The 71,040-nt window shown below is 38.5% G+C and overlaps 7 protein-coding genes and 2 long non-coding RNA genes across 10 annotated transcripts in view; 5 read left to right on the top strand and 4 right to left on the bottom strand.

Moving 5' to 3' along the window:
* The window catches only part of LOC112187204, a 2,509-nt gene extending 660 nt beyond the window's left edge, over positions 1 to 1,849 (top strand). The window contains exons 1-3 of one of the 2 annotated variants that reach the window (XR_005805671.1): positions 1 to 104; positions 671 to 771; positions 1,314 to 1,849. The exon at positions 1 to 104 is cut by the window's left edge and continues 660 nt beyond it. This is a non-coding gene — a long non-coding RNA (uncharacterized LOC112187204). The remainder of the gene's footprint in view (positions 105 to 670; positions 772 to 1,313) is intronic. The other variant, XR_005805672.1, reaches the window with a different exon arrangement.
* Positions 1,850 to 6,848: 4,999 nt separating this feature from the next.
* LOC112187203 (importin subunit beta-3-like) lies at positions 6,849 to 8,508 on the bottom strand. Its single transcript, XM_040513780.1, has 2 exons — positions 7,562 to 8,508; positions 6,849 to 7,052 (listed from the first exon to the last, which is right to left on the bottom strand). Exon 1 carries the CDS (start codon positions 8,319 to 8,321, stop codon positions 7,575 to 7,577), a length of 747 nt encoding a protein of 248 aa, XP_040369714.1. The 5' UTR covers positions 8,322 to 8,508; the 3' UTR covers positions 6,849 to 7,052; positions 7,562 to 7,574.
* Positions 8,509 to 10,193: 1,685 nt separating this feature from the next.
* On the top strand, positions 10,194 to 11,633 carry LOC112184650. Its single transcript, XM_024322899.1, has one exon. It carries the CDS (start codon positions 10,194 to 10,196, stop codon positions 11,631 to 11,633), a length of 1,440 nt encoding a protein of 479 aa, XP_024178667.1.
* A 30,166-nt stretch (positions 11,634 to 41,799) lies between these two features.
* On the bottom strand, positions 41,800 to 45,291 carry LOC112184649. The gene is made up of 4 exons (XM_024322898.2): positions 43,055 to 45,291; positions 42,637 to 42,948; positions 42,453 to 42,543; positions 41,800 to 42,366 (listed from the first exon to the last, which is right to left on the bottom strand). Exons 1-4 carry the CDS (start codon positions 45,289 to 45,291, stop codon positions 41,800 to 41,802), a joined length of 3,207 nt encoding a protein of 1,068 aa, XP_024178666.2.
* A 694-nt stretch (positions 45,292 to 45,985) lies between these two features.
* Positions 45,986 to 46,858, top strand: LOC121051556. Its single transcript, XR_005806090.1, has 3 exons — positions 45,986 to 46,126; positions 46,321 to 46,390; positions 46,646 to 46,858. It is a non-coding gene; the product is annotated as an uncharacterized LOC121051556 (long non-coding RNA).
* A 13,316-nt stretch (positions 46,859 to 60,174) lies between these two features.
* On the bottom strand, positions 60,175 to 61,432 carry LOC112188132 (jacalin-related lectin 19). The gene is made up of 3 exons (XM_024327179.2): positions 61,332 to 61,432; positions 60,940 to 61,164; positions 60,175 to 60,726 (listed from the first exon to the last, which is right to left on the bottom strand). Exons 1-3 carry the CDS (start codon positions 61,332 to 61,334, stop codon positions 60,367 to 60,369), a joined length of 588 nt encoding a protein of 195 aa, XP_024182947.1. The 5' UTR covers positions 61,335 to 61,432; the 3' UTR covers positions 60,175 to 60,366.
* A 671-nt stretch (positions 61,433 to 62,103) lies between these two features.
* LOC112188131 lies at positions 62,104 to 65,436 on the bottom strand. The gene is made up of 4 exons (XM_024327178.2): positions 65,307 to 65,436; positions 63,040 to 64,526; positions 62,779 to 62,952; positions 62,104 to 62,585 (listed from the first exon to the last, which is right to left on the bottom strand). The coding sequence occupies exons 1-4, from the start codon at positions 65,335 to 65,337 to the stop codon at positions 62,355 to 62,357; spliced, it is 1,923 nt and encodes a 640-aa protein (XP_024182946.1). The 5' UTR covers positions 65,338 to 65,436; the 3' UTR covers positions 62,104 to 62,354.
* Positions 65,437 to 66,533: 1,097 nt separating this feature from the next.
* On the top strand, positions 66,534 to 67,442 carry LOC112190349 (geranyl diphosphate phosphohydrolase). Its single transcript, XM_024329786.2, has 2 exons — positions 66,534 to 66,745; positions 66,915 to 67,442. Exons 1-2 carry the CDS (start codon positions 66,589 to 66,591, stop codon positions 67,208 to 67,210), a joined length of 453 nt encoding a protein of 150 aa, XP_024185554.1. The 5' UTR covers positions 66,534 to 66,588; the 3' UTR covers positions 67,211 to 67,442.
* Positions 67,443 to 68,722: 1,280 nt separating this feature from the next.
* LOC112190176 (geranyl diphosphate phosphohydrolase) lies at positions 68,723 to 69,539 on the top strand. The gene is made up of 2 exons (XM_024329596.2): positions 68,723 to 68,894; positions 69,064 to 69,539. Exons 1-2 carry the CDS (start codon positions 68,738 to 68,740, stop codon positions 69,357 to 69,359), a joined length of 453 nt encoding a protein of 150 aa, XP_024185364.1. The 5' UTR covers positions 68,723 to 68,737; the 3' UTR covers positions 69,360 to 69,539.
* The last annotated feature ends 1,501 nt before the right edge of the window (positions 69,540 to 71,040 follow it).

Below are 71,040 nucleotides of genomic sequence, written 5' to 3'. Positions count from 1 at the left end.
GGTCTTGATTTCTATTGAGTTTTTAAAGGGATGATGAGGAACTTAGGAGGACTGCAGGAAGCACTAGGTCATTGAGACTATGGTCTCGGCAGAACTGGTACAAGGTAAGAATTCCGAGCGTCTGAGCTGTGGATTTGTTTCTGCTGGATATTGAGATTAATTAAATCTGTTATTTTGTGGTGGACCTGAATATATGGAATTGATGTATAAAAGCATTAGATTGATTGAATTTGGATTGTATATGAATTTTAGTAATACAGAATTGAAATGTGTCTGCAATTTGTTTCGGGGTTACAGTAGCTGACCGGTTACGAGCAGTATTTCTTTATGTTTAAATATCTGCAAAGGCAACCGACAAAAGAAGATGGGATTTCCCTCTTATAATTTGGTCTGGGTTATATTTAGGGAGTTGTTGAGCGTGAAAGCCTTAACCCCACCGATTTCATAAACCTCTCTCTGGGATTATGAGGTGATTGTTCTCTCTAGATTCTTTCATTGGTTTGCCTGATTTGGAATCGATTTTATCTGCACTTCAATATGATTTTTATATAGATTCTTTCATTGGTTTTCCTGATTTGGAATCGATTTTATCTGCACTTCAATATGATTTTTATATATAAACAAGAACCTGGTGCGTGTTCTAATTATTTATGGGTTACCTCTATTAAAGGTAGGTTCTCCACAAAAGGGAATCATTTTCGCTGACAAGTATTTGCCAATATAGGTTGAGTGATTGGCATCCTCAGTTCATTGCTTCATTGACATGTAGCTGTAAGTTATCTAGTCTTTCCTCATGGTGCAGGTCAAGCTTTTTCCCCAGTGGACATATTTAGTATTATATATGATTTTGCTAGTAATCATTTTGGGTTCATATCAACGTACTATGGTTCAATTTGAGAGCAGCTCTTTTTATTCTCTGCTATGTTGGAGATATTCATTAAATCATGTCTAATTGACAATGGAAATGAAAAAACAAGAAGAGAACAATATGACCTGTGCCAAGGTTCAAGATAGTTTTTCATTTTCATTAATGGTTTGATTATTTTCATTATATTGTGTTGGCAAAAGGACAGTCAAAGACTGTTCTTAGTTGGCAAAATGTGCAATGAGTGTTATCTTTCATTTGGTTGTAGCTAGGTTTAACCTACTAGGTTGGTACCCTGAGGGCCTGAGGTTCTATTGAGTATATTATAGTTGATTGATTGTTCTATGATAAAGTCCTTGCAAGCTATTCATTATTTTATTTATTTTTAAATCTGCTGTTAAATGAATCATCAGTTGAGCAAGCTAAGTGTTATCTACTGTGATTGTAGACGTTACTTGAGCAAACCAATTTGGGTAAGCTTCTCATCCATTCGAGTCAGCACAACAGTAGATAGATAAATCACAGAGTGAAAGACAGAGGTCAAGGTGCGACCTACAGTGAGGCAACAAGTGTATGGCATTGAAAGACAGTGAGGTCATATCACTAATATGTAAGACGCTACCACATTAGCGTGTTTGTGGACACATTTGGAAGAACAATTGTTGGATGGAATTGTCGGAATGGTCCAGTATTGGAACACGAAGAATAGGCTCGTTGAAAATAGTTTTATATATGCACAGGAGACCACATGACTTAACCAAGTGAAGTCTTCAAAGTATACAGTAGTACCCTGAATTTCTATAAGATCCCTGTAATGCTGTCAACAATTTCAGCTGTCAACAATTTGTTATGTGTTTGACTCTAAACAAAACCCCAAACTACAAATTTCTGTTGTGTTTTAGTTGTGTTATTGTTGTGTTACTCTGATTGTAAAGAATTGCTCTTGGGGCTTCACATATGATAATCGCCATAATTCTGTCTTAATTCTAGGTTTGCCATGTTGTGGTGCACAATCATGTGATGTATATTCTGGGTTAAATATTGACAATTGGATGGTGCTACAGATCAACATGACAATGTATGTACAAGCTCTATAGGAAGATTGAGAAATTTGTGTTTTTGTTTGTCTCATAAATCATAATTAACTAGGCAAACAATTGAGAGTTTTGGTATGATAATATCAGCTAGGGTTCTCGGGGTTTCAGAAAAGGTCTATTAAGGTCATTGGTTTAGGTATGAAGTATTCCAGTATCAATGCATAGGCTGCTATCCTTAATTGGCCAAGGATTCATCAAAATGAAGAGGAACTTGGGGCACAAAGAGGAATACAAATTCAACAATGTACCAATCTTGACCATCATTCCAGAGATGAGTACATAATTTCAAAGGATATCATCCAAAATTTTTACTACTCTGAATAAAGAATAACCCAAGGTGAATCAACATGCTACAAAAGAAATGTGTTTGATTATGTTGCAATAAGAACACCCTCTATTACACTAAAATTAACAAATTTAAACCTATAAAGCTATACCGACTGCCTTCTCTAGGCATAGTTTGTTGAAATCCCTTCTTTCCTATCTGCACTGCAGTGTACTGTAATGGGAACAAAGCTACTTCACCTACGGGTAAGATGCTTAGAATAAATTCTCAATCACAGATATGGTTTTTCCTCGATCTTCATACTCTACATTGTGCAGGCTGCAAACATCTCACGGATATGTAGCTGCAAACATCTCATGATTATGAATCCAATGTCTTTTAAACCATCTCCCTGCACCTGGTTTTACCTTGATCCACCACCTCAAAGCAAATCAAATCATACCCCAGCACAAATAGCTCCTGCAACAAAAAACACCTAATGAAGTAAATCAACTGAATCGGCGCGGGCTGGCACAAAATTTTATATGGTAACTTGTGTATGTGTGTGAGGGAGAGAGACAGACCTGCTGTCCAAGAGGAGCAGCAAAACTTGGTGTCATTAAGATGTTTAAAATCAAGCCCAATTAACCAAGATCCAACACTGACATCATCATGGGCATAGGTACGGAGAATATCTCTGCAGAACAACTCACAGAATTCAAGTTAGTGCTCTGCATGGTGATAAATGAAGGGACCAGTTTATTGAAAAATAATTCAGACCAAAAATATTCTAGCGGAAGGAAGACCCACCTATTTATTCGAACAAAATTGGCCAGACCTTGAGAAATGTCATACATCTCACATGAAGCATGGCGAAAATATCTGTTGGATGCAGAAACATAATTTCAGTAAACCATCTTTGATGTCAGCAGCATATAGACCAAAACCCCATATACAACACTATCACTTAAATCCCATATAATCAAGCCTGCTGAAATTGCAGTTCTCCAGAAAATCTTACCATCATTAATCTTAATCATGAATATACTTAGCAACTACATATGGATACGCACATATGCATATACACCATTAACAGCATGTACACTGTCACAAAAACCCTGTATCAAACTCACAATTCTACAGAAAAGTAACCATATCTTTCATGCCAGTCATGACCATAATATGCTCACACACAAACAGATTCCACCAAGACCCAAAATTAAGAACATGTAAGAAATATAAACAAAAGCTTCACCCCATGTAAGTTTGGTTAAGAAAACAGACTTTTCTGCATAACATCTTGAAATGAGAGTTCATATAGAAACCCAGATGCATATATACATACAGACATAGTACTCACCAATTACATCAATTCTTTTTTGTAGTGCTTGTTCCTTGATGAAACTAATGATGATAGGAGCTGTAGACAAATAAATGAACACAAGTTTTAGTGAACAGAAGAGAAAGAAAACAGAACTAAAAACAAATCTTTCTAACAAACACAAAATGGTTCAACTTATAAACATGCATTTCAAAAATACTATCAGCCATTGACAAAACATAAACCTGGTAAGAAAATATTGGCTAATAGGAACTCAGCATAACAACTCACCAGAATTCAAGTTAGTGCTCTGCACAGTGATAAATGAAGGAACCAGTTTATCGGGAAGAATTCAGACTAAAAATAGTTTAGCAGAAGGAAGACTCACCAATTTATTCAAACAAATTTGGGCAGACCTTGAGAAATGACATACATCTCACCTGAAGCATGGCGAAAATATCTGTTGGATGCAGAAACATAATGTCAGTATAACATCTTCAACATTAGGCATGAAATGCAAGGCTGTAAATCTGTGACTCATACCATTAGATTAGGCATATTTTATGTCAAGATGTGATTATTTTATGTAGTTGGCAGGATCTCCGAAAATTTAACAAACCAAGAGTGGTTCCTGAACTTGATAAAATTTTGTTGGCTGTTCTTGCTATGAGAATACAGAAAACAGATATGTATAAAACTGTCTAAAATGGGATGAATGTGCATGAACCTCCAAGAGCTTGCATATCTCATGAAGCTGTGCAAAATGAAACCTATTACCAAGAAAATTTACAAAGACCATTTCTACGGAAACTGCATATCTTCCAACTGATACATCGGATGTTCTACTAATCTACTCAACAAGATGTAACTAATAATTTATAGCTTGTATGAATTTCAGTCCAAGTGAATTGCTCCCATTAGTTAAACATTTGATTATAATTCTTTGATAAGAAGTTACAAGTAATCAGGATATAATTACTTTCAATTAAATGATGAAATATGTTGAAGTACAACTTACGATTTTTTTATCACCAACCTTCCACCATTCTGGTTCATACCACTTTTGACTCCTGTCAAAACACCAGCAAGCAGTAATATGAGACATAAAAAGATCATGAAATTCTTATTGTTAACACTTGTTTCTGAACTTCTAGACTATACTCACGGCTCAGAGAAAACTTCGCCTGACTTCATGCACCCAACATAAACACGAGGCATTTGTCTAAATGAGTTGCAAGTGTATCTCCCAGAACTTCTGTGCAAATCAAAAACTACAAAAAGAAGATCATAAGGAGCCATCTGCAGTGTAAATATATGCCAATGAGAAAGATTGAATGGGGAAGGGGGCTCTTAATGCAATTCACTCCGAGAGATTGAAGGGGGCTGTAGTGTATTATCTCCTTTCAGTTTGATAAAGCCAAACTGGATTTGTTTGAGAAGTTTCTAGGTATTCAATGAACAAATTAAGTACAGCCCCTTTTACAAAACCATTGTTCAGATTCTCAAGCATTTGGTTAAGCAAGTGAAGCCAACCATTGGCATCCCCAGCAAGCAAGTCTTGAACAAATGCTACTGATGACTTGCATGAACCAGGTCAAGGAGAATTCGGATACCATTTGATGTTCTAACTTTCTGGAGTCTGGTTGTTACTTCATGTACTTTTTGTTTCTTTCGAGCCTCTCTAGTATACCTCCATATTTACATATGTTGCACAACTTTTCAAATGAATATACTTGTCTCACAACATTTTAAAGTACAAAAACAATTCAAGAGAAATAGTTCCCCTTAAGCAGGGTATTGTGGGCTCAGAGTCTTTGCTGATAGAGCAGAACTGAATACAAGCAGATGTAGGAAATATGTGTACCTCTAGCACATAACAAGCTTTAAATAATTCCAATTGCGTTTTTCAACTGAAACTATAATTCGCAATTCTTAGAGGAATGTATTCATTTTGAAGATAATAATAGTATACGGCTTATACGATATCCAAATGAACGGAAGCTAATGCAAGAATGTTTTTTAATATTGACTAATATATCAGAGTATGCTTAATCAGAAATTCAAGTAACAAAACCAAGAAAAGCACTCTATAGCCAGAAAATCCACAATTATGAGATATAAGGGATTGTATTAGAAAATAGGACAGGTATGCATGAGTTCCTATCACTGAGAAATTATTGGAATTCTATGACAGCATACAAAAGTGGCACTTAGTATCTGCTTATAACATAATTCATTCTTTTAAGGGATACAAAGGTGGGGATTCTAGACAGACATTCATCAATTTAGAGAATTCTAAAATAGAAACAATCAATGTCTAAGCCACTCGTTAGAATAATGAGCTGTCAATTGACTGAGCTGTCAATTGACCTCCAGAATCTATGGAACTACAAATGGTTTGGCCCTTAGTTTTCTACGTGAAAAATGTCATGAACCACGTAATAATGAAAAGAAGAATGACATCCCCGGCCAATGGCAGTAAAGATTTCATTGAGAAATCTGTTCCAATATAAACCCACCAAGCAAGGAAAAATTTTGCAACAACAGAAGGGAGAAAATTAACTTGCAATAAATCTGAGCTAAACGGAAAAAAAAAAAAAAGTGAAAATATACTTTGCAAATCATACGTTTAGCATCCATAATATATCTACTATAGGATCCAAGTTTTCACGTTCTTTTATAGATCCAGTAAAAATTTGCATCGAATTTAAGTCGCATCTAATAACTAATTCACCAGATTCCAGTCATTTTGTTCCTACCTATGAAAGCCTAATAACAATTTTCGGATGACTGCTGCTACATAACAAATAAATCCCCAGTACCATGAGATACATCCTTCAAAAGCATATTCACAGTACTTTCTTCATAGCTTCAATAAATATGGTATCTATCAGTGTGAAACACAAGTTTGCATTCATCTGGTATAACAAATCAAGAAATATGTTCACGTCTAGAACCCTACAAGACAATAACGCATGTGAGATGCACTAGTGCTTAGCAGTCATATGGTGTTCATGCTGATTTTGGAGACAGATGCTATAATTGTTCAATGATCCAATCAGATTGATCCTTTGTGACTAGGGTAGCCTATCAGTCACCGCTCCTCTCGTGAAGTCTCGATTGAAAATACCTCTACACTTGTGGTAACCAATAAGAAAAAGAGCCTTAGATATAGTCTCCTAATAATACACCAACAATTATCTTGTTCAAGCCACCAAGAATGTCAGCTTCTTAGACACTCTTATTTCTCTTCACAAGTGTCATTACAGATAAATAAATTAGCCACTGATATCAATGTACCTGCACACGAGGATTCTGAAAATCATCCATGGCAGCAGCTAATGCCGGAAGCACCCGTTGATGATATTGAACTTGCAGGTCTGGGCCCAAATCAGTAGACAACTGTCCAATCGCATTAATAGCTGCCCACCTTACACGAGGATGAGGATCTTGAAACGAGTTCAAGACCATTGCCACCACTTGCTCCAAATTTTTTATCATTACCTGGAGCAAAATTAAATGGAATAAACTAAGAATAAGGCAACTTGAATCCATTTGACTATAGGAAGAGGTATAATGCACAAAAATACTTTGCAGGTGAACTTGTGTCGTTGTTGAGATAAAGTCATAATCTGTCAGTTTGTGTGCGAACATTATACATACAGGACAATCAACTCACATTCAAATGAAAATGTTTCATATATGTCCAGCGTGTTACTACAAGTGGAGAAGTATATAAAAAAAACACTTAGATTACTGTTTCCATTATAATTCTACCTAGTGTCATCATGTTGACAGAATAACATCATATGTGAAACACAATGGGGCTTTTATCACCAAGCCATAAATACAGAAAACAAGCATTGCTACAAGTAGTGAAATATGCAAACATCTAAAAGCTGATGAGGTAACAACTATTCCTATCTTGATCCACTAACAAGAAGCCATGGGGAGTGACAATTAGTTTCCAGACGGTGCAGGATTCAATAACAAAATAAGGGCAAAATTGATACCTTAGAACAACCCTCAGCAATCTATGCAAGGGCAATCCAAATAGGCAAGCAACTGCTCAGACGCGACGGGAACAATGGTATTCCCACCCAAGGAAATGGCAAGCCTATCCAAACACTCCTGCCCAACACTGTAATTACCACTCTCACCAGCATCCTCATCTTCAGTCTCCGCAGTATGCCATGAGGGATCATCCTCAATATCCAAAACCATCTTCATCAAAATGGCAAGCAACCTACTAATAAACTGCGGCAACTTCCTCATCATCCCCGGGGCTCGCTCGCTGGCCTCGGCTAGAGTGATTACAAACTCTATGGCCAAGTGTCTGGTCCCTTCTTCCAAGGACTCAGCTTCAGCAACACGCAGCATAGAGCCAACCACCTCCACAATCTGCCTCCTGAGGAACCTTGGCTCGGTCCCAGCCAATTCGATGAACAACTCGAGTGCCTCCTGTGCCGTGGCCTCGTTCCCGTTGTTCAAAGACTCCATGAGTGTCCTCATCATCGCCGGCAATAGGTCCTGAAACCTATCCCTATCTCCGGAAAATGAACGTGAGGAGCTCCGGCCAGCCGTTGTCCGGCAAGATTTCGGAGGCGAGCTCGGAGATGGTATCGCAGAGCTTCTTGGAAATCGATTTGACCTCCTCGCGTTGAATACAGGACAGGAGAATCGATTGAGGCTGGACTGCGTCGTCGGGGAGAGCCTGGGCCAGATATAGGAGTCGTCGCGGGTGACCTGCCTGCGGAGGAGAACGGCGGACATGGTCCGGGCCTCCTGCGCCGGCGAGATTTGGAGGAGGTGAGCGAGTTTGAGTGAGAGCGAGTCAGGATCGGTCTGCTTGCAGAGACTGAAGAGGAGCTCGGCCTGGGATCGCTGGCTCGCTGCTCGTTAGCGGAGGCCATCAGGTCGGAGATTAGGGTTTCTAAATTGAAAACTGAGAACAGCCCTTTCTGAAACCCATATATCTCAAAACAATGAGACTGGTAAAAAAAAAAATTACCGAGTCAAACACGAGTTTTTTGGTTTGCCACTGTTCTGTCAGCGCTTGTACTCCACGCGCTGTTAACAGACAGCAGGTGGCCCTCACCTAGGTGGATAGCAGAAGCTCCGGTATATCAAAATAAACCAAATAACATAATTCAACTAGGAAACATAAATTTACGTTTTCCAACAATTACCGTAGTATTGATAAATGATAATCAATAATGGCGGGCTAAATAAAGAACTTTATATAGAGGGATTAGCAAGTTGGGGATATATAAAATAAAAATGGCCAGTTGCAGCTTCGAGACGCTAGTGGATGAACCATTTCAACAGCTGAGAACCAGATGCAGATTAATAAATGCTTCGAGCCCGCCGTTGAGTTTCTATAGGAATTTGCAATTCGATACGTGAGGTTTGGACAAAATGCACGAAAGCCCGGGAGCGTATTCAGTGCACCTACAGTACTGATGCACTGACAGCACGTGGTCACGTGCACAGTTAGTCTAAGACGGACGTTAGCTGGTCAACAAACAAAGAAATGGAGACCAAAAAAACTGAAGTGGAGTAAAAATGAATTTTACCTCCACTTAAATTTCACACAACGGATGACTACCCAGATTCACAACACATGACTAGGGTCGGGGACATCCCCGTACAGCCTGATTGTGCTGAAGAGGTTGGTTGGTGTTAGTATATGAATTATATGTTGGCATTCCCCATATACAAAACTTAAATATCAGGATTGTTAGCTATCTTCAATCCTGAGGTTGTCAACTTTTGAGACAACTGCTAGTGCTCTGCTTCAAAGATTCTGCACGCCAGAAAAGTGTTTTTGGTGACAATTGTGATTAAATGATAGTGCTGTGTACCATCATGTGGTTGATTTAATTAAGTCTCCATGTGGGTGATTTAATTAAATCATTGTGCTCTCTTTTCTTTTTATCTTGCAGGCTGGAGTGCACTGACGGGTTGTACTTTGTGTGTTTAACAAAGTTCTTCTAAGAAGTCTGTGTGTATAAAAAGAATGCTTTGGCTCCATAAGTTTTCGTGTCTTTCGGTGGTGTAGGTCTGAGTTCAAAGTTCAAGAGAATAAGTTAGTCATGAGTATATTTCTTTCTTGATATTCTCTTGTATTAAACACCGATGAGTTCAGTTGAGAAAATCAAATATGTTTGAGTTTTCAAGGCCGATGTCTTCAAGACAAGTGAAGCACATTTAGAAGCTGTAGACAAAATACTGAGAGGTAGTTCAACTGGCTAAAAGAGTTTAGCTAGAGATAACCGAGTCCAGAGTTATCCGAGAGGTTGTAAGTGTACCTTGTATTTTGTTTACCATTTTATAGTGTGTGCTTAAGCACTTGGCCTGAGGCCCGCAGTTGTTTACCTCACTTTGAGGGTTTTACTGCGTAAACATTTTCCTGTGTTCTTTACTTTTCTGTTATTTATTCTTATGCTTGCATATGTTAAATGCTTTATACTGTTGGTTAGGGATAGATAGCCTTTTCCAATCCCTCAACAACGTCCAGGAAAATTGATTGCAAATAATTGTGAATTGCCTATTCACCCCCCCCCCTCTAGGCCATTCTAGTACTTTCATTTGGCATCAGAGCAGGTCACTAGTTCTCCTAGTGAGTTCCATAGGGTGTCTAGAATGGATAGAGATAGAGAACGTTCTGGCTCTATAAACTGTCCACCTTTTTTTGATGGGAATGATTATTCTCAGTGGAAAATTATGATGCAAGCCTTCTTACATTCACAGGATGAACATATCTGGAATATTGTTGAATTTGGGTGGGAGGTTCCCACAAAGGAAACTAAGTCTAAAGAGAGTGAGAGTTCTGCTTCCATAAAAGAACCTAAGTCTAGGCAAGATTGGTCTATAGCTGAAGTACGTGATTTTAACAATGATGTTAAAGCACGGCACAGCTTGTATACGGCTCTTTCTATGAAAGAAAAGAAGCGTATTGGAACTTGTAAGACTGCGAAGAAGGCATGGGATCTTCTTCAAATGACTTATGAAGGAAACAAGAAAGTTAGGACTCAGAAACTTCAGAAATTAATTTCTGAGTTTGAGACAATGACTATGGGAGATGATGAGTCCATTGATGATTTTCATTCTAGGCTTATAAATGTGACGAATGAGTGTGATAGTCTTGGTGATCCTATTGCTGAGAATAGGATTGTAAAGAAATTCCTTAGGTCCTTACCCTTGAGTTTTCAAAATAAACAAACTGCCATTGAAGAAGTTCAGGATTTAGATACCTATACCTTAGATGAACTTCTTGGGAATCTTCAAACTTTTGAAATGAAAATCAGGCCAGATAAGAAAGTAAAAACCATTGCCTTGAATGCTGTTACAAAAGTGGATGAAAAGCCAAAAGAGTTAGTAAAGGAAAAGGATAGTGACTCCGATTTTACTGCTGAAGACTTTGCTCTCTTAACCAAACATTACAAAAAGTTTTTAAGGTCTGGTAATTCGTTTCAAATTTCCAAGAACTTCTCTGGGTCTAGTTCTAGGAGAAATATGAGCGGTGACTATTCTTCTGAAAAAGACACTAAAGCTAGGTTTACCTATAAGAAACCTTCTGTTGATAAACCTAAGTGTTTTGAGTGTCAGGGTTTCGGACATCTTGCGGCAGATTGTGGAAATAAGAGATTCAAGGCTCGTTCAAATAAGGCTATGAACACAACCTGGAGTGATTCTGAGTCTGACACTCAATCTGAGTGTGGTGAAGACAACGTTGCCTTAACTGCTGCTCTTCATCCTTCATCCTCATGTGAGTACGAAGAAAAGGATCTTGATGATGAAGAAACAAATGATCAAGCCATGGCTGACAAATACCAAGAAATGTGTAGAGCCTCGACCAAAATGTTGAAGCTAAATCAATCTTTGAGTGAAAAACTTTGTCTGGTAGAACAAGAAAAGGAGGGGATTGCTAAGCACTTGCAATCCTGCACAAAAAACTGGGAGATCGAGAAGTCAGTGTATGTTGGGCGTATAAAGAGCTTACAAGATAATTTGGATACCCAAATTAGTCTTGTTAACTCCTTGTCTTCTGAAAAACTGAGCTTAGAATTTTCTTTGAAATAATCTCAAGAAAATTTTTTAAAGTTTTCAATAAGTTCTGACAAAGTTTCAAAAATGATAGGCATTGGAAAAGTTGGAGGGGACAAGAAGGGAATAGGATTCTCTGACAGCACTTCTCTTAAGGACTCAAAACCCATCAGGTTTGTGAAAGAAAAAATGACTCCTAAGAATGAATTTCCTCCTCCTTTTAAAAGGTTTGTTCCCGTATGTCACTACTGTGGTATGCTTGGTCACATTAGACCCAGGTGTAATCGTCTCAAGAAACACTCCCAAGTATCCAGTGTGTCTAAAAGGTCAGTTCAAAACATGTTCTTGCATAACAAATTGAAAGAACATCTGAAAGAAGTTAACAAGATTACAAAGCTGGTTTCAATCCCAAGGTCTTCAACTCCAAAATTAAAACAAGTCTGGGTAGAAAAAGGTTCACACTCTTGTCATGTTGCTTCTGTAAATATTCCTTCCTCTGATTTATCTGTGTTTGATAATACTTGTTTGCATCAAAATAATTCAAATTTTATTGAAGCAACTTGTCTTGTCGCCTTAACTGTGTTAGCAGCAAGAAGGGCTGATACTTGGTACATTGATAGTGGCTGTTCTAGACATATGACAGGTGACAAGAGCTGGTTCACGTCTTTCTCAGATGAGTTCACATGTGGATCTGTTACTTTTGGAGATGGAAGGAAAGCAAAGGTAATTGGTAAAGGGAGTGTTTGCACACCAGGTATCCCCAACTTACAGAATGTTTTATATGTGGAAGGGTTGCATTCAAATCTGATCAGTGTGAGTCAAATGTGTGATGATTATGAAGGTGTTTATTTCAACAAAGATAACTGTGTTGTACTTAATAATGTTGGCAAAAGTATCATGGGAGGAAAGCGGTCCAAAGATAATTGTTTCTGCATTCATGCAAATGAAACTAACATGTCTCAGGTATGCATGAAGGTCAAAACCACAAGTGATATTTTGGAACTTTGGCACCAACGGTTGGGGCACATCAACTTTCAAGATCTTGTGAAGTTGTCTAGCAAGGAAGGCGTACGTGGCTTACCAAAATTAAGTGGACAAACAGATATTGTCTGTGAAAGTTGCAAGCTTGGTAAACAAACAAGGAGTTCACACCGTGTAATCAATGAAATCACAACCTCCCAACCCTTGGATCTAATGCACATGGATTTAGTTGGACCCATTCAGAAAGAAAGTATAGGAGGTAAGAAGTATATACTTGTCCTTGTTGATGATTTTACACGATTCACATGGGTAAACTTTTTGAGAGAAAAATCTGATGCTTTCTCTAGTTTTAAAGGGCTATGCAAAAGGATTTTAAATGAGAAAAGCTCTTTGAATACTAGCATTGTTAGGATTAGAACAGATCATGGAACTGAATTTCAAAATTCATCTTTTGATAATTTTTGTGATGAACATGGAATTATGCATGAATATTCTGCTCCTATCACACCTCAACAAAATGGTATTGTTGAAAGGAAGAACAGGGTTTTGATTGAAATGGCAAGAGTATTGCTGTGTGGTTCTGGAATTGCTCACATTTTCTGGGCAGAAGCTGTCAACACAGCATGTTACACCACAAACCGTGTTTTTCTTCGCTCAGGTACTGAGAAAACCCCTTATGAACTATGGAAAGGTAAGAAACCCAATGTAAGTCATCTGAAAACCTTTGGTAGTCCTTGTTTTATTTTTCGTGATAGAGAATATCTTGCAAAGTTTGATGCTCGTAGTGATAATGGAATTTTCCTTGGATATTCTTCAAATAGTCGAGCTTATAGAGTGTACAACAAGAGAACAAAATCTGTTCTTGAAACGATCAATGTAACTATTGATGACTCTGTTGCTCACTCTGTGCCTTTCTTTGCAGATGATGATTACTCTCCTCTTAACAATAATCAAGGACAATCTGAGTGTGAAAGTGACCAAGAGCCAAATAAAATCAATGAGGAATTATTTGGTGCTTCTTCAGTGCATAGACAAGGACATAAGCAAGTTCAAAAAGACCATTCTATTTCGGATATCATAGGTGGTCTGAACGATGGCTTAAAAACCAGAAGGCAAGTGTCAAATACGGTATGTGAATCTGCCTTAATCTGTTTCCTGGAAAATAATATTGATAGGATCCATGAAATCTCACATATTGGTTTCATTTCATTGATTGAGCCTAAAAATGTTAAAGAAGCCCTGTGTGATGATGATTGGATTAATGCAATGCATGATGAACTTAATCAGTTTAGTAGGAATGATGTGTGGCTTCTTGTTCCTAGACCTAAAAATTGCAATGTTATTGGAACTAAATGGATCTTTAAAAATAAGACTGATGAGAAAGGTTTTGTCACTAGAAACAAAGCTAGACTTGTAGCTCAAGGATATGCTCAAGTAGAAGGTCTAGATTTTGATGAAACTTTTGCCCCGGTTGCAAGACTAGAATCAATTCGACTCTTGCTTGCTGTTGCTTGTCACCTTAGGTTTAAAGTCTATCAAATGGACGTTAAGAGTGCCTTTTTGAATGGTGTTCTTCATGAACATGTTTATGTAGAACAGCCACAGGGATTCACAGACCCTCACAATCCTGATCATGTTTACAAACTAAAGAAAGCTTTGTATGGATTGAAACAAGCCCTAGGGCTTGGTATGAGCGTCTGTCTGCTCACTTACTGAGCAAAGGTTATGAGCGTGGGGCAGTGGATAAAACTCTTTTTGTTAAGAGATTTCACAAGCACATATTGATCGCCCAAGTATATGTGGATGACATCATATTTGGGTCTACCTCTGTAACTCTTGTGAAAGAGTTCACTACGGCGATGGAAAGTGAGTTTGAAATGAGCATGTGTGGTGAATTGAATTATTTTCTGGGTTTGCAAGTTCAACAACTACAAGAAGGTATGTTTCTGTCACAATCCAAGTATGCAAAAAACTTGGTGAAAAAGTTTGGGATGGAAACAGCAACTGCAATCCCCACACCCATGAGCACGAGCATAAAAATAAGTGAGGATATTGCTGGAAAAAGTGTTGATCAAACACTATACAGAAGCATGATAGGGAGTCTACTATATCTTACTGCAAGTAGACCAGACATTTCGTTCAGTGTTGGTGTGTGCGCACGTCATCAAGCAAATCCCAAATTATCTCATCTTGAGGCAGTTAAGCGCATCATCAGATATGTCTCAGGTACGTCCGAGTTTGGTATTTTTTATACTTTTGAGACTAACGTGGAAGTTGCAGGTTACTCGGACTCAGATTGGGCAGGAAACTTGGATGATCGACGTAGCACTTCCGGTGGGTGTTTCTTTGTTGGAAACAACCTGGTATCATGGCATAGCAAGAAGCAGAATTGCATTTCTCTATCCACTGCTGAAGCGGAATATGTTGCAGCTGGAAGTTGCTGTACACAGATGTTATGGATGAAACAAATGCTCATGGATTATGGTTTCAATCAAGGGTTTGTCTTGTTTCTTTTCTCTTTCAACACGCCGTTTTCACCTCTTTTGTCCCAAGTCCTTCTCGTCTTTTTGTCCACCACCATGGCCCGCACTCGAGGTGGCAAATCTCGACAGTCTTCCTCTGACCGGTTTGGTAGGACTCCACCATTGGCACCAACAAGGGCCTCCTCTCGCCTGGCAAACCTTCGGACCTCCAATACTCCTCCAGCGCCCTCTCCTTCACGATCGCACCTCTCATCACTACCTCCTTCTGCGTCCTCCTTGTCCGGTTCCAGTTCGGATTCAGCATTTGCTCCACCTCCTCCATCTCCTCAACGCAAACGCAAGGCTGCCGCATCTACTACTCGGCCTCAGAAACGTGCAAAAGCTATTTCTGCGCCTTCCTCTGCCACCAAGCCCAAACCTGTTTCCAAGCTCACTCAAAGTAAGGATGAACAAAAACCTGTTTCGAAACCTTCTCGGCCGAAGCTCACCAAAATCACAGAATGTAAGTCTCCTCCTCCTGCTGATCGATTCGTTGATGGTGCTTTATCTCTGTTTATTCATACTACTTGGGGTCGACCAATTGTTTATGAACGGTGTTTTGAGTTTGATGATCTTCCTGCTACTTTTCATGTCTTGACTGATAAACTTCGTTGGACTTCTTGCCTGATTAATTTACCAAGGCCTAACAATACTCTTGTTCAAGAATTTTATGCAAATTTTCCACAAGATCTTCCAGAGCAGGTTGACCTGTATCATTCTCCTATTTCACCTCCCTGTGCTGTTTGGGTTCGTGGTCAACACATTCTGTTCACTCCTACCACTATCCGTATGTGCCTTGGACTTCCATCTCCTCGCAAGGACGCCATTCTCACTGCTGCTCCATTCCTTGCCAATCCTGATCTTAACACACTGATCCATGCCTTATATCGCAGCACTCCACGGATCAGTCCTCCATATCTTTCAAGCGGGCAAATTGATGAATGGGTTCGGCTCCTTGGTTACTTAGTTCGCAACATGCTTTATCCAACCTCGCAAACCAGCAAGATTTTCCCAAGTGAAGCTGCTATGATACATGCATTAAATCTGCAGAGCCATTACCTTCCTCCTGAGCATTACATTTATACCTCTATCCGTCATGCTGCTGTTACACATCGTCATGCTTCTCGTGCTGCTCTTGTGTTCCCCTCCATCATCACTAGAATCTGTCATATTTTTGGTGCTTCTTTTATTCATGGAAATGATATTGGCATCCCACCTACTCCTGTGACAAACTCGACATTAGCTCGGAGTACCGGTCAGGCACTTGATGGAGGACTTCATATCGATACTGTGATCATGCTAAAAGTTTTGGAAGATCATGTTCTTGGTCTTCGAACCTTATTCCATGGAGTTACTTCACAGATTGATACACTGCTTACCCGCATTCATGGGCTTGAGCAGTTGTTTCTGCATTACATTCGTGATATGCATCCACCGGCTGCGGATGAATCTCTTGCCTCTCCGCCGACGCCTCGCTCTGCTGCTGCTGCATCTCCTGACACTAATCATTGCTCTACTTCCACTATTCCTGACGAGCATGTTTGTGTGGAGGATACTGAGCCTGTTGAAAATGTTGTAGAAGATACTGCTGTTCTGTGTGATCCATTCTCCGTTGACATGGGAACCTATCACTTTTCTCTCCCAACTGGTGTCCGTATTGAGTATATTGATTAGAACCCCCTTGCCATTCCTAGACAAAAAGGGGGAGAAGATGCTTCTGATGTTTCTGGATAGTTTCTGATGTTTTTGTGACTTTTGTTGGATGTTAACTATTGACGTTCTTAAACTTTTGGTTATTTCATTTTCAGTTGCTTCTTACTTGGTATGTTGTTTTTGGTTGTTTCAGGAGCAATGGAAGTGTTTGATATGATGGAAAATAGATTCTGAGAGTCTAGGATTAGCAGAGCATAGTTTTGTATAGGAATGCCAAAGGGGGAGATTGTTAGTATATGAATTATATGTTGGCATTCCCCATATACAAAACTTAAATATCAGGATTGTTAGCTATCTTCAATCCTGAGGTTGTCAACTTTTGAGACAACTGCTAGTGCTCTGCTTCAAAGATTCTGCACGCCAGAAAAGTGTTTTTGGTGACAATTGTGATTAAATGATAGTGCTGTGTACCATCATGTGGTTGATTTAATTAAGTCTCCATGTGGGTGATTTAATTAAATCATTGTGCTCTCTTTTCTTTTTATCTTGCAGGCTGGAGTGCACTGACGGGTTGTACTTTGTGTGTTTAACAAAGTTCTTCTAAGAAGTCTGTGTGTATAAAAAGAATGCTTTGGCTCCATAAGTTTTCGTGTCTTTCGGTGGTGTAGGTCTGAGTTCAAAGTTCAAGAGAATAAGTTAGTCATGAGTATATTTCTTTCTTGATATTCTCTTGTATTAAACACCGATGAGTTCAGTTGAGAAAATCAAATATGTTTGAGTTTTCAAGGCCGATGTCTTCAAGACAAGTGAAGCACATTTAGAAGCTGTAGACAAAATACTGAGAGGTAGTTCAACTGGCTAAAAGAGTTTAGCTAGAGATAACCGAGTCCAGAGTTATCCGAGAGGTTGTAAGTGTACCTTGTATTTTGTTTACCATTTTATAGTGTGTGCTTAAGCACTTGGCCTGAGGCCCGCAGTTGTTTACCTCACTTTGAGGGTTTTACTGCGTAAACATTTTCCTGTGTTCTTTACTTTTCTGTTATTTATTCTTATGCTTGCATATGTTAAATGCTTTATACTGTTGGTTAGGGATAGATAGCCTTTTCCAATCCCTCAACAACGTCCAGGAAAATTGATTGCAAATAATTGTGAATTGCCTATTCACCCCCCCCCCCTCTAGGCCATTCTATTACTTTCAGTTGGATATGGACAGCAGATACCAGAGGTTGTGGAAATCGAATAAACCCAAGATCTAACCATCTCTGGTTCGAGTTGCGACGCTGAGATTCCTCCGTCGCCTGTCCGGAGCGACTAAAATCTGGTAAAGCGCTACTCTTACCAGATTAGTTGTTTTGAGATTCCTGGCTTGATTTGGTAATGATAAGAGTCCCAAATAATGGGTTTTGAGTAATACCCATTTGGATACTTGTTCTTCTGGACTTCTGGTTTCCCAAGTGAATATCAATTTTCTATAATCCAAGTGGCCTAGCTCTGATATAATATAATTTCTACTGGATTTTGTTGGGTATTTGGGGCAGAATCATAGTGTTGAAGGTAAATCTTTGTAACTGACTCAAGTTCTAAGAAATTTGGAATCATGTTCGTTTGAGCAGAAACTATTTCCTTGTTTTAATTTTTTTTTCCTTCAATTTGCCATTGTTGACAGATTTTTGCCCCTTTAATCAATGCTGGTGTTGCCTAGATCCAAGCTCAAGAATCAACAAAGCTCTGTAGAATTGGAGGCCTTCTGGACCCATGTATGCAAGACAAGAACACTGCTTACATTGATGCATTTGGGTGCCCGTGGAAGTCATGGCTCAGAATGAAAATGCCACCGTTTCGTATTGGAGATTTATTTACTAATTTAAACATTGGAAGGTAGGCCAAACCAGCAATCCTAGCCCCAATTGATGAAGTTAATTCTGATTCAAAGAATTGGAGGTTGAAGGTGGGAGGACCATGGTGATGGGAAGAGATGAAATAAATTTGTGGGTAAATGGAATTGGAGGTAAATGAAATTGCACAAGCGGAAAACTTGAAATTTTCTGAGCCGACGCACGCGGCATGTTGAATTGTGCTCCAGTCCTTTCTTAGAGCTTTCTTGTGTGTGAGAGAGAGATTTTTTTTTTTTTTAGAAAAATAAATATAAATGTGTTCAAGGAAAATCTAATTTGTGTTTAGCCTAAATTCTAGGTTACTTGACCTAGTGGTAATAGGATTTAATTAGAATGATCTAGAATCCTAATCAATGTAGAATTACTTTCCTTGTATGATTGAGATTCTATGCATTGTAATCCTCTATATAAAGAGGCCTCTATTATCAATGAGAATACACAGCAAATTCCTCTCAAATTCAGTTTCTCTAAAACACGTTATCAGCACGAAACCCTAACCCTGAAACAAATAGCCAAACCCTGATTCAAGAAGCTAAAAACCTTGAATCCGAATACAAAACCTTGAAACCTTTCTTTCCTCCACCTCACACCTTGAAGAACTCTATCCCAGGAGTCCAGAACCGGCAGCCCCACCTCAAGAACCGGCCGGAAAACCATCGAACCGACCACCGGAAGCTCTATACAACTAGCAGCAAATATTCCACCGGTTCACCATCTTTCGGACCTCCAATTTCCACCAAATTATGGTAGCAGAAGCCTCTCAAGTCAAAGTTTCTGGAACCGGAAGAAAAAGTAAGAAAACCGGCCTAAAAGTGCGTGAACCAGCCGACTAAATCTATTACAGAAAACCGGCAGAAAAGAGAAGAAAAGAAAAAAAAAGGAAAGGAAGCCCAAAAGTCCAAGAAGCAGAAGCCCAAGCCCATGGTAGAGGCCCACTGACGCAGGCCCACTTCCACGTCAGCAGGAGGACCCACTGCCACATCATCACTGCCACGTCATCACACAGACCCACTGCCATATCAACAAACAGGGACCCACTGCTATATCAGCAAACAGGGACCCACTGCCACGTCAGCAGGTCAACAGTCAAAGGTCAATGGTCAACTCCGGTCAACTATTTTCCGGTTACTTTTTCGGTCAGCTACAGTACTTCCGGCAGCTATAGTGACTTTTTCCGGTCACAATTTCCAGCCAATTTTCAAGGTAAACTTTTCTAAAAGTTCCCGTTTTTGAAGTTTTTTCATTATTTTCTTCTTTTCTCGGGGACTTGCAACCTCCCTTCTTCTACCCCCCTTTCTTCTTCATAGGGGCGACCAAAAGCCGAACTGTGGGGGTTCGTGCTCACTCCAAGCTTAGACCTTGTAGAGTCCTCCAAACGTAGAGTTTGTTGAGAAGTTATGATCGACTACTTACATCATTGTTTCGATCTAATCCAATATCTCTTGGAATCGAATTTCTTGGAAGCAACTACGCTCGGAAATTCCTAATTTCTTGGAAGCGATTACGCTCAGAAATTTCATATGTTTTCGTGGTAGCCTATTTCGCTCCGAAACTAACTCTAATTTCTTGTTCTCTTTCAGGATGAGTAACCTGAACAAATTGGACTTTGCTCCATTGGGAACAATTGGCTATAGATATCACAGGTGGGTTTGTGATATCCACCAGCATCTCAAGGCTGATAGAATCCTGGATATGATTCTCGAGCCTATCCAGGACGTGCTAACTGTTGAGCAAGCTCAAGCTTTGGAGGCAAATAGAGCAGCCTTAGAGGCAAATAAGGCGAAAGCCATCATCCTAATGACTCGTCATATGGATGATTCGCTCCAGTACGAGTATATGAATGAAGAAGACCCCAGAAGGCTGTGGGTCTCACTCGAAGAAAGATTTGGCAACGTCCGTGACTCCTTGCTTCCTGACCTAGAAGTGAGATGGCATAGCCTCCGCTTCTGTGATTTCAAGTCAGTTCTTGACTATAACTCGGAAGTACTTCGCATTAAATCCTTAATGGAATTCTGTGGTAAAGAGATCACAGATGCGATGTTGATTAAGAAGACTCTCTCTACCTTCCCCGTCTCTGCATTGATGGTTGCTAAGAACTATCGAATCGATGTAAATGCAAGACGGATCACAAGGTTTCATGAGCTCATTGGAGCTATGAATGTCGCTGAAAAGCATGACAATATCCTTGTGAAGAACTATAATTCGAGATCCGTGGAAACAGAGCATATTCCAGAATCCAATTATAGTCGCACCTCTAAGAGAGGGCGCCAAGAGCGAAACCCTAATCTTAGGTATACTTCTGGACATTCTGATCCATATAATCGCTCTACTTGGGAAGGTAACCGCCAAAATAGGCGAACACGGAACCGAAGAGGTAAACGTGGAAAGAGAGAGGGAGGCAATGCCTCTGGCCATGTTGGTGGCGCCACCAACACTAAGAGCCATCTAAATGATGTTTTCAAAGCGCCTCAATCAATGGAGTTCAAGCAAAGAGATGTATGTTCTCGATGTGGAGTGTCTGAGCATTGGGCACACATTTGTAGAGCTCGTGAAGAACTTGTCACCGCCTACAAAGCATATTGTGAAGCAAGAGAAGCTTACTATGTGGAACAAGAAGATCAAGAAGATGATCTAGAGTGAAGGGTAGAAGACTACAAATCTGGCTGGGATCAATAGATCGCCAATTCTGTTTAAGTCTTTATTTTCCAAGAGATGTAGGCGATTGCCATATTACTTTTATTGGATCAGATTTTCTTTGATCAAAGAAACGATGATGTACTCTGTTGGCTTATGAATAAAATTTCGAGTTCTTTTCATTATGACTCCATTTTGATTCTGAGCATATGACTTTGTGACTACGATGGCCAGGCCATCAATATTAATTCAAGGACATGGAATAGCCCAAGTTCCACTTGCTAAATGGCACCTTGATTACAGTTGTCACAGAAACTCTCTACGCTCTTAGGGCAAATCGTACCCTATGAATAGCCAACGAATTCCATGCGAAAATGCATGTAGAGAACGGAAATGAGTTCCTTTGCATTACCTCTAATGATTGCGAACAAAGACGCATCTTAGAGAAGTTTATGTGTCTCTCTAGTGGATTATTCTATGTCACTATTCGAGCTATTAATCCAATAAAGTTATGAGAGAAGATCTCTTGGATTTAGATACATATTGGCTTTGTCACGACAGGATAGATCATCCTAGTCTTGATATGATGATCCGTCTACAAACGACTTCACATGGACATCATTTCTTTCGAGCGAAATGAAGCATGAATCAAAAGTTGATTCTTAGACTAAGTGTTATCGACGCTGCTGCCTAGGGCATTGCCTCCGTCCACCACCAGCTAAGGCTGGCGTAGTCCCTATCCGTGACTCCATGGATGGCGTCCATCATGGTGATGGCGCCCTAGGTGATGCTGCAATCACCAACTTGCTTCAAAATAGCGTTTCAGACGCCCAAGCCTAACCAAAATTCTCATTGGTTGCTTCTAAAGCCTCTCGCTCGTTTTACTAAGCCCGTTCCTTAGGGAAATTAGGACTGAGACCGTCCTATGCAAAGGATATGACAATACTCATTCTGTTCTTACAAAGAATCCGTAGGGATTTTGTGGATTGATTCAACAAACTTGCGGACGCTTAAATATTTCATGATGTTGGTTGACACGCAAACACGCTGGTCACGTATTGTGCCATTGTCCACCTATAGATACTTCTTACGCTACACTCCTAGCACATATCATATGACAATGGGCTCACTCCCCAAATCATCCTACTCAGTCAATTAGATTTGACTATGCTAGTGAGTTTACATCGAAGACTTTCGATGGTTATTGCATTTGGGACTGATGTTGGACATCATATTCCCATGAGCACACCCAAATGGTCTCACGGAAACGACTACAATGGTAGTCCGGACATTGGTAATGCGCACCAATCTCCTTACATCCACTTGGGGTGATGCAATATCGCATGCATCTATGCTAATTCGTCTACTACCTACCGCCACTCAATGTACCTCTGCGTTACAGTTAGTGACTGGGTACACGTATTTTGTACTTACGCATATTTGAGTGAGCCATTTTTTGTGCCAATTGCGCTGCCACAACACTCTCTAATGGGTCCTTACAGACGAATGGGCAACTACGTTGGATTTGAGCTTCCAACAATCGTCCGCCACTTAAATGCCCTTGCTAGGCTATCTCCTTACCGCTAGATTTGCGGATGTCATTTTGATGAGACAGTCTTCCCGTCGTTAGGGGGAGATAAGAACACGAATGTTCAACAGGAACGACAGGAATTGTCGTAGTCTGTCCCCACTATGTCTCATCTCGATCCCTGTTAAAGTGACGAGATCACACAAATATGCTGCAAACAAATCAGCAAGGAAGACGTCCCTACGAGAGGGAGTAGCGCCACCGCACACGGAGGTGGGTATGGCGCCAACGCCAAAAAGAGTGGCACTTTGGCGTTATAGGCCATGGCCCCAGCTAAGAAGCGTGGGAGGCCCGTGAGTTCGAAGGATACTTTGGCACATTCCAATCCTTTGATCATCAAGACTCAAAATCTGTCTCATGAGAATCTTCCGGGTTATGGTTACCGTTGGGGGAAGCCTCAACGTCAGAACCTATTCCTGAGAATATAGAGCTCTATGAAACTTACATTAGTGTACATGAGACGTGGGATAGAAACTCCATCATAATTGATGATGTAGTTGCGCATGAGTTTGTTGAGTCAGATGATATCGAACCACGCTCCATTGATGAATAAATACCAACGTAGAGAGTTTTTGGCCTAAATGGAAAGATGCGATCCAGGTTAAGATGGATTCTCTAACGAAGAGGAAGGTTTTTGAGCTAGAGATGCCAACACCTCCTAACATAAAACCTGTTGACTAAGGGGTCTTCGTTAGAAAGCGTGATGAGAAAAAGAGATGGCAATCTCGCCTTATGGCGCAAGGCTTCTCACAAAACGCCCTGGAATCGACTACGATGAGACATATTCTCTCGTAATGGATGTCATTGCACTCCATTACCCTATCAGTTTAGTAGTTTCCAAATAACTGAACATGCAGCTTACAAATATGGTCACTACGTATCTCTATAGGGATCTAGATACGGAATATACATGAAGGTTCATGGAGAACTTCATTTACCCAAGTCAAGTGGCTCTAGACCATGTAGCGCATTTACAAAGAGGTTGAAATGCTCACTAAAGTGACTACTTGATTGGGAAGGGATATGCCCACGCGTTTCTATTACAAGTTTCGGATTCTATCGCGGTTCATGTTGGACATGATCTTCATTAGAAGCCTTTAAAGAGTTAAGGGAAACCGCTGAACACTTGAAATCCGTAGTTTGAGATGAAGGATTTTGGGAGAACACGATTATGTCTCGGTTTAGAACTTGAGCATTGTGTCGATAGATGCTTAGGCATTTTGACAAGGTCAAGCCTTCAAGCACCCCCATGACCGTCCGTAGTCTTGATCCTGAAAATGATCCTCTCCGTTGGAAGGATGATGACGAAGATGTGCTAGAGGCAGAAGTGCCTTACTTAGTACAATAGGCGCATTATTGTACTTATCCCAATGCACAAGACTGGACATCTCATATGTTGTGAACTTGTTAGCTAGATATAGCACTGCGCCAACGCTATGCCATTGGATTGGCGTAAAAGATATCTTTCGATATTTGAGATGTACGATTGATATGGGCTTGTTCTATCCCTACAAAGAGATGATGGATTCGGACCCATCACACACCAGGAACGCCGCCAACACTGGCCTGCGTCCATTATCCCCATCCCAAAACGACATGTGTTTTGGAAGGTTTTGCTGATATTAGGTATCTCTCTGACCCACACAATGATCATTCCTAATCCGGTTAAGTGTTCACCATGGGAAAAGACCATGATATCTTGGAGGTCTACAGAATAGACCGTCGCTATATCTTCGAACAATGCAGAGATCATTGCTCTTCACGAAGTAATTCGTGAATGTCTGTGGATTAGATCCATAGTTACGCATGTTCGAACAATTGTGGTCTGAAGTCTACCACAGATGAGCCTACGAGAATTTAGGATAATGCTGCATGTTTTGAACAAATGAGACAAGGCTACATCAAAAGTGATAACACCAAGCACAATCAGTAACAACAGACTCTCCTCGAGATCAAAGTGAACTAGATTCGATCTGAGGACAGTATGGAAGACTTGTTTACTACGTCTGTCACACCCCGAATTTTGAAATAAGGATTCAAATCCGGAACATGACTAATAACAATACAAATAACGTTCTGAATTTTTCTCTCAGAAACAACCACTAATTACACCTCTTGATATTACATAAACCAAAGCCTCAAGCTACTTATTACAGCACACTCTCACCAAATCAAATTGTAAAACTCAATGAGTATAATTCTCCTCACAAAACAAATGCTGTAAATCTAATACTAATTCTCTAAACTGCACGATCACTGCCCTGATTCTCCTGATCTGTGAGATTACCCGCTACACAATTTGAATAGTGTACCAGGAATTGCAACAACACAAAACCCGGTAAGCTTTTGACAGCTCGTGAGTAAACAAGAAAGAACTGTTGATTTATTATGTTACAATTATTATAACTCAGGTAAACAATCAACACACTCACAAGGTAACTCCAAAAATCACATAAACATAAAAGTATGTATTTTTCGATACTCTCTTTTAAAAGTCAATCAACAAATATTGCATCATTAATATGTTAAATAACATTAAAGCAATGCATACTTAATTTTCTTTTTACCAACACCTTCACATATTCGAAATATATCATGGATAGATATTTGATCAATTTCACATAACACCTTCACATATTCAAAATATATCATGGATAGATATTTGATCAATTTCAGTCTTTTTAGTGAATTTTCAGATTAACTGGTAACAAGTCACAAATCCACATGCTAGGGACCGACGTACTATTCCCATAGCATGGGACAACCAGGTTGACTGGTATCAAATCACAAATCCACGTACTAGGGACCGACGTACTATTCCCAAAGTACGGGTAAGCCGCAGCATACCAAGGACACAACCAAGGCATGTATACTCAAAGTAAGCACCCTTCCTAAGAGTATAATAGTGCACTATCTGAAGGGACTAGGGCCCACAGCTTAACAACCACGAAGCACAACCACGAAGCATAACCACGAAGCACCACGAAGCACATTTACCAGTAATTCACTTAAGCACGGGGTTGTTGTAATCACCCGGCTTCATAATTATATTTTTCAGCCATAATCAATTTCTCCACATACAATCTTTATAAGTTTTAGATTGTATAAATGTATATGTACACCCATATAAAGAGACATATTATTTCAAGACAAATCTTTACTTCTTAAAATAATTTCCACATATTCAAATGGGCCATATAAAATAGTTTTCACATCACATGATCAACATTTCATTATTCAACAATTAAATGGGAGATTAATAGCTTGAATAATATCCAATCAATTCTCAATCATTTCATCATACCAATCACACGCCAAATCAACATATATATTTCACGTAAATATATATATACGTAATCATCCACGCAGGAATGACCACTAATACCAACTATAGTTCAAGTATAAAAACCGTGAAATTCATTTGTATAATAAAATCATTTTACTTACCTATGGACCGTAGTTGATCAAGTCCATATGATTTAAAACAAATATTTATTCCATAAATATTTTCACACAATTACGACAAAAATAAAGTAATTAAATTTATTGGGTTCGTAATATGAACCACGTGAGATTTACTCACCTCTAATCCAGGTGCGTCTTCTAAAAAGTCAAATATATCGATATTCCAAACGCTCGTCAACTCAAACCGTCAAGTACCTAATCAAGTACGGTCTTTGCTTAGTAAACGAAACACGAAATAAACTTAAACGACGATCCAACGGTCAGATTCTAAAATAAAGAACATCCAACGGTCGGATTCTAAAATAAAGACGATCCAACGGTCGAATTCGAAAATAAAGATGATCCAACGGTCGGATCGAAATTATATGATGATCCAACGGTCGGATCCTCACGGATCGCCCTTAGGATCATCCTCCAAAATTATCACGAAGATCCAACGGTCGGATCTTCCTGAATCGTCCTTATAAACATCTCCACAAAATTTCATAAAAATCCGACGGTCGGATTCTCACGAATCGCCTTCCGAATCACTATTTCACAATTATACGAAGATCCAACGGTCGGATCTTCGTCCGTGACCTCACAAAGTCACCGGGACAGTCATACGATCAACATACTAAAATTTGAAGTAAAACCGATGGTCTGATCTTCACAGATCGAAAACCGAAGATAAACGTAAAAACGTAAATCCACTATTTATCAACTTTTTCTAAAATAATCTTATAATATATCAAAACGCTCGTATCGATGCACAGATGAATAAACTGAAAACAGAACACAAAAATACGGCCGGACGCGCCGTCACGCGCCGCCACAAGAGGCGGTCAAACCGGCGGACAACGGCGGCGGTCAACGCCGGGCCAACCACCTCCGATGGCAAAGTGACCAACTACAAACTTCTTCAGAATTAAAGGGTGATTAACTTTCATAACTGGAGCTAAGTCTGGTTTGGCCTAGATCGTCCTAGATCAAGCTTTGAAGTTTGGATTAATCTGGAGCGTGGATCCAAAACCCAGATTCAATCAGAACCGTCGAAAAAGTCAAACCATGATCTAGCGTTCTATACACAAAATCGTGATGAAAGACTTACATGGGGATGATCAGCATGAGGAGGAGATCACGAAAATTGAACGATTGGCCCGTTCATCGCCGTAAAAGTCGTTTTTCGGCCGGGTCCTATCGAGCTCGACTGTGGCTCTTCGATCCAAGCTTGAAGGCAGCGGCGGGCCAAACAGACACAGGAGGGAGGCTCACCGTTGAGCGGCGATCACGGTAATGGCCGGGTCGTGGCCGGAGGACGCCGGGAAGTGGCCGTTCCGGCCGGGTCGGGTCGAGCAAAATCCACCGGGTCTGAAGGTCGAGAGAGAGTTCGGAGGGACTGTTCCGCAATTTTGGAACAGTTCCGTCCTTAATGAAATAATCGGAATTTTTTTGGTATTTATAGAAAATTCCCAAATTTCAAATATTCATAACTTATTCATACGAACTCCGAATATTGCGTTCCACATATGCACGCGATCGTATCGACGAGTTCTACAACTTTCATGAAGGATGCTTTCCCAAATTCGGTACATATAAAAAGTCAACTTTCGCGGGCCCCTAAATAACGTTCGTTTTCGAAAATAAAATCGTTCGAACTACTTCCACAACTTCTCCAAGCTTCGTACTCGCTCCTAATACCGCAAAATCAATTCTAAAAATCCACGGAATTTAATTTGGATTTTTCGGGGTATTACAACGTCATTGCCCAAATCCACGTTCGAGAAACATGTGGCAAGAATTGGCTTGCGGAAATTATCTGAACTCCCATGATCGTAGTCATCAGGGGGAGGTGCACACATCAGGGGGAGATGTCTGCATGTTCACCTCGAAACGTGAAGGGTGTGTTGTGCTCTTTTTCCCCTTCGACCGAGGTTATTTTTGTCCCACTGGGTTTTTGTTACTCGGCAAGGTTTTTAACGAGGCAACGAGAGAAGCACCGCGTTTGGGCAACACAAGGGGGAGTGTTCAAGGAAAACCTAATTTGTGTTTAGCCCAAACTCTAGGTTACTTGACCTAGTGGTAATAGGATTTAATTAGAATGATCTAGAATCCTAATCAATGTAGAATTACTTTCCTTGTATGATTGAGATTCTATGCATTGTAATCCTCTATATAAAGAGGCCCCTATTATCAATGAGAATACACAGCAAATTCCTCTCAAATTCAGTTTCTCTAAAACAAAATGATATTTATTATTTTTTTTATAGATAATTATAATCACATAAATGATTATTAAATCAGTAATTGTCAATTAGTCGTAAGTTTAGGTTTGAACTATTGATGAGTCCTCGTTCTATCTCAAAGTCTTCTGAATTGTAATAGTACTTAAGGTTGGGCATCTTTACCTCTTGCATTTTATTTATAGTTTTTTAAGAGAAATTAAATGACGATGAGCGATCAAATTTAATATTTTTACATGGATGAACAAAGCTTAGTCATACAAAGTATAGAAGCAAGCTACTTCACATGGTACATGTTGTCATACAATAATTACAAGGCACAAGGCTAGGGTCAAACCTGTTAACCTAACATTCCTAATTTGCAATGTTTTATGGCTGTTGTGAAAAATTCAGCCAATTTCATCTTTGTTTTGATTTCGATCTACTTAATCAATCATAGTTATTTTATAACCTTATAAATATATATATATATATATATATTTCTCAAAGTCGATGGTGTTGTCGACATATGAAATTGTATTATTGAAACTGACAATTAGATAAGAGAAATAAATATTTTATGCATGTTATAAAAAATTCAGCCAAATTTGTCTTTTTTTCAACTTAGATCCACTTGATCAACTGTGGTTACCTTTGTAACCATGTATTTATATATTAGATTCCTCAAGGGGGAATCCTACGAGACATATGAAACTTGAGAAACCGACCGTTGGATAAGAAAATTGTAATGTTTTATGCATGTTGTAAAGATTTAGCCAATTTCGTCATTCTTTTGACTTTGATGCATGGGAGTTTCTATTGGGACCTCCAAATTTGCTCACTTGACCTCACTCTATTATAAATTATTAAATGACATATATAACTTACTATAAAATGACTATTAAGGACAATAATTATACCAAAAATATTGTTATTGTTGTAGTAAATAGGTAAAATGTCTATATCATGGAGTATGCACTTAAGAAGTGGAGAATGTGTGGTTTGTATGGAATGCACATTGAGAGGTAGAGAAATTGTGTAGCAAATATACTAATGTATGTAGGGCAAATTTACACTACTTTGTAACCCTATATAAACCCCCTCAATATGAGAAGAAGACTCACCAATTCACTCTTCAGTTTCTCTGAAACACGTTATCAGCACGAAATCGCTCTAGAATTAGAATCGAAATCGATTAGAGTAGTGAAAGTTCTTGATCCGAACTAGGTCATTTTACCAACCTTACAAGAAACCCCAAATCCTATCACATATCAAAGCCCTTGATCCCAGAAGCTCAGAACCGGTCTCAGAACCTCCAAAACCGGCCAAAAACAGCCTGAACCGGCCTCTGGAATTCCTGAACCGCTGCCGAACCGCTGCCGAGCAGCTGCCGAGGCCCCTGCACACCACCTGCCGAGACCTGCCGAGCACCTGCCGAGAGCCCTGCACATCACCTGCCGAGCAGCTGCCGAGGCCCCTGCACACCACCTGCCGAGACCTGCCGAGCAGCTGCCGAGAGCCCTGCAGACCCCCTGCCGAGCACCTGCCGACAGCTGCCGAGCCCTCCTGCCGAGCACCTGCCGACAGCTGCCGAGCCCCCCTGCCGAGCACCTGCCGACAGCCTGCCGAGCACCTGCCGAGCACCTGCCGGCAGATCTGCCGAGCCATTTTCCGGCCACTTTTCCGGCAACTTTTCCGGCCACTTTTCCGGCCACTTTTCCGGCGACTTTTCGGACACTTTTCCGGCGACTTTCCGGACACTTTTCCGGCGACTTTTCGGACACTTTTCCGGCGACTTTCGGGACACTTTTCCGGCGACTTTCGGACACTTTTCCGGCGACTTTCGGACACTTTTCCGGCGACTTTCCGGACACTTTTTCCGGTCAATTCTTAAGGTAAACTTTTCTAAAAGTTCCCGTTTTTGAAGTTTTTATTACTTTTCTCTTCTTTTCACGGGGACTTCCAACATCCCTTATTCTACCCCCCTTTCTTCTTCATAGGGGAGACCAAAAAGGCCGAACTGTGGGGGTTCGTGCTCACTCCAAGCTTGGAGCTTGTAGAGTCCTCCAAACTTAGAATTTGTTGAGAAGAAAACAATCGACCACATACATCATTGTTTCGATTTAATCCAAAACCCCTCTTGGAATCAAGATTTTCTTGGAAGCGACTACGCTCAGAAAATCCCTAATTTCTTGAAAGCGATTACGCTCAGAAAGTTTATAGTTTTTCGTGGTAGCCTTTTTCGCTCCGAAACTAACCCTATTTTCTTGTTGTTCTTCAGGATGAGTAACCTGAACAAGTTGAGCTTCAACCCACTAGGGACAACAGGCGCAGGATACCACAGGTGGATCCGTGATATGCGCCAGCATCTTAAGGCTGATGGGATCCTGAGTACGATCCAAGAGCCGAGTCAGGACGTGCTTACTCCTCAACAAGCTCTTGCTTTTGAAGCAAATAGAGCAAAGAGAGAGGCTAATGAAGCAAAAGCCATCATTCTCATGACAAGGCACATGAATGACGCGCTCCAAAATGAGTACCTCAATGAGGAAGACCCAAGAAAGCTATGGGTAGAACTCGAGCAGCGTTTTGGCAACGTCCGTGATTCCCTGCTTCCCGACTTAGAAGAGAGATGGCAAAGCCTCCGCTTCTGTGATTTCAAGACAGTTCTTGACTACAATTCGGAAGCACTTCATATCAAGTCTATGATGGAATTCTGTGGACATCAAATCACTGATACGATGTTGATCGAGAAAACTCTCTCTACCTTCCCTGTCTCTGCATTAATGATAGCTAAAAACTATCGAATTGATATCAATGCTAGACGCATCACAAGATTTCATGAGCTAATTGGTGTCATGAACGTAGCTGAAAAGCACGACAACATACTTGTGAAGAACTATAACTCTAGACCCGTGGGAACCAAGTCAATTCCGGAGTCTAATTATAGTCGCACCTCCAAAGGAGGACGCAAGGAGCGAAACCCTAAAAGAAGGGATAATTATGGACGTTCAGGTCCATATTCTCGCCCTAAAGAGGAAGGAAACCGCCAAGATAGGCGTGCACGGAACCGTGGAGGTAAACGTGTGAAGAGAGAGCGAGGCCAAGCCTCCGGTTATGGTGGTAACACCACCAATGGAAACAACCGTTTTCAAAGTGCTCCTAAAGCACCTCGATCAAGGGAACCTGACCATAATGATGCTTGTCTCCGATGTGGACTACCTGGACATTGGGCAAGGGCATGTAAAGCATCCCAGAATGTTGCAAACGCGTACAAAATGTATCGTGAAGCAAGGGAGGCAAATTACATGGAACAAGAAGATCAAGATGGCAATCTCGATCTAAGGGTGGAAGACGACAAAAATCAAAACCCAGAAACTGGCGATTTTGATTAAGTCTTTTCATTTTCCAAGAGATGTAGGCAATCGCCACATTATCCTATAGTAGATGCCAATGGGATTAATCTTTCTTCAAAAGTAGGCGTACTCAATGTAATTGTGATGTCTAGGAAGGTTTTGAGATAATTGGTACTTAAGCGAGCCTTTGCTCCACCAACATCTCTCTACTCACCTGGTCACCTTTGCATTGGAATTACCGAAAGAAGTTAGACGACTACCATTGCTTTGCATTAACTAAGTTTATTGGATTACGCTTTCTTTGATGAAATAAATGATGATGTAATTCCGTTTGGCTTATTAATAAAAGTTGAGTTCTTTCCTTTATGACTCCTTTTTTAATTACGAGCTTTTCTCTTAAGGAATGGATGAACTACAATGTCTCGCTGATAGTGCGACTACGCACACCATTCTACGACATAGGCAATTATTCTTGGAGATGTTGCCTACATATTCCACTATGACTACGATGGCTGGGCCATCAGGTTTAGTTCAAGGACATGGAATGGCCCAATTCCTATTGCCAAATGGCACCTTGATTAAAGTCACTGAAGCTCTCTATGCTCCTAAGGCAAATCGAACCTTATTGAGCTTTAAAGATTTAAGAGCCAACGGATTCCATGCGGAAACGCATACTGAGAACGGAAAAGAGTTCCTTTGCATTACCTCTAATGATTGCGGACGAAAGCGCATCTTAGAGAAACTTATGTGTCAATCTAGTGGACTTTATGTCACTACAATTCGACCAATTGAATCCAATAATGTCATAAGAGAAGATCTCTTGGATTCTGACACATATTGGCTTTGGCATGACCGACTAGGGCACCCTGGTCGTGATATGATGCTCCGTATACTAAAGACTTCACACGGACATCCATTCTTCAGAGTGAGAAGAAGCAAGAATCGAGAATTGATTCCTGGACTTAACAAGACCGCAACAATTGCAGCATCTGGTGCTGCAGCCGTCTTGGGGCGCCATAAGGCTGGCCAAGTCCCATGTGATGACACCAACCATGAGCATAACGCCATGATTGTTCCTCCAAATAGCTACAATGCCATAGAAGGAGATGTAGTCACACATTTTGCTTCTAATAGCGCTACAGACGCTCAGGCCCAACCAAAATCCTCATTGGTTGCTTCTAAGGCCCCTCGCTCATTTTGCAAAGCCTGTTCCTTCGGGAAATTAGGACCGAGACCGTCCTACGCAAAGGATCCTAAAATACTCATTCCGTTCTTACAGAGAATCCAAGGGGATATCTGTGGACCAATTCAACCATCATGCGGACCTTTCAAATACTTTATGGTATTGGTTGATGCGTCGACACGCTGGTCACATGTCGCGCTGTTGTCCACTCGAAATGCTGCTTATGCTAAACTCCTCGCCCAGATTATCCGTCTACGGGCTCACTACCCTGACCATCCAATTAAGTCAATTCGACTTGATAATGCTGGGGAGTTTACATCGAAAACATTCGATGACTATTGCATGTCACTGGGGATTGATGTAGAACATCCAGTTCCCCATGTTCATACCCAAAATGGTCTCGCAGAAGCTGCTATCAAACGACTACAAATGATAGCACGGACATTGGTAATGCACACTAATCTCCCTGTTTCTGCTTGGGGATATGCAATATTACATGCAGCGACGCTAATTCGTCTACGACCCACTGCAACCCAATCTTACTCTGCGTTACAGCTAGTGACTGGGTACGAGCCTAATATCTCGCACTTACGCATTTTTGGGTGTACTATTTATGTGCCTATTACGCCGCCACAGCGTACTAAGATGGGTCCACAACGACGAATAAGCATTTATGTTGGATATGAATCTCCAACTATCGTCCGCTATCTTGAACCCTTGACAGGCGATCTCTTTACCGCTAGATTTGCGGATTGTCACTTTGATGAGACAGTCTTCCCATCATTAGGGGGAGATAAGAACACAAATGTTCAACAGGAACGACAGGAATTGTCGTGGTCTGTCCCCACTATGTCTCATCTCGATCCCCATACCGCACAGTCCGAACTTGAAGTGCGAAGAATAATCGAGCTCCAGAACGTAGCAGACACTCTGCCTGATGCGTTTTCTGATATTGCTAAAGTGACGAGATCACACATACCTGCTGCAAACGTGCCTGCAAGGATTGATGTCCCGAATAATGGACATAACGCCACTCCTTTAACGCTAGGAGATGGCACCATTGCTCAACATGGCAATAATGTGGCATCTATGGCTGTAGGTCCCGCAAGGAAGCGCGGTAGACCGATTGGTTCGAAGGATACTCGCCCTAGAAAAAGAGCGAATGAGGCACAAATAAATCCTTTGATCATCGATACTCAAAATCCGTCCCATGAGAATGTTCCGGATTATGGTTATGTCCAAGAGACATCATTGGGGGACGCCTCAGTGTCAGAACCTATCCATGAGAACATAGAGATCTCTGTAAATTACACTAGTGTACATGGGACGTGGGAAAGAAACTCCATCATCATTGATGATGTATTCGCGTATTCAGTGGCGCGTGAGATTATTGAGACCGATGACATCGAACCACGCTCCGTTGATGAATGTCAACGTAGAGCTGATTGGCCAAAATGGAAAGATGCGATCCAGGCAGAACTTGATTCTCTAACGAAAAGAAAGGTATTTGGCAAAATTGTACCAATACCACCCAACACCAAACCAGTTGGTCACAAATGGGTATTCGTTAGAAAGCGTAATGAGAAAAACGAGATTGTAAGATACAAAGCTCGTCTTGTGGCGCAAGGCTTCTCACAACGCCCTGGAATCGACTACGAGGAGACATACTCTCCCGTAATGGACGTTATTACGTTCCGCTACCTTGTCAGTTTGGTAGTTTCCGAAAAACTGAACATGCAGCTTATGGATGTGGTTACTGCATATCTATATGGGGATCTAGATACAGAGATATACATGAATATTCCAGATGGAATTCAACTACCCAAATCAAGTGGCTCTAATCCACGGAGCGCGTTTGCAATTAGATTGAAACGCTCACTATATGGATTAAAACAATCCGGACGGATGTGGTATAACCGTCTAAGTGACTACTTGATTGGTAAGGGATATGTCAATAACGAACTATGCCCATGTGTGTTCATAAAAAGGACAAGTTCCGGATTTTCAATAGTAGCGGTTTATGTCGATGACATGAACATAATTGGCACCCTTAAAGAGTTAAGGGAAACCGCTGAACACTTGAAATCCGAGTTTGAGATGAAAGATCTTGGGAAAACACGGTTTTGCCTCGGTTTAGAACTTGAGCACCGTAGAGATGGTATCCTGATTCATCAATCAGCTTATACCCAAAAGATGCTTAGGCGTTTCAACACTGACAAAATTAAGCCTTCAAGCACCCCAATGGTCGTCCGTAGTCTTGATCAAAAGAAGGATCCATTTCGTCCAAAAGATGACGATGAAGAAGTGCTAGAGGCAGAAGTGCCCTACCTAAGTGCAATAGGTGCATTATTGTACTTAGCACAATGCACGAGACCAGACATCTCATTCGCTGTGAACTTGCTAGCTAGATATAGCTCTGCGCCAACACGACGCCATTGGACTGGTGTTAAAGATATCTTTCGATACCTAAGTAGTACGATAGATATGGGCTTGTTCTATCCCTACAGAAAGAAGATGGATTCGGACCCATCAAGTGTCAGGAACGCCACACATGGTGGATTGCGTTCCCTCTCCCCATCCCAAAACGATATAAGTGTTTTGGAAGGTTTTGCTGATGCTGGGTACCTCTCTGACCCACACAAAGGTCGCTCCCAAACTGGTTATGTTTTCACCATGGGAAAAACCGCGATATCTTGGAGGTCTACAAAGCAGACCCTAGTCGCTACCTCTTCAAATCATGCAGAGATTATTGCTCTTCACGAAGCAGTTCGTGAATGTATATGGCTTCGATCCATAGTTACGCATGTTCGAAGCAATTGTGGTTTGAAGTCTACCACAGATGAGCCTACGAGCATTTATGAAGATAATGCTGCTTGCATTGAACAAATGAAGCAAGGTTACATCAAAGGCGACAACACCAAACACATATCGCCCAAATTCTTCTACAATCAGCAACAACAGAAGCTCCTCAAGATCAAGGTGAACCAGGTTCGATCTGAGGACAATGTGGCAGACTTGTTCACTAAGTCATTGCCCAAATCCACGTTCGAGAAACATGTGGCAAGAATTGGCTTGCGGAAATTATCTGAACTCCCATGATCGTTGTCATCAGGGGGAGGCACAGACATCAGGGGGAGATGTCTACATGTTCGTCTCAAAAGCGTGAAGGGTGTGTTGTGCTCTTTTTCCCTTTCGACCGAGGTTATTTTTATCCCACTGGGTTTTTGTTACTCGGCAAGGTTTTTAATGAGGCAACAAGAGAAGCACCATGTTATCCAGAAACAAACTCCACACTCAACGCGCGTTGTGCTCTTTTTCTCCTTCGACCAAGGTTGTTTTTCCCACAGGGTTTTATTACTTGGCAAGGTTTTTAACGAGGCAAATTAGAAGCGCACCTCCAAGACAATACTACTGACATGATATATCCAAGGGGGAGTGTTGTAGTAAATAGGTAAAATGTCTATATCATGGAGTATGCACTTAAGAAGTGGAGAATGTGTGGTTTGTATGGAATGCACATTGAGAGGTAGAGAAATTGTGTAGCAAATATACTAATGTATGTAGGGCAAATTTACACTACTTTGTAACCCTATATAAACCCCCTCAATATGAGAAGAAGACTCACCAATTCACTCTTCAGTTTCTCTGAAACAGTTATATTTATTTTCTCTAGACTTTCCAGTTCAATATTATTAAATTGCATTATTTATTGTTTTCCCTATCTATTTTCATTTTCCAATTTCATTACATACTCATTAAAGCATTCATATATATTTAATAAGAAATAAAACTATGATTAAGATAAAAATGTATGATATGCATATTGAACGCATATTATTGAAATGACTAAGTTTTAAATAATAATAATAATAATAATAATAATTGAAATGACTAAGTTTTTTATTGGGTCCTTGACCCAAAGCACCAAAATATGAAAAAATTATCCCACTTACCCTAGCAACAGATTTTTATTCTCACTTTCCCAGTTTAATAGAAAATGACAATTTTGCCCTCAATCTAATTAAAATATTACAATCATGCCACTACGCCCTCTCCCTCTCTCTCCAGTGCGACCCCGTTGCAGTTCCTTCTCCGATCACTCTCTCTCTCATCTCTCTCTCTCTCTCTCTCTCTCTCTCTCTCTCTCTCTCTCTCTCTCTCTCTCTCTCTCTCTCTCTCTCTCGGTCCTTGTTCACGCCGACGTCAGAGGTCTGGTAGGTTTGAGGTGGCCGGAGTCAAGGAGCGACGATGAAGCTGCATGAAGACGACTTGGTACGCGATCTCGGAGTCACAAATCCGAGGCACCGGCGCCGGCTTTTGACTTGGGTGCCCAGCCGAAACTCGAGCTCTCCTCCAGAAACCTCCAGATCTGGATCTTCTGTTGACTCTTGGTTGGAGACGAAGACCGGATCCCTCTGCAATTTTCTTTTTCCGTCTGAGATCGACCGCTTCTTCCTTTTTTTTTTTGGACGACGCCCTTTTTTTTTTGGACAACATTTTTTTTTTTTAATAGATAACATGGGGCAGGAGGCCTATAATCAAAGAAAAAAAAATGTTTTATTTGGGGGCAATAGACGTCTATTGCCCTCCAATAGACATGCAATAGACGTTTTGAATTGATGTAATCTCTGCGTTTTTTTTCTTTAATGGAAGTTTTATTTGTTTAATGTAGAAAAATTAGTTTTCATTCAGGCGATCGAAAGTTGTATTGGGGGGCAATAGACGTCTATTGGGGGGCAATACAGGTGTATTGGGGGACAATAGACGTCACATCTATTGGGGGGCCATACATGGCTAATAGACGTCTACTGCCCGCAGTAGACGTCTATTGGGGGCAATAGACATCTATTGGGGGCCAATATACATCTATTGGGGGCAATATACCTCTATTGCCCCTCCATAAACATGTCCAGCAACCTATGATCGGAATCCGGCGGCCGGTGACCGGAATCCGGCGGTCGGTGACCGGCTCCGGCGAAGTCTCCTATGGTTTCTCTCTCTCTCTCTCTCTCTCTCTCTCTCTCTCTCTAAGTAACAAAAGGGTGAGGGGTAAAATGGTATTAAAAAAAATTATAACAAAAAAAAAATCTTAATGGGGTATTAGGGAAGACTCCCTTAGAGTGTATTGGGTAAGAGAGAATTAAAAAAACTTAATGGGGTAAGTGGGAAAAAAATCCCTAGAAATGGGGTAAATGGACAAAAATCCTTTTTTATTGTAAAGATCTTAGTTTGTTTGTAAATTATATGAGTGAAGTTATTTGAGAAACTTTAGTGAGGTTTAATAAGTAAATTTAGTATTTGAAAATTTGATAGGAGGTGTAAAAAGCACAGAGGTCAAGTGAGTAAATTTGGAGGTTCCAATAGAAAAACTCTTGATGCATTTATTCAACCCAAATTTCTTTCATAACCCTATATTTATTATTAAAGATTCCTCAAAAGGCAACTCCATCGAGAAATCTGAATTTGCGAAAACTGACCTTTGGATGAGAGGATTGAAATGTTTTATGCATATTGTGAAAAATTCAACCAATTTCTTCTTTCTTTCGACATCGATCCACTTAGTCAACCCAATTACTTTCATAGCGCTATATTTATTAATTAGAATCCTCTAAGGGCAACCCTATCAACACATGTGAAATTGGAGAAATTGACCGTTAGATAAGACCATTGGAATACTTTGCAGTCATTGTAAAAAATTTAGCCAAATTCATTTACATTTCGACTTCGATCTGCTTGGTCAATCTATGTTTCCCTTATAATCCTATATTTCTTTAGAGAGTTTCTATTGGGACCTCCAAATCTGCTCACTTGACCTCACTCTATTATGAATTATTAAATGACATATGTAACCTACTATAAAATGACTATTAAGGACAATAATTATACTAAAAAATATTATATTTAGTTTATGTAGACTTTCCAATTCAATAATAGTAGATTGTATTTCTTATTATTTTCCTTATCTATTTTCATTTTCCAATTTCACTACATACTCATTAAAGCATTCATATATATTTAATAAGAATTAAAAATATGATTAAGATCATATGACATAAAAATGTATAATATATATGTTAAACGCATGTTGGTGAGTTTATGATTTATGACCTAAATCTAAGTCAGCCAATTATATTTGCAAAAAAAAAAAAACTAGTAGTTTAGAAAACAAAAAACAAAAAATATTTAAATAATTAATCACGTGGTACAAAAAAATAGAGAAAAAAAAACATTAAAAAAAATGATTTTTTTTTAGAATAAAAAATAAAAAAAATGATTTCTTCATTTTTTTTTTTGCACAGCAAAAATAGAAGAAAAAAATTATTAAAAAAAAAACAAAATAGTTCATGGCATTTTCTTATTGATTAGACATTAATTTTTGAAACCCAAGTTTGATTAAGAAATGTATATTTAGTTAAGATTTATAGAGTGATTAAATCATTGAAATGACTAACTTTTTTATTTTAAAGATAACAATTTGTTTGCAAATTATAAGATTGAGGTTATTTGAGGAAGTTTAGTGAGGTTTAGTGAGTAAATTTAGTATTTGAAAATTTGATAAGAGGTGTAAAATGCATAGAGGTCAAGTGAGCAAATTTGGAGGTTCCAATAGAAAAACTCATTTCTTTATTAGATTCTTTAGAGGGTAACACCTTCAAGGATTATGAAACTTGGGAAATTGACCGTTAGATGAGAGGATTGGAATATTGTATATTTTTTTATAAGAAATTCAATCAACTTTGTCATAGTTTCGACTTCGATCCTCCTAATCAACCAAAGTCGAAACTATGACCGATGCCATATCGATTACAAACCATGCCAATTTTTTTTGTATGGTGTATATAATGGCATGGTAAAGTCAATTCGCTGTGTCTCGATCCTAATCATTGAAAAATTTTGTTTTTGATCCTTCCCATGTATCCACCATGCCATTATATACACCATACAAAAAAAATTGGCATGGTTTGTCGTTGTCGTAATGGATGTAAAAAGAATTATATTTGGTTAAGGAAACTACTAATCATATAATTAATTAGTAATAAAGATTACTTAACTAATACTAATTTTGCGAACTTAGGTTAGAAGGTTTTTGTTTTTAATAAGGAAAAAACGTAATTTTCAATTGTGTAATTGTCCATTAATAACAAGCATTAATCAAGCATTAATTCACTAATAATAAAATTAATTAGTAATATAGACTATTTAACTAAAAGTAATTCGGTGAACCTAGGATAGAAGGTTCTTTTAATTTTTTCTGAAAAAGGAAAAATCATAATTGTGAATCATCAATTGATAATCAAACATTAATTGGCTTTATTGTTTTCAATTCAATTAGTAGTTTGTGTTACCAAAAAAATTAGAAAGGCTAAGGGCTAAACAAGTTACCAATTTGTTAAATATTTTAAACTATTGTATATAATATACTAATCCAATGGTCCAAAATATTTAACAAAATGCGGGTATGACAAACACCAAGGTACCCAAGAATTCTCTGAAACTAAAAGGCGTACCCACTTCCTTTCCATATGTTGTTTTATTGCTCTTGAATTTCAGTGATCGAATCACCACCGGGAGTTTTATTTTCCATGCTATCGGACCATAATTCCACCGACACTCTCTAAGAACTCATCTGGGTCCAGCTTTATCTCCATCATAAGGGAAAAGAAAAATGATGAGAATGTTGTTTTGAACTGATCGAGTCTGATATGCTATTCTTAGGTCTTAAATGTGGTATATATCTTATATTTCTACAATATTTTAATACAAGCTAAATTTGAAGCTCACCTGAGTAGGGTTAGCACCCCCATTACCTCCGTGCTAGCTTTTCAGCTCTAACAAGCGCACCACCATGTTCATCATATACACTACAAAAAATATGTCCTTTTCCGACCGACTTTTTCCGACCAAATACTTTTTTGGTCGGAAGTGACATTATTTCCGACCAAAAATAGTTTTCCGTCGGAAATACAAATTTCGGATGGCCTTTATTTCCAATGACAAACAATATCTCGGAAAAAGTTTAGAGTGTGGTCGGAAATAATTATAATTTGGCGGCAAAAGTTCCCGCTAATTGTTTTTCCGACCAAGTGTGATGTCATCGGAAAATAAATGGGCATTTTCCTATAAGAATTTGTTTCGTCGGAAATTATAGGGTTTATTTCCGACCAAATATTCACCGTCGGAAATACCAAAAAAAAAAAAAAAAGAGGGTTAAAAGTGGGCAATATATAGAGTCCTGCATTTTTTGTCTTCATATTCTTGCAAATTTGGTCAAAACATAATGAAAAACCAGAAATAGGTTCATCATCATTCAATGCAACAAAGTATAGCCACTATTAGAAATGTCATATAATAGTAAAAAAGTACACAGTAAGTAGTAATCCTTTTTTTTTAGTTAAGAAGCGAACTAAGAGCTGACTCTTCACCCTTATTCGAAATTTTATTGATAAAAAAAATATACAAAAGGGAAGGGGGACTAGACCAAAACCATTCCCAAGGAACACAAAACAATAAAGATATACAATTCAAATTTATGTGAACACCAACATATACATTACAATGCACATTAATAGGCCTAAATTTTGCCAGCTGATTTCAGATGTCTAGACTTCAACCTTCCCAAATGGACAGTACTGCAATCACAAAACAATTCGTTATTTTGTTGACTTACATGTGAAAAAAGAGAATACACACATACAAATCATCAGTAGGGACTTGAAGTACAATACCTCATTCTTCATTAACTTCTTCCTCGTTACGGTTTGCATATGTGTGACTCGTCTGAGATTCTTCTTCTTGATACGGTTCCTCTTCATTAGTAGGCATTTCAAAAACGTTTCTGGGTTTGGTTTCCACCACGACACTCCAAGCACTGTTTTTTATTCCTTCAACATAATAAACCTGGGTTGCTTGGGATGCCAGCACAAATGGCTCTTGGGTATTCAACTTACCCTTATTGTTGACACTTAGTATGCCATAACGATCTTCCTTATAACCTTTGCCTTTGGTAGCTGTGTCAAACCAATTACAGTGAAACGAGACAACTTTATTGTGATCTGTATACCAGAGCTCAACGACGTCTGTAAGGGTTCCATACCAAGGCACACAATTAATTTGGTTCTCTCCTTTGACCATAACTCCGCTATTTTGTGTTTTCTTCGTCACATCATGTTGTACAGTATGGAACCGAAATCCATGGATATTGTAACCTTTGTAGTAGACAGCTTGCTTTCCAGGACTTTGGGCCAAAGAACGCATTTGAGCGCTCACTTTTCCATCTACATACAATTGTTGGATCTGCATGTGAAGAATGTAATACTTTTTAATAAAAAATATTAAATATAGCTGTTAACAGTTATATTTCAAATCAAAATGGTGGTTACCTTCTTAGAAAACCATTCCACAAAATTTTTTTTGTGCAACTCATCCACCCGATCATCACCATGTTGTATACGAAGAATGTCCTTATGTTCTCTGCACATAGACCTCCTTATAAATTAATTAATATCACATACATATATATATATATATATAAATTTAACAACTTATGGTGATAGGATTACGTACTCAATAAAAGGCAAACACTCATCACAATTTGTCAGGACATAATGGGTGGCAGCATGATGAAGCTCTTCAGTCATTACTGTCAATACACCTGTGCCAATAGTTTTACCCGGAAGTGAGAAGATAGATAATTGAGTCTTGTCTTGCAATGGTTGACCTCCATCATAGTTTCTTTCTACTCGGTTAAATTTAGTCTCAACTTGACATAAATATCGTGAACAAAATGTGATACACTCTTCTGCCAAATAACCTTCGGCAATAGAACCTTCTGGACAGGCTTTATTACGAACATAAGTATTTAACTTATGCAAGTACCTATTCATCAAGAAATCAGATATATTATATTAGAGAAGTGTGAATTAAGAATCACATAATAAAAGTTTGTAACAGTTTAATATTTAAAATTATATTAGTTACGTACCTTTCAATGGGATACATCCATCTATACTGCACAGGCCCACATACTTTTGCTTCCCACGCCAAGTGAATTGACAAATGAACCATGATGTCAAAAAATGCAGGAGGAAATATCATTTCCAACTTGCATAGAGTTATGGCAATTTTCTTTTCCAGAAGTTCCAAATCCGAGACCCTCAGTACTTTAGCACACAATTCTCTGAAAAAGTAAGAAAGCTCAATCAATGCTTCACAAGGTTTTTTGGGCAGTAACTCTCGCACCACAAGCGGAAGTAGTCTCTCTAAGAAAACATGGCAATCATGACTCTTCATGCCAGAAATACTGCGTCGTTTAGCATTGATCCAACGAGATACATTTGAACAATATCCATCAGGAACTTTCAAGTTCAGTAACCATTCACATATAGCTTTGATATCAACAGCAGACAATTCAAAAGGTGCCGGATCATAAACTAGTTTGCCATCCTCCTCTCTAGGCCAGTAAGCTTTCCTTATATCCATAGCTTGGAGATCAAGACGAGCATTTAAAGAATCTTTTGTTTTACCATCAATGTTCATTATTGTGCCAACCACATTATCGAAAATATTTTTTTCGATATGCATCACATCTAAATTATGGCGCAACAATAGTGTCTTCCAGTAAGGCAATTGGAAAAATATACTACTCTTTTTCCAATTGTGAGTCGTTCCAAATCCAGGGATAATTTGGGTTTTCTTATTCTTTCCATGTGCAACTGTCTTCAAACCCTGAAGTTCATCTACAATTTCCCCACCAGATTGTCTTCTTGGTGCACATTTCTCTTCCCTTGTATTATCAAAAGGTTCCCGTTGTTTACGCCATTCATGATCTGGTGCTAAAAATCGACGGTGCCTCATATAACATTGTTTTGAGCCGTGTTGTAATCTACGACTAGAAGTCTCTGACGCACAACATGGACATGCCAATTTTCCCTGTGTACTCCAACCAGACATGTAACCATATGCAGGAAAATCATTGATTGTCCACATGACCGCAGCTCTCATTTGAAAATTTTGTTTTGTAGAAATGTCATACGTTTCTGCACCATATTCCCACAAAGTGTTCAACTCATCGATCAACGGTCTCAGGTAAACATCAATATCATTGCCAGGACTCTTCGGTCCTGGTATGAGTAAAGATAAGAAGATGTAAGGCTCTTTCATGCACATCCATGGTGGAAGGTTGTACGGAAATAGCAAAACTGGCCAAGTACTATGACTAACACTCATATTTCCAAAAGGGTTGAATCCGTCAGTCGCCAAACCAAGCCTTACATTTCGATGCTCATTGCCGAATGATGGATGAATTTGATCGAAAGTTTTCCAAGCCTCCGCATCTGCTGGATGCCTTAAAACACCATCTTTGACACGGTCTTCAAAATGCCACCTCATATCTGGAGCTGTCTTAGATGACATAAATAGTCGTTGAAGTCTAGGTGTGAGTGGAAAATATCGCAAAACTTTCCACGGAATCTTTTTAACTTTTTTTCCCTTTTTTTTTATGGTAGTGCGTTGTGTCTTCCACCTTGAAAGCTTGCATGTAGGACATTCAGATGCATCTCCAAGCTCCTTGTAATATATTACACAATCATTTTTGCAGGCGTCAATCCTCTCATAATGAAGTCCAAGCTCTTTTACAATCTTCTTTGCTCCATAGTTTGATGTTGGCAATTTTTCACACATGGGGAATGCATTTTTCAACAATTCCAATAACTGGTCAAATGCCTTGTTGCTCATATTACCAGTACTCTTGATGTGCATCAAGTTGACAATAAATGACAAGTTGGAATATTTCTTGCACTCAGGATACAATGGCACTTCTGATTCCTCCAACAATTTGTAAAACATCTGCGCATCTCCATTGGGATCTTGTTGGATACATTCTTCTATCAGTTCTTGCATATTATCACATTGATCAAAATGGTCAGCCACATTACCATCAATATGATTGTGACTATTACCACTGCTACCACTATCATTAACCACCTTCTCCCCATGTTTACGCCATACTATATAGTCTTGCTTAATACCCCTGTACAAAAGATGATTCTGTATTGTTGCTGGCAATTCTCTATCTTGGTTTAGACAACTTCGGCATGGACAATACATTTTTCCATCCCTATCTTTGACATGCCTAGTAGCGTAATCGATGAAATTTGTGACTCCATCAAAATACCTTATATCTGACCGGTTTAACTTCATCCATGATTTATCAACTGACATCTTCTGTATAGTAAATGAAATTTAAAAACGTCAAGTTTTGTAAATTAGTCCTTACTGTTTGATTCAAAAACAAGTAATAACCAAGAGTCCAACTTTAATTGCAAGTCTTCAACCAAGGTTTAGAAATACGGCCCAAGGGTTCTAGCCTTAACATCAGTCTCCTTCCTCAATCTTTTGGTAACTCTTTTAAAACATGGCCAGGTAGTAGAGGAATGATTTTGGCGAGGCTCAAGGCCCACTTGCATGCACTTCTCATATCCAATCAGCCTAGACACCATGTCCTACTAAGGTGCGCCTACTTGAAAGAGAAAGGAGGGGGAAGCCAATGTTAAAGAAAGAGTCCTTCACCTTTTCCGTTATGGTTTGAAGCTCACAATCAAACTCTAATGCTCACAAGTATATTATATGTATATTTATAGAATTGTTGGCGCAAATAAACAAGAAATTATTTTCGTCCCCTGACTTGAATAACCACTACTATTTTATACTACAATCTTCTACAAGGTTAATTTTGGAGCGTATCATAACATAAACTTTGTTTTACTTTTTATTTTTATTCGGGTTTCATAGGATTTTTATTATTATTCTGGATTCATAGTTTTTTTTTATATTCTGGATTATTTGTTTTTTTTATTATGGATTCATAGTTTTTTTTTTAAATTCTGGATTATTTGTTTTTTTTATTATGGATTCGAGTAGCAGCCAAACTTGCAATAAGCGCGTGTGTTTGGAACGTGACAAAGAGTTTGGACAATTGGAACAACAAGTTCATACTCTTACGGATATGGTGGCTGATTTGAAACAAGTCCTTCAAGCTTTCATGGCAAATAGTTCGGTAAGTGAATGCATATATTGTTTTGGTCATTTTCAAAAACTCCATGCCTCTTTAAGTGATTGCATATTCTGCTTTGTCCTTTTGGGATTTTGATTTTGCTGAGTGAAACATATGGTTGCAGCAATTAGGAGGTTTTTTTAAGGTCCTTATACTTATTATACTTTGTTGCATTTCCTGTTTTGCTATTTTGACAGGGTAAATCTACTAATGGAGATTCCGAAACAAATGCATCTTGATCCTTAGCTTCTAGCCACTAGTTACAAGGTATTCGAACAAACCTTATCTATCTATATGAGGCAACAAAATATTAATAATGTGCGAGTAGTTTAGAATTAATGGTTTTATTCCTTGCGGTATTAATAATGTGCAACTAAGTATCTTAGAGTATTATATATGGTCAATGACTTTACCTTATGATATGATAGCACATATGTACTGTTAAACATGCTATATTTGTTTTCTTTTTCATACCTCCTGTGAGATATTATAGTAATTTGCAACATGTTGGATTGGCTATAGGACGAGACATTGAGGAATGCAGTTGCAAAGTTTAAGCGGAAGAAATGAAGACAATAGGTTTGTCTTTGTTTATTCAATCATGCTTAAGTGGAGATTGTAGTTACTAACTTCAGTACGTATTGGGCTTTTAGGTGGCAATTAGTTTGCTTAGTCATGTTTGACAAATGTAATCTTTTATTATTTGATTTTAGGTTAGTATTTTCTCTCGTCATATTCTAATGTCATGGATGATGTTATTTTATATATGTATTAAGACTATGTAGTTTTCATTCAATCAATTATTCAAATCTTCACTATATTTATTTAGTTCTTCAAGTTTCAGGAAATAAATATTCAATTTGTGAAAAAATTCTAATAATTAAAATGGAATGTAATTTCATTTACTATATTTATTCTCACAAGAGGTGAGCCGTTTGTGACAACAATTATTCATCGGTAAAAGTCATTTGTATAGACGGTAATGATTATTAATTCCCACAAAGCAAATATGAAATCGGAAATACTCAAATACTAATTCCTACAAAAGTAGTTACTTGGAAATATTTATTCCGACGAAGTTTTTGGTCGAAAATATGTCATAGGAAAAAGTTTTCCGACAACAATTGTGCTCGGAAAAAGGTCGTGGGAAAAGACTTATTTCGATGAAACCGGTGGTTGAAACTACGTTGTCGGAAATAGATATTACGACCAAAACTGTGGTCGGAAATAATTCGTCGGAAATAAAATTATTTCCGACGGAAAACCTTAATTCCGTCGACTTTTCTCGGACGAAACAAACATTAATTCCGACCAAAAATCATACTCAAATCCGACGGTTACGTTCGTCGGAAATGTCCAATCATTTCCGACGGCTGGTCGGAAGAACACTATTTCCGACCGTGACAGTTCCTACGACTTTCCGACGACGAATTTTCGTCGGAAAAATGTATTTCCGACGAAAACGCCGTATTTCCGACCATTTTTCGTCGTCGGAAATTACCGTCTGTGTTGTAGTGATATGCCACAGCCATGGAGTCGATACATTTACAGTGAGAGAGATAGATTTCTCTCACGCCATGGTGTATCCCATCATCCCAAGGAGCTCCACCGGTTCCTCCATAAGTTTCCGGTACTGTGTTGTTGGTCCTCCAACACGAATTGTCTTCATGACCACCTCCCTCTACTTGATTATTACAAGTTATAAAATTGAAATGGATGTTAATAGGGGTGCAAAGCATCTGTAAAATCGAATGAAGCAAAGAAGCATTAATAAAGGGATTGGTACTCCTGTGTTTATATGAACAAAAAGCAAATAAGTTATATTTCTATATATAAATGCGGGTATGAATATATAATTTCGTGCGTGCTGGTGTGAAACTATGAACTATGAAACGACCTTACATACGCGTTCCGAGTCTTATTGTTGTCGGCAATGGCCACAGATAAAGTTGTATATATATCGATCTGCATGTTCATATGACTTTTGGTTCCTATCTCTAGTTCTCTACTACTATAACGAGACACTGTTTTAGTGTCAAAGGCTTCACCAGAAATAGAAATGCCTATACTAACCTTTCCACAAAGAACAAAAGGCCTACAACAAAATATTAAAGACTGCCACTACTGTTAGATAACAAAGCTAAACAAAATTAAACAGATATAAAGAATGAAAATCGCGGTGAATGAGGTAGAGAGGCGCAAAAACCGCAGAACCACGTACATTCACATTCAACCATGACACTGGCTGCAAGAGAATCTGTCATGGCGTTAAGTGTGGCTAGTGTTTGGTCGCGGGTCGCTCTCAAACTAGTCTAGACCCAAGTTACTACACAAGTAGAGATTATCTTTGGAGCGTAGACTAATTAATTAAGTTCGAATAACAAGTCAATGCAACTGAAATATTAAAAAAAAAAAAACAAAAAGTCAAGAACCCCAAATGAATTCTTAATTAAATTAAGTGATGCTAGGTATGCGAACAAAAATCAAATCAGATATATGTGGTTAGTCGTGTAGAATTGGAGTACTATATCTCAAGGCGTGCCGAGTTTTGATCGGTATCAGGACTCAAGACCCTTTGAAGGGTAAACATTATGGATTAGAATTAGAATAAGGTCTTTCAATATCAAAAGAATAAAGAAGCCTCCACACATCTGTGCGAGCCAACAAGGCAATCCAGAACAACATTGTTAGTTATTCTATATATGCATGAAATTAAAATGTTTCCAGATCAATCATCCTCAGGGAGGCATTGTACCTAGCAAGCTCTCTTGAGTCTCTTCCTAACGTAGGTATTGTCATATCCTCAGATTCTCAAGGTCTCATTGATGCTATCGAAGCACTCATCTGTTCCAGATTGGAAAGCCTCGACAATCCTCACTCAAGTCCGGTAGCTCTGTTCAACCCGGCATGTTAACTGGTCATGGATCAGTAGAAAGGCTAACAAAGCAACTCACCTTGTTGCTTCGTTGGTTCACAGCGGGAAGTGTCCTACGGATTGGGTTCTCCATCCTCCTTCCCCCTTAGTTGACATCTTACTATTTGATGGTTTGCCGGATCCTCCGCCTGTTTAGGAGTGAAGCCTGGTTTGCTTTTTGTTGTTCTCACTACTAGCAAAATAACAACACACACGGATTTACTGTAGTTAAAAGCCACAGATATCCGTGTGAAATAGAAATGCTGACAGAAATCCGTGTGAAATGAGTATAATGGGGCCCACAATAATTTATACAATAACAATATCAACGGAAATCCGTGTGCATAAACAACAGTCACAGATATCTGTGTAAAAACTAAAACATTTTCACACGGATATCTGTGTGAAAAACAATTCACACTGATTTCTGTACGTATTATAAATTAGTTTATTTCGAAAACATTAATTTTTTATGTTATGTGAATTCTGGAGGGTCGGATTTCCGTTACCATAAGTATTTGATACAGATTTCTGTGTGAAATGAGTAATACACACGGATTTCCGTGTGAAAATTTTGACACAGTATCCGTGTGAAAAAGGAGATTACACACAGAAATCCGTGTGAATAAACAACAGTAACTGATGTCTGTGTTAAAACTAAAACCTTTTCCCACTGATATCAGTGTGAAAATAACAATTAGCTACAAAATTCCGTGTGAAAAAGTATAGGCGTATATAAGGTTGACCATTTATTTGATATCGAAATAACGGTGGATTGAATTAATTTTTTTTTTACACAATACCTATAAATTGATGGGTAATGTCAAACTTATTGATTTTCAATTTTGATTTTTTGGTTCGTACAAAAATTCTTATATGTCTACTAATGTGGTATAGCTAGTTTATTAGTTGTAATGAAAAATATATCTTCCATGAGCAACAATGTTGAGGAAATTGAATTTATCAAAATTGACCGTTGGATGTTGTCATGATTAGAATAAATAGTTATGGACAAAATTTCAGCTATTTTTGTTATCGTTTAGGTCTCGATCTAATAGATCAACCATGAACCCTAAATACCACATAAAACTAATATGCTCATAACCGCTCATTCGCAACTTATTTTTTCGATATGTCATCTCTCATACTCTCATGAATATGAGGTATACCAAATAACAACACACACGGTTTTACCGTAGTTAAAAGCCACAGATATCCGTGTGAAATAGAAATACAACAGAAATCGGTGTGAAATGAGCATAATGGGGCCCACAATAATTTATACAATAACAATATCAACGGAAATCCGTGTGCTTAAACAACAGTCATAGATATCTGTGTAAAAACTATTGTTATTTTCACACAGATATCTGTGTGAAAAGAAATTCACACTGATTTCTGTACGTATTATAAATTAGTTTATTTCGAAAACATTAATTTTTTTATGTTATGTGAATTATGGAGGGACGGATTTCCGTTACAATAAGTATTTGATACAGATTTCTGTGTGAAATGAGTAATACACACGGATTTCCGTGTGAAAATGTTGACACAGTAATCAGTGTGAAAAAGGAGACTACACACAGAAATCCGTGTGAATAAACAACAGTAACTGATGTCTGTGTAAAAATTAAAACCTTTTCACACGGATATCCGTGTGAAAATAACAATTAGTTACAAAATTCCGTGTGAAAAAGTATAGGTGTATATAAGGTTGATCATTTATTTGATATCGAAATAACGGTGAATTGAGTTAATTTTTTTTTTTACACAATACCTATAAATAGATGGGTAATGTCAAATTTATTGATTTTAAATTTTGATTTTTTGGGCCGCACACAAATTCTTATATGTCTACTAATGTGGTATAATTAGTTTATTAGTTGTACTGAAAAGTATACCTTCCATGAGCAACAATGTTGAGGAAATTGAATTTATCAAAATCGACCGTTGGATGTTGTCATGATTAGAATAAATAGTTATAGACAAAATTTCAGCTATTTTTGTTATCGTTTAGGTCTCGATCTAATAGATCAACCATGAACCCTAAATACCACATAAAACTAATATGCTCATAACCGCTCATTCGCAACTTATTTTTTCGATATGTCATCTCTCATACTCTCATGAATATGAGGTATACCAAATAATGTAAAAATTTTGCAAAATTTATCTCCTCGTGGTTTAACTCCTTTTAGGGAAGTATAGGTGTATATAAGGTTAATCATTTTATTTGATATTGAAATAATGGCTTTAATTTGAGTTAATTTTTTTACACCATACCTATTAATACGCTATAAATAGATGGGTAATGTCAAATTTATCAATTTTCAATTTTTATTTTTTGGATTGCACAAAATTCTTATATGTCTACTAATGTGGTGTAACTAGTTTATTAGTTATAATGAAAAGTATACCTTCCATAAGCAACAATGTGTAGGAAATAGATTTTATTAAAATCGACCGTAGGATGTTATCATGATAAGAATAAATGGTTATTTTCAAAATTTCAGCTATTTTCGTCGTCGTTTGGGTTTTGATCTAGTAGGTCAACCCTAAACCTTAAATATTACATAAAACTAATATGCTCATAACCGCTCACTCATAACTTATTTTTTTGATCTGTAAACTCTCATGCTCTCATGTGTCGAAGCTATATCAACTAATGTAAAAATTTCTGAAATTTTATCTCCTCAAGGGTCGGCTCCCCTTAGGGAAGTAGAAGCGTTTAAAGGGTTGACCGGTTTTTGGTACAGACATCTGTGTGAAATGAGTAACACACACGGATATCTGTGTGAAATGTTAACACGGAAATCCGTGTGAAAAGAACCATTAGCTACAGAATTCAGTGTGAAAAACTCTATTAGCTACAGAATTCCGTGTGAAAACTCTATTAGCTACAGAATTCCGTGTGAAAACTCTATTAGCACCATTGTAATCACACAAGACCAAAAAGCTCCTTCCTTCGCTGGAAACCAATGCTTAATACACAAACTTTATGTATGATTCTGAATAATCAACATCAACTATAATTCAGAGTTAGATATGAAAAATTTATACTCAAAGAGGCTTTACTTTATTGCTCTGAAAATTCCTAACAAAAGGCCTCTCTATATCTTCAGAAAGCTGAACAACCCAAAACCAATAGTCATCAAAATCATACCTATTTCAATTATCTTGCTCAAAGCAGAAACTTGAGGAGCTTTCTCGACGATTCCATGGACGTAGTTCTTGCTGAAGCAGCGGTGGCCGACGTCATATACTTGGTAGAGGACAACGGCCAGATTCGTCTTGCTCACTGCCACCACTCGGATCTCGTCGGCTCGACGACTGGATTTTTCGGCTTAGATGGACGGGGTAGAAAATTGAGCGGAGCGCGGTAGCTGCGACGCCGTCGACTGCGGCAGAGCTGGACATGGCTGGTAGTCTTCTCCAGATTGCCGTTCGTAGTTTCATCTTCTCGATGAGAGAGATATTGTCGAAATCTCAGCTCTGTAGAGCAGATTTCTGAAAGGGTTTGCTATTTATACCGAGGGTCCTAAAATCCTTCACAATCCATCACCTAATAGAATCCTTCAAAATCGTTGGACTGTTGAATACCACTAGATTTATATTAACTTTTTAAAATCTGAATTGAATACCTCAAGATTTTAAAAAACTTTTTAAAATCTTGATTGAATGCCTCTAGACTTCCAGAATCCAAAACAATCAAATAGACTCCTAATTGAATTCACCCCCCTTAGATTAGCATTGATTACTTTTCTTTATGTATACGGATGTAATACTATATAAACCTCATTGAAAGATGAATAGAAATATCACATTATTCTCGTATACTTTATGATACAGTGGAAGTCTGAAAATACAAGGACATAATCTGTTTTCTGGGAAACAGGGATTGCAAGTGATTCATCCTTATTGGGTAGCAGAAACCAAAATTAACGAACAGAACACTAGATTTTGGTTACGCAGTGAAAACCTCAAATGTGAGATTAAAAACACTGCGGGGCTCTTACTCTTGAGAACCTAAAGTAAGAATTAACTTATGATGAATGATATGTTCTTTACAAACTTGAATAGCACAACCTCGGCTACAATGATTAGATGAAAACTAATACCAAGTTTGTCTTCCGTCTTAAACTCCTTCTTCACTTGAACGATCACCAAATATCGCTCTCCTTTCTTCACAGCTCCTCTGCTGATCTCAAAAGAAGTTATGCATATGAAACAATGATCAAGAACACTTAAACATGGACCAAGTGCTTTGACTCTTGTGAAGACTTAATTAGCAAACATGCAAGACTCTACCAATATTCTTGCGTTTCCAAAAGCCTCTACCTTTGCCGTATGTTTTTCCAAGCTATTTGAATAGCTGCCGCACAAACCAACACAATCAAAACAGCCTTTTTACCCTGATCCCCTTCTACAAGGAAAAACAAATCTTTTTGAGTTAACAAAATATAAACAATTAAGGAGACCAAATCCTAAAATATTTAGGAATCAATTACACCCTTTTACACGGAGAAAAATATCTTCAAATAAATAAAAGATATTAAACCCATTAAGCTGCAAAGATATTTTCCCGTTTTGTATGGAATGGCAACGCACCAAGTTGATCAAAACTTGTACCTACAAAGTCTTTTCTTATTCAGTTTGGTGGTGACGGCTTCATTTTGGAATCGTAATATGCTTGGTAAACTATATGTTCATCAGGTTGGTTTTTTGAGCTAGTGGTCGTCTGTGCATGATTAGTGGGGTCTAGCTTAATTGTTGCGACTGATTCGTCAACACCTCCCTACTCAACGGCAACGTCTTAGTGTTGCTCGACAAATGAGTCGGTGGCGGGTTTGGGCGCTGAGGTTGGCAGTACTGATCCATTCTTGGTGCAAGAAAGATAGGGTGGCTATGGGCCGGGTCTTTGGACCTAAACCATGTGGGATCTATGTTTTTTGTGGCCCAAATGTGGTAGTAAGGAGTAGGGGTTGGGCTTGGAGTCTTAATCTCTTTCTTTGCTACTTTAGTTTTCCTTTCTTTTTTGCAGGTTTACAGCTTGTCTCCTGGTATATATCAGTCGGGGCAAACTTCCTTGATTTCCTGCGTTAATTCGTATCACAATTGTGTGCCAGGAAACCTCCTTGAATAAATTGTGAAGTGATGCATTAGTCGATTAATTGTGTTTTGTTTAAAGTGTTTCTATAGTGGAGTTTACTTGTTAGGGCTTTGTTACCCATTTATACCAAAGTACGCATCACATTTTATCATTGCAGGAACTGAAGACTTTGATGTGTGTAATTCTGACGGTAGCTCAATGCAGCCGTGCTAATATATGAAAATTTCACTTTAAAAAAAAAAAAGAGAAGCCCCAACTCGTCATTCAATGATTCAAAAATTGTCATCCTTCGTCCAAAGAGTACTGTCACCAGCTTTTTGGTGCATGCACCTGTTGTGGTCATAAAAATCATCATTTCCCAAAGAAGACCACAAAATAGACATAAAACAAAACCCAAAACACATGGATACACTCATACACCGAACTAGGTATATTGACATAATAGATCGCATGCGATTATCGAGAATCAAGCTACATTGCATGCTTTGGTGTGGGAATATACATCCCCTTTATAATGTTTTGCAATCTTACCTAGCTAATTATGCTTCTGCTAGAAATTGTGTGGATAAAGCAAAGAAGAAAAGCACATTCAATTAATATTACGTATATTAGCTTAATAACAAGCAAATTATCGAAGTTCAACTGATTGGCTTTAGTACTTGTAGAATGTCCACTTCAAGCTTAAGCAAAGGTGTTTTGGACGGGTCTTGAACTTGAAGACAGATTCTTATTAATTTATAATGCATATATTTATATAATGACTGAACCAAATACAGCACTCCCCATTTCAAAGAGATGGGAGCACAGGATTTCCAAGACATGGCGCCCTTCAACAACACTAAGCTACAACAAAGATCGACCACCTAATAAAATGGCAGCTGTACATCCTGTTGCAACTCTTATACAACACTAAACAAACCAAATACAACATATCCCCATATCTCATCTCATAAGTGATGAGAGGGAAGAACAGGATCTCATCCCCAGATCTGCTTGGGTTGTTTCCCCTTGCTTTCCTTTTATGGTTTTTTCTTGCCAAAAAAAAAAAAAAAGAACATATATGATTGCTGATCAGGGGGAATGCATGGTATCTTCCTCCAACTGATATTGTTTGAGCCCAAAAGTATCTTTGGGCTGGGTCCAGAAAGGACAAGCACCATGGGCCGAATTAAGCGGCCCAAACCAAAGGTCTGGCCTTCAATCCCGTAGAAGGCTAGTTGGAAACGCCCGCGAAGGTCCAACAAAGAACCCACGATCAAGAGACTGCGTTGAGGCAATCATGAGATTCCTTGACCACGTGGGGTCAGAGGATTTGGCAGGCTTAGCTCGCGATGGAATAAAGGGACTAGGCATGTGATGGGATCCGTACACTGTTGCAGGAGAACAGGAATATAGCATGATGACTATTTTAGTGCACTATTAATGCGATGCGCTCGCGGGGGTAAATTTAAATATATTATCCCAGCAGCCCGCATCCAATAGGCACTCAGCTTTGACTATATTCTAGCAATTTCCAAGCCTGCAGATGACTATTCTAGTGCGCTATTAATGCGATGCGCTCACGGGGATAAATTTAAATATATTATCCCAGGGAGCCGCTTCTAATAGGCATTCAGCTTTACCATATTCTAGCAATATCCAAGACAGCTGATAATTATTAATTATTACCCACTACAGCTATCAAGACCATTAAGGGTTTTGATTTGTTTCAAGGCCAATTGTGGCCTGATGAATCTGCAGAGTAGCTTATATATAGAGGCTATAACGAAATTACAAAGGAGCCAATCAATCAATTAATCTCTACGATTATCCAAGTCTCTCCGGAGCAATCAACTCTCTTCCTCTTAAAGGTGACCACACTCCAGTCCCAGACTCCTCAGGAGCCGACTGTCAGTGCCACCGAACCCTCTATCAACGTGTTTCAGTCCCAGTCTCCTCGGGAGCCTACTGTAGCACCGCGACCACAACGGTTAGGGAACCAGCCAAGCAAGGGTAACGCCCTCGCAAACCAGCCAAGCTAGAGTCACGCTTTAGCACATTCTTCCTACTTCCCGGTGATGTTTGCTCTGCTCGACCTGCAACGTTGAGTATCGATTGTTGAAGAAAAACTGAAGCAAAGTCCTCCACAGCGAGGCACAAAAGACCCCACGACGAGGTTGGTGCTCTTCTCGTCTGCAATCGCTTGAAAGAAGTCAGGTCAGGGACACCCCCGATGACCGCACTCGACGGTGCTGGCACGCCCCGCAAGAAAAGAGATTGTTGACCAGCTGCAGCAAAACTGGAGCCAAACAGAAATCATAATGCAATTGTCATTCTACTGAATGGCTAGCTGATGTCTTGGACTAAACTTTATTCCCACGTACTGCTGGTAATAATAAATAAAAGGAAAAATCGTCCAAACAATGTCTTAATTTTTTCAGACTATTAATTTTCATACCTGTATTTTTAAAAATATCAAAATGGTACCTGATGATTTAAGTCCGACCCAATATTCATACCCAGAAACAGTAAAAACGTTGACTCCCGTTAAATTTTCAAAGGTATTTTCATGTTTTCAATATTCATCTTCTCCAAATCAAATTAAAATATAAGGGAAAATTGTCCAAACAGTGTCTGAATTTTTTCCAAACTATTAATTTTCATACCTGTATTTTCAAAGATATCAAAATGGTACCTGATGATTTAAGCCCGACCCAATATTCATACCTAGGAACAGTAAAAAATTCAACTCTGTTAAATTGTCAAGGGTATTTTCAACTCTTTAATATTCATCTTCTCTAGACCAGATAAATATAAAAAGAAATATAAAAAAATAAAGAAAAAGACACTTTTTCTTTATTTTTTTTGTCTTTTTCTTTATTTTTTTATTTCTTTTTATATTTATCTGGTCAGGAGAAAATTGTGATGACCTGGATTTTCGTTATTTAATTTTGGTAATTAATAATGGACCAGTTGTACAAATAATTGTTATTGTGCTTTATTTGTAAGTTGTATGTGAAGTGGAATGGTTTTCATACGTATAATTATTCGAATTTCACAGTTTAGAGGGTCGTGCGAAATTTGACTTTTTATACGTTGGGATTCTTAGAAAATTTCCTTTCATGAAAGTTGTAGATTGCGTTGATATGAGTTCGTGGACATGTGGAACGCATCAATCGGAGTTCGTATGAAGAAGTTATGGCCATTGGAAGAAGTTTCCATTTTATTATAAATAGAGAAAATCCGAAAATATTTTCATAAATCCCATTTTCCATTTCCGGAAACCCTCTTCTTTCTCTCTTCTCTCTCGACTGCACCTTCAACATCGAAGTTATCCGTCTATCCAAACCCGGACCCGGCCGACCCGACCTGACTTTTTCGACGAACTTCGGCAGTGAAACTCTCCATATCGGATAGCCTTCTTGCTCCGGTGGTCCCTCTGGCATCCTCTAGCAGCGATTCTCACCCATGGCGGCGAAGATTTGTGTATTTAGTTCCGATCGGTTCTCCAATCTTCGAAGTCGGCGAACCAGACTTGGGAAGCTCGTAGCAGCCTCCCGGATCAATCTGTGGTGGTTGTTTGGATCGATTCGCGTGAAACTTGATTCAACTCGGATTGAAAGTAATCCACAGCTTGCCAGGTAGTTTTCCCTTTACGGTTCAATTTTGACTTCGTGCTAGTTATGAAAATTGTTAAGCATGTTGAGATGAACATCTTTGATGTTGGAAGTTCTGTGAAATATTGAGTTTTGGCTTGCAGCGGTGCACCACCGTCTGTGGTGGAATTATGGCAGCGTTCTGGCCATATTAGGAACTGTTTCTGATATTATATATCTTCTCCTCATCGATACGAGCGTTTCAATATGTAATACAAAAATTTTGGAGTTCATATGAATTTGTTATGATTTTTCAGGTTTCATATCGGTTGATTTATTTGATCCGTGAGGATCTGAGCGTCCAATCGACTTGTGGTTTGGACATATCGATCGTGGAAGTATTCCGGAGGCTTTGGGAGATTTTGGAAGTGGTTTCGCCTAAATTGGCGTTACTTTGATATTTAGTTCGATTTGGGGATTCGAACTTTATTTAATTGTGATTCGTTGACTGAATCAAGGCTGTACTTCCTTAGGTACTTGACAAAGTATTTTTTGACGGTTATTTTGTGGATTGGCTGCTTTGTTCTATATTGAAGACTCAACGGGAGTTTCGAGGTGAGTAATCTCACAAGGTTCATTTACGAACAGAATACCCTTATTATTTTAAGAGTTATTTATTAATTGCAAACTATAGTTGGTATTAGTAGGCATTCCTGAGCGGATATGATTTGTTGGATTTTGTTGATTTATGAAAACAATATTCATGAATGATGCTTTTTATTGTTTTGTGTTATGGCTTTTCGGAAAACAAAGATTATGAAAATGTTGATTTCGATTGTTTTGAAAAATTTGAGATTTGTGTAACATTTTGAGTCTTGTGCGACTTCTTTAATGTTTTATTCCAAGGGACTGAAAAGTTCGAGGAATGAAGGTCTATGACCTTGGGCAAAATATCAGGTAATCACGTCTTTGGCAGGACGAGTGGTTACTAATTCAATTAGAGCTCTAGTCTGTCTGCCATTTGTGATTCATGGGGTAACGGGGCAAGGTTATATCTAACTCATGAGATTACGTGTTTTTAGGGAACAAGGTATGAGTTGCTTCCTTATTAACGGTTTTTAAGGGGACAAGGTGCAAGTTGTTTTTCTTATTAGCTATTTGATAGAAATCAAGGAATGAGTTGATTTCTATGGTAAGATTGATAGAATTCAAGGTGTGAGTTGTTTTCTTGTTACAATTGATAGAAATCAAGGAGTGAGTTGCTTTTTATGTTACGATTTGATAGAAATCAAGGAGTGAGTTGCTTTCTATGTTACGCTTCGATAGAAACCAAGTGAGTTGTTTTCTATGTTGTGTGGTTTTAAGGAATCAAAGTGTGAGTTGTTTTCCTTATTTCTTGTGTGAGTTATGTTGATTGTTTTGAGTTACTTATACGCACTTGCAAATGTTTTCTATGTTACAATTGATAGAAATCAAGGAGTGAGTTGCTTTCTATGTTACGATTTGATAGAAATCAAGGAGTGAGTTGCTTTCTATGTTACGCTTTGATAGAAACCAAGTGAGTTGTTTTCTATGTTGTGTGGTTTTAAGGAATCAAAGTGTGAGTTGTTTTCCTTATTTCTTGTGTGAGTTATGTTGATTGTTTTGAGTTACTTATACGCGCTTGCAAAAACTTACAGGGTTTGTTGTGTGGCAACCCGGTGCACCATTCAAACGGTGTAGGGGTTAATCCTGCAGGGTAGGATAATCGGGGCTGAAGCTGAGATAGCGCCTTGCAGCTTAACGGTAGGAAGCTAATTTCGTGACTTTGCCGTTCTTTGGACTGAGGAGCATTTACGTTTTATTTGTTGTTGAAAATTTAATTCGTAAGCTTATGTAATATATGACTCTGTGGAGCGGGTCAATATGGACATAGTGGGTTCAGGGCATCAATATGTATGTGGTTTAAAGAAAAAAAGTTTCCAGGTATTTGATATTGCTGACTGAACGATCACGCATGTATAATTATGGGATTGTATATCGATTTTTATTTGTGTTAAAAATCAGGGGTGTGACAAAGATGAATATTGAAGAGATGAAAATACCTTGATAATTTAACGGAATTAACGTTTTTACTGTTCCTGGGTATGAATATTGGGTCGGGCTTAAATCGTTAGGTACCATTTTGATATTTTTCAAAATACAGGTATGAAAATTAATAGTTTGGAGAAGTTCAGACACTACTTGGGACGATTTTCCCTTATAAATTATGTAGTTTGGAGAAGATGAATATTGAAAGACGAAAATACCTTTGAAAATTGAACGGAGTTAACGTTTTTACTGTTCCTGGATATGAATATTTGGTTGGACTTAAATCATCAGGCATTATTTTGATATTTTTCAAAATACAGGTATGAAAATTAATAGTCTGGAAAAGTTTAGACAATGTTTGGACGATTTTCTCTAAATAAAATAAAGTAAAGATGAAATGAATTATATTGATCGCGCGCAATATCCAACATGTAAGTTAATTAGTACACTAAACATATAATCATAATTCACAAGTGCGAACTAATTAAGAGTTTCACATACATCCAGCATATGTAAGTTTCATGGATTTTTGATGATCAAATTCATATGGCAAGCATGGTCATGTATAATATGTTTAATTTCGACACTCAGCAGTAGTCTTTTCAGTTTCTTTGGTGGCCAGGGGTTTTGAAACCGTGCTGGCAAGCCTTCTGAAACTTTTCTGAACTCTCCGAAAGAGCTTTCCTTTGGGAGCATGGCATACGTGAAACCCAATTGCATCTAGGTACCAACCACCTCTTCCCTTTAAGCCAACAATTTTGCCTCCATCCACAGTGAAAGTAAAGGGTGTGCCTTCTTCAACTCCAAATGTTCCAAATGTTCTCCTATTACTCTCAAATTTGAGTGACCGGATCACCGGGCTGCCACCATACACCACCGGACAATAGTGTCCGCTCACACTCACTAGGAACTCATCGGGGTACTGCAGCTTGATCTACAAGGCAAAAAATAACATAAAGTTTGAAAGATCATGACATTACCTGGCTTTCAACCCAATCAGCGGTGTATAACAAATTTAAGGGTCGCCTTTCTATGATTTAGGGTTTTGTAGTTAACTCTTGGATATGTAAGTAGTAAGGGAATAGGTTAAAAATCAAAGTAAATACTAGCATAAAACCATGACTCTACGAAGAGTTCCGAAGCTGACCTCGGCTGTTCGATTGCCTCCAAGACCACCATGCTTTTCTGATGTGACCGGCTTACCGTTCTTATCATACACCACAACAATGGAGTCGATGCAATGGCCATAGACGAGAGTGATTTCTCTCACCCCATGATAGAGCCCATCATCCCAAACGTTTCCGCCATTGCCTCCCCATGGTCCCAATACTATGGTCTTCCTCTTCCCACTTGCATTGTCCTTCCCACTCTCCTGCATAGAACGAGTTTCATCAATCTTTGTTTGTTCAATATTTTACAGACTACATAACGAATTAGAAACCTGTACCTCTAAAGTTAAAAAAAAAAAAAAGTACGATATTTGCAAAGATAGATGAGGATTATTCAAAATTCACCAAGTTGCAAAACAAAATTCCTTACCATACCGATCGATGAAATTATGGAATAAGTTTGAAGTTTGAGTATGTTGCAACTTGCAAGTGATTGCAAATGTATAGGGAGGTGAATTAAGAATTAGAAGAATAAACGATTGTATATATGGGAAGTGATGGTGGAATGTGATGCCAAATGCAGTATCTGATTCTATTTCTGGCCCTATCGAGGAATCAAGAATTTTGCTTTCGCTTTTGTGGTTATCACTAGACACTAGCCAAATAGAAAAGCATGCCGACTCTAAACAGAAATCTACTTCTGGTGACATTTTGAGATGCTTCAGTTTGGGTATATGTTCATATTTTAGTACTTGCTTTAATTGTGCTGATTTATTTCGGACCGAAAGAAAGTTATTCTGATCATTTCAGCGATGAGTCATAGTTATTGTTCCCTAGTATGCCAGACAAAGCAGAATTTTAGTCACTAGGATCTATGGATCTATCACATAAGTACTGTTTCTTTCTGCCAATGTTCAGTATATATTGCTGGCATTCTGCGTAGACTTAATTCTCTAATATCCTCAGTGTACAACTTCTCTATTCACTAAATAGTACTAGGGCATCAACCAAACCACCCAAGACACCATAAGCGAATGAAGTTATCATCTGGTTTTCGGCAATTGATTTTCCTCCGTCTTGCAAGAATCCAGACAAGAAGTTGGCAGTGTATAACTATCATAATTAAAATCAAAACACCTTTCGAAGAATACACAAAGGCGCTTCAGGATATAGTACTGACGTTCAACTGAGATACACAGGGATAATCCTAATAACAGCCTGATTGTATTAATCAACACGGCCTGTATTTTAGCAAATGCAGAAGATGAATGAAGAAGGAAAAAAGCTAAACAAAATCTCAAATATGAATTCACCAAGAATACAATTCAAAGAATTTTGGAGAAAACGAAATTACAATTCCAAAAATCTCCACAGCAGGTAAAAAAGAAAAAGAAAATCCTGAGAACGACTTGATTCAAAGAACCTCAAGATTACTTAAGAAGATGCCTTCCTACTAATGCTTCTCAGATTTTTTATTTAATAAACTAAAACAAGTAATCTCGTACAGGTCAGTTGGACAAGACTTCAACTTCAACCAAGCAATCCAGCCCGACTTGCCTTTGGCCCGCTTCAAGTTCACTTTCTTGCCAAACTTCAAAGAGTGCCGCCAACATTTATTGTTTGAATGGTTAGATGTGCAGCAGGTTGGATCCTTCTTACTCTCCATGATCTTCTCATGTACCAACTGCAGTTTAAGTAACAGCAAGAGAATGCATAGCTTCCATGAGATCCCAGAAAGCAAATTTTTAAGGGATAAGCACAGTTTCACTCAACATAGTGTTTCTCAAATGAGACGATAATCCAAAACAGAATGCACATTAATAAGGTAATTTAACAAAGATAACACAGTTTCAAGTAGCATTCAAGGAGACTCATACCTTGGGGAATTCACTGCTAGAAGATGATACTACAGATAGGGTCTCTGGGTGCCATTTCTGCAATGAACTGTTTAATAGTTCTTCAGTACCCACGGAAGACTGGATTATTTCAAGTTTGAGACCACAAACAGGAGGAAGTGAAATTCCTCTTAGATCTTCGTAGATGATAACATTCTGAATTGACCAAGGTAAGCATGAAAAAAATTATGAGAAGTGCAGTAAGTTAACACAGACAATATAAGTTTAATAAGAGTGTGTTACCTTATTAGTGCGGACAATCAGTTTGAAGCCTGTATTGTGATCAAACTTGGCAAGAAAATCCCGCAACTTTTTAAACCAAAAAGGCTCGTCTTTATTGTGATCGAATTTGAGCTGACCAGCAGAAGCCGACCCAAAAGAAAGCTTGGCCTCCTTCAAAGATATAGGATTCAGAAAAGAAAAGGGCATTTTATCACCTTGATACTCGAATGAAAGAAGATTTGGAGTATCAATCTCGGCTCCCTGTAGATTCTCGCAACCCCTCAAGACTAATCTGTTTAGTCGATGACTTGCAATTGTAATATTTTTCAATTTGAGGCATTTACTTAGGTCCAGCTTCTCAAGGAGAGGAAGGCCAAAGAATAGTTCACGAAACTGATTGTCTGTCATTTTTTTGTCCTCTATTGTCAATCTTTTCAGAGACTCACAACCACTCAAGATAAGTTTGCAAGACGTGCGATTCTTCCCACAATACCAAAATGTCTGAAGCTTTGCAGCTTTAACTTCAATCTTCTTCAGTCCGCGGCAGTGGTATACTTCAACCCTATCAAGCTTAAGGAGACTTGAAATCTGCAGAAACTTCAACCCCGTGCAACGTATGAGTCTCAAATCCTCAATTAAAGGGCAGCTGGAAATAATATGCTGGATTCTCTGTTCATCAACATTACAATCCCGCAAATATATCTTTTGCAGATGGGGAAGCTTTACAGCGCAGCTAGTTTCCAGTTTACAGCTCTGCAGCCTTAATCGAGTTAGTGTGTCTGAAGCAAACGCATTCCTGGGAAAATTGTGAACATTATTTCCTCTTGTGTGAACATGGAGACCTAGCTCTTTTATGTTATTTTCAGTTGCAAGTCCAACCCACTGTTCCATACCACGCGCCATTTCTTGATCATAGGATGTCAAATGTAGCTCAAATTTACGTATACCTAAATTTTGCTCAAGTTGGCTCTGAAGAGACCGATCAATAAAGTCCTTAAACATCTCATTCTTGCTCTTATCTTGAACTCCCTCTGGTTTCTGAAACTTGCGTTGATCAAATGTCAAAACAGAGAAAGAAGTCCATACATCCCTCCACCTCTTGGACAACACACTGGTCCGAGCAGCACCTTTTGTACAACGAATGAGAGAAAGGATGTGATGAATGACAGATTCAGGCAATTGTGAGATATGATCAGTGGACTCAACACTTTTTTCAATGTCATTTACAACTCCACCAGGTTGCTTCTTTCTAAGCTTCCCCCTCTTGCCAGTAATATTAGATTTTTCTCTCTTTCGTTTTTTTCGAGATCCAGCTTCTTGTGTAATGCATTTGTCCAAGCTCTCTGAATTTTCGGCAGTTTGCTGCTTTTGTCGCTCAACGTTCTGGTCCATGGTTTTAGATTCCTTTCTCTTTCTCTTTCTTTCAATTCCAGGTGCTTGTGTAATCAAATCAACAGCACCGGTTTCATCCTGTGGTGTGCTAGACATGCCTTTCCTCTTCATGTTATCTTCAAAAGGTAAATAGCAGGTCATGATACAAGAAATCCTACTTAAAAATACTGTTAAACAAGGAAATAGACGAAAAGAATATTCTCAAACAAAATTACGCAACATGAACAAAAAGAAAAACCCCTCAACTGCAGAAATAAACCCAGATCAATAAAGGGTTCACAGTGCAAGGCTATACCACACCAAAGTCTCACCTTCAGTACTGGTACAATGGTCCTTTATTCCACGCATATAGCCAATTTCACAGAAACAGAAAGAAAAAAAATCTTATCCACATTAACAATTGCATTCCCAAAAGAAAAGTAAAATCCATAGGATTCTTGGTGCACATTGCAAGGCTAATATCAGACCAACCAAAACAAAAACTCACATTCCATACTCGAATTCTACTCTAATGTCACTAAGTACCCAAATTCCACAGAAATAACAGAGAATTCATATCCACATTAACAGCTGCAATCCCAAAACTAAACTCACTAATCCAATGCAAAGCTCACATAAAACATACTTTAAATCTTAATTCTCTTACTCCAAACCTAAATGAAGTTATGTAAACCCATATTGGGTCTGTCATCATACACAAAATTCTTGATCTTTGAAACAGAAAAGAATCCCCTAAAAGTTGGGTTTTAGCGTCTAACAAATAAGAGATTCGATCGCAAATTTCTGGCCAACAATCAAAGCATCAATCTTTGAAATCAAAATTGAAAATAAAACGAAACCCAATTCAATATAAGAAAAATACAAAGGAGATTTCTGAGTAGGATTGTGAAAATTACCTCGAGTTGGGTCCCCAGAAGAAGAGAGCATCTGTATCAAAAGGAGAGAAGCAAAACTGTGGCTGAGGTCATTCTTATTATATCAAAAGTTTCAACCGTCCTGCTATTGGTCGGTTGTTTTTACTTTGGGTAATACCGTAATAGTTTAGGTTATTTTATGGAAATTGAAATTAAGCCCCTGTAGTTTACTTTAGTTACAAGCAAGTCCAATCGCAGTTAATTTCTTTTCTGTACGTTTTATGACAGTGACGGTAACATGGCGGCTAGGAAAGGCATGCCTCCACTTTGCTTACATTGTTCAGTGTTTGTGGGCAAATTCAGAAAAGAAAAAGAGTATAAATTCTTCCATTAAAGATTTATTAAAGGCCGGGAGAATTTTTTAATGTGTGTGTGTTTTTTTTTAGACTAAATATTGTTTAGTCTTTGAGATTTTAATCATAAAACACTTATGTCCCTAACTTTCTAATTTCACACGTTTAATCCTTGTACTTCAAAATTTAAGACTAATAAGTCCTTACTGTCTAAAAGTCACGGTGAAATGTCTATTATGCCCCAGTTCTTTTTTTTTAAAATAAATTTATTCCTTTCTCTATTTTTTATTTATTCTTTTTTCTTTATTTTATTCTTATTTTTTAAACGGAAAGAAAGAAAGGAAAAAAAAATAAAGAGTGAATATGCTCATTTACCCCAGGGGTGAACCGAAGAATTGTCCCCATGTTAATTTATGATAAAAAAAACAAAATTACCTCCATGCATCTCTGCCTCTTCCCGGCCTACTCAAATAAATTAGTTCAGTTCCATACTACTTCTCCCTCAATTTCGATATCTCTGTGGCAACCTCATGATTGGTCCCACTCATTCGGTTGAGGGGGGATGTAGGAGTGATCAAGTCAATGATAAAGTCAAGGCAAAGGTCAATACTAAAGTCAATGATCAGGACATGACCATTCCATAAGACTCCACGTGTAGGGCTGAGATTGTTTTGCAAGAAACTAATGCTGGAATTAGTTAGCCATACTTAACAGAAATTAGGAATAAGGAATTAGATAGCCATACTTAACAGAAATTAGGAATAAGGAATTAGTTAGCCATATTAACAGAAATTAGGAATTAGTTAGCCAAACTTAACAGAAATTAGGAATAATATTTGTAATAATTCGTAACTGTGACATGAGGGCGTTCCAATTATCTATTTAAAGGTGGTCATGAGGGTTTGTCGAGTACTGCAAACTAGCTCGATTGATCGAATTCTTCTTCCTTGGAAAAAGACCATATCAAAAGCATGGGAAACGAGACAGTAGTAGTGGCTGAAACTTCGGGGTCGATAAAAGTGGCGGTGGTAGTATGCCTGTTGAGAGGCCAAAATGTGCTCTTGGGACGGCGCCGCTCCTCTCTGGGAGATTCCACCTTTTCCCTTCCCAGTGGCCACCTCGAGTTTGGTAGTTAATTATCTCTTGTTCATTCTTCGAAGTTGTCAGTTCGCACTTTAAAATTTGTATTTCATATTACGCACACACTGCTGTAACAAACTATAATTAAGAGGGTATATAACATATCTTACATTTTTTACGAGAGCTAATTAATTGATTTTCTTTACAAACGTTTCAGGAGAGAGCTTTGAGGAGTGTGCAGCAAGGGAACTGAAGGAAGAAAGTGATTTAGACATTGGCAAGATACAATTGCTAACTGTGACCAACAACCTGTTCCTAGATGAAGCCAAACCATCGCAGTACGTGGCTGTTTTCATGAGGGCAGTGCTGGCAGATCCTCGTCAAGAGCCCCAGAATATTGAGCCAAAATTCTGTGACGGTTGGGGATGGTATGAGTGGGACAATCTTCCGAAGCCACTCTTTTGGCCTTTGGAGAACGTGGTTCAGGATGGATTTAACCCTTTTCCAACATGAAAAAGCTGCTAGCTATATGTAGTGCACAACAGGTTGCTTTCCTTTTTAAGAGTATTTTGTGAGTGAATTGTTAATTTGTACCATGCATGTACCTTCACTAAGCGTTATTCAAGTTTGTGTACTAATCATGTTAAAGACAATTCTTAGGTTCATCCCATTGGGTGAACGAGCATATTTTCACCTCTATTGTCGATTAACATACTTTTACTTAATAAATTTATCATCCAACGGTGTATATCTTAGATTAGCCTTAAAAGATCATCTATGTAAAAAATCAATTGAATCAGAAATCGTTTAATTATCTAATTGAATCAAACAAATGGATGGTTCTAAAAACACTTACTACTATTATAATGAACCGTCCATGTATTTCATAGAAATGATAACTAAAAGGTATTCAATTTGATTGATTTTTTACAGAGCTAATCTTTGAATGGTGTTATGCAACATGAATGGTTGGATTAGAAAATTATAAAATTAAGGATTAGACTCTGCTTACTATCTTGTACTTTCAAGGGTTCATCAGTTCAGTCATTGCTCTTTTAATTTAATCAGAAAAGTCCTTGCACTCTCCAATCGCATCAAATCAATCCAATCAGTCACTATTACGTCAATTTTCGCTGTTAAAATGCTAACGTGGGACCTTCTCACAGGGAAAATTCCAAACTACCCATCGCTAGGCAACCTGCCGATGCGTTAGTGTTGTGAATGCAGATGGGTAGTTTAGAAATTTTCCTCGAAAATTGACAGAGTGGTGACAAATTGGATCGATTTGATGAAATTGGAGAATGCAAGGACTTTTCTGATTAAATTAGAAGTGCAGGGACTGAACTGATAAACCCTTAAAATTACAGGGTAGTAAGCAGAATTTAGTCCTAAAATTAAAATGCATTAATCACAATAAAGGGTGAATATGCACATTTACCCCAGGGGTGAACCGAAGAATTGTCCTCATGTTAATTTGTGATAAAAAAAAAAAAAAAAATTCCACGCTCCATGCATCTCTGCCTCTTCCCGGCCTACTCAAATGAATTAGTTCAGTTCCATACTACTTCTCCCTCAATTCCGATATCTCTGTGGCAACCTCATGATTGGTCCCACTCATTCGGTTGAGGGGGATGTAGGAGTGATCAAGTCAATGATAAAGTCAAAGCCAAGGTCAATACTAAAGTCAATGATCAGGACATGACCATTCCATAAGACTCCACGTGTAGGGCTGAGATTGTTTTGCAAGAAACTAATGCTGGAATTAGTTAGCCATACTTAACAGAAATTAGGAATAAGGAATTAGATAGCCATACTTAACAGAAATTAGGAATAAGGAATTAGTTAGCCATATTAACAGAAATTAGGAATTAGTTAGCCAAACTTAACAGAAATTAGGAATAATATTTGTAATAATTCGTAACTGTGACATGAAGGCGTTCCAATTATCTATTTAAAGGTGGTCATGAGGGTTTGTCGAGTACTGCAAACTAGCTCGATCGATCGAATTCTTCTTCCTTGGAAAAAGACCATATCAAAAGCATGGGAAACGAGACAGTAGTAGTGGCTGAAACTTCGGGGTCGATAAAAGTGGCGGTGGTAGTATGCCTGTTGAGAGGCCAAAACGTGCTCTTGGGACGGCGCCGCTCCTCTCTGGGAGATTCCACCTTTTCCCTTCCCAGTGGCCACCTCGAGTTTGGTAGTTAATTATCTCTTGTTCATTCTTCGAAGTTGTCAGTTCGCACTTTAAAATTTTTATTTCATATTACGCACACACTGCTGTAACAAACTATAATTAAGAGGGTATATAACATATCTTACATTTTTTACGAGAGCTAATTAATTGATTTTCTTTACAAACGTTTCAGGAGAGAGCTTTGAGGAGTGTGCAGCAAGGGAACTGAAGGAAGAAACTGATTTAGACATTGGCAAGATAGAATTGCTAACTGTGACCAACAACCTGTTTCTAGATGAAGCCAAACCATCGCAGTACGTGGCTGTTTTCATGAGGGCAGTGCTGGCAGATCCTCGTCAAGAGCCCCAGAATATTGAGCCAAAATTCTGTGATGGTTGGGGATGGTATGAGTGGGACAATCTTCCGAAGCCACTCTTTTGGCCTTTGGAGAACGTGGTTCAGGATGGATTTAACCCTTTTCCAACATGAAAAAGCTGCTAGCTATATGTAGTGCACAGCAGGCTGCTTTCCTTTTTAAGAGTATTTTGTGAGTGAATTGTTAATTTGTACCATGCATGTACCTTCACTAAGCGTTATTCAAGTTTGTGTACTAATCATGTTAAAGACAATTCTTAGGTTCATCCCATTGGGTGAACGAGCATATTTTCACCTCTATTGTCGATTAACCTACTTTTACTTAATAAATTTATCATCCAACGGTGTATATCTTAGATTAGCCTTAAAAGATCATCTATGTAAAAAATCAATTGAATCAGAAATCGTTTAATTATCTAATTTAATCAAACAAATGGATGGTTCTAACAACACTTACTACTATTATAATGAACCGTCCATGTATTTCATAGAAATGATAACTAAAAGGTATTCAATTTGATTGATTTTTTACAGAGCTAATCTTTGTATGGTGTTATGCAACATGAATGGTTGGATTAGAAAATTATAAAATTAAGGATTAGACTCTGCTTACTATCTTGTACTTTCAAGGGTTCATCAGTTCAGTCATTGCTCTTTTAATTTAATCAGAAAAGTCCTTGCACTCTCCAATCGCATCAAATCAATCCAATCAGTCACTATTACGACAATTTTCGCTGTTAAAATGCTAACGTGGGACTGACGCGCTGTAAAGCAGCACGCAATTTAATCCCTTTATCCATTTTGGCATGAGCTACTCCCACATAGTGGTTTAGGCCCATTTGCAAGCACTTCTGGATTCAAAAACCCGTCATGAACGTTGTCCCCTTCCTAGACACCATTCCACATAGGCTATACTTACTAAGATGAAAAAGTTCACAAGTGTGAAGACAGTTCAACAAGTGTTAATAAAGGCCGCCCTCAACCTTAGGGGACCTGAGCTTGGTACCAATAAGGGGTTTAGGCCAATATTAATAAAAGAGACTTCACCTATTCCTCTCAATTTACAACCTACAATTAAAATTCGTGTTCAATAATATAAATAATATTTAAACTAAGTTTTAAACAATTTATATACAATAAATGACACAATTTAGCAAGTGATTTTTCAATCCCCGGCAACGGCGCCAAAAATTGACTCGCTGTAAAGCAGCACGCAATTTAACCCTTTAAAATGTCATCGTTAGTATATGGTAAATAGGGATCGTTCTATCCGGGAATTGAGGGTACACATGTAATTGTGTAAACAAATAAAGAAATTAAACAATAAAGTATTATTTACAAAAATAAAATACATAATAGAAATATATACAAATAACTAAACAAAAAAGGGGGGTTTAAGAATTATGGTTTCGAAAATTAAACTAAATAAAATAAAGAGAATGTAAAAACACATTTACAAGGGTGGAACGTAAGGAACAAAGATCAAAACTACATCCATATGCAAGAAATCCGGTTACAATTCTAATAGTTGGTTATCTATGAGACGAGAATATATCAACCAAGAAACAAAGATCAAAGCAACCAATGTCCCTTATTTTACTTCCCTTTACACAATTGATCAAGCAAAGCACCTAACCAATATATTTTGAAAACAGGTTTCACACAATCAAAGCAACTATGCAAACTCAAGTTTCAAATCATTAAGAGCAAGTGAAAGTTTAGTCAATAATTGTATTAATCCTAGTACACAAATTAAAGCATGTCTATTCAATAACACAAACCAATTGATTTCGAC

The sequence above is a fragment of the Rosa chinensis genome, chromosome 2 (genome assembly GCF_002994745.2).
Source record: "Rosa chinensis cultivar Old Blush chromosome 2, RchiOBHm-V2, whole genome shotgun sequence".
Taxonomy (NCBI): domain Eukaryota; kingdom Viridiplantae; phylum Streptophyta; class Magnoliopsida; order Rosales; family Rosaceae; genus Rosa; species Rosa chinensis.
Note: the sequence above shows the minus strand (reverse complement) of the source record. Positions and strands in the feature narration are given on the sequence as shown.

What these genes read in the sequence shown, in the direction of transcription:
- LOC112184650 (XM_024322899.1), top strand. Translation starts at nt 10,194, where the DNA reads ATGGATAGAGATAGAGAACGTTCTGGCTCTATAAACTGTCCACCTTTT.
- LOC112190176 (XM_024329596.2), top strand. Translation starts at nt 68,738, where the DNA reads ATGGGAAACGAGACAGTAGTAGTGGCTGAAACTTCGGGGTCGATAAAA. An exon ending in CAGTGGCCACCTCGAGTTTG is followed by an intron (nt 68,895 to 69,063) that starts GTAGTTAATTAT and finishes CAAACGTTTCAG; the next exon opens with GAGAGAGCTTTGAGGAGTGT.
- LOC112188132 (XM_024327179.2), bottom strand. An exon ending in GAGGCAATCGAACAGCCGAG is followed by an intron (nt 60,727 to 60,939) that starts GTCAGCTTCGGA and finishes TTTGCCTTGTAG; the next exon opens with ATCAAGCTGCAGTACCCCGA.
- LOC112188131 (XM_024327178.2), bottom strand. Translation starts at nt 65,337, where the DNA reads ATGCTCTCTTCTTCTGGGGACCCAACTCGAG. An exon ending in TTCTGGGGACCCAACTCGAG is followed by an intron (nt 64,527 to 65,306) that starts GTAATTTTCACA and finishes TACCTTTTGAAG; the next exon opens with ATAACATGAAGAGGAAAGGC. An exon ending in CTAGCAGTGAATTCCCCAAG is followed by an intron (nt 62,586 to 62,778) that starts GTATGAGTCTCC and finishes CTTAAACTGCAG; the next exon opens with TTGGTACATGAGAAGATCAT.
- LOC112184649 (XM_024322898.2), bottom strand. Translation starts at nt 45,291, where the DNA reads ATGTCAGTTGATAAATCATGGATGAAGTTAAACCGGTCAGATATAAGG. An exon ending in GAGTGTTTGCCTTTTATTGA is followed by an intron (nt 42,544 to 42,636) that starts GTACGTAATCCT and finishes GTCTATGTGCAG; the next exon opens with AGAACATAAGGACATTCTTC. An exon ending in TGGAATGGTTTTCTAAGAAG is followed by an intron (nt 42,367 to 42,452) that starts GTAACCACCATT and finishes CTTCACATGCAG; the next exon opens with ATCCAACAATTGTATGTAGA.
- LOC112190349 (XM_024329786.2), top strand. Translation starts at nt 66,589, where the DNA reads ATGGGAAACGAGACAGTAGTAGTGGCTGAAACTTCGGGGTCGATAAAA. An exon ending in CAGTGGCCACCTCGAGTTTG is followed by an intron (nt 66,746 to 66,914) that starts GTAGTTAATTAT and finishes CAAACGTTTCAG; the next exon opens with GAGAGAGCTTTGAGGAGTGT.
- LOC112187203 (XM_040513780.1), bottom strand. Translation starts at nt 8,321, where the DNA reads ATGTCCGCCGTTCTCCTCCGCAGGCAGGTCACCCGCGACGACTCCTAT.